This window comes from Salvelinus namaycush, chromosome 31 (genome assembly GCF_016432855.1).
Source record: "Salvelinus namaycush isolate Seneca chromosome 31, SaNama_1.0, whole genome shotgun sequence".
Classification (NCBI taxonomy): domain Eukaryota; kingdom Metazoa; phylum Chordata; class Actinopteri; order Salmoniformes; family Salmonidae; genus Salvelinus; species Salvelinus namaycush.
Window position 1 is genome coordinate 15481268 of NC_052337.1, and position 72089 is coordinate 15553356.

Genomic DNA, 72089 nt, shown 5'->3' on the forward strand with positions numbered 1-72089 from the left:
TTCGGCCCCCCTTCACAGTAGAGGCATCAGATAACGTTCTACAGACTGTTGACATCTAGTGGAAGCCGTAGGAAGTGCAAACACATCCATATCTCGCTGTGATTTCAATAGGATCTTGGTTGAAAATCGACCAGCTTCAGAATTTCCCACTTCCTGTTTGGATTTTTTCTCAGGTTTTTGCCTGCCATATGAGTTCTGTTATACTCACAGACATAATTCAAACAGTTTTAGAAACTTCAGAGTGTTTTCTATCCAATACTAATAATAATATGCATATATTAGCAACTATGACTGAGGAGCAGGCCGTTTACTCTGGGCACCTCTGTGCACCTTTCATCCAAGCTATTCAATACTGCGCCTGCAGCCATAAGAAGTTAACGTAAAGACTTTAAACTCAGGATTCTGTAAAAGCCTACCCCAATGAGGATATGTGTTTACTTTTAGCTTCCTGTGCCAACCGGAATGGCCTTAACCTCTACCGCCTCTCTCTCCCGGATCCGGGATCCCCCCCATCAAAAAAGCTGACTAGCATAGCCTAGCCTAACGCCACAGGGATATCATATAACATAATTTTCATGAAATCACAAGTCCAATACAGCAAATGAAAGATAAACATCTTGTGAATCCAGCCATCATTTCCGATTTTTTAAATGTTTTACAGCGAAAACACAATATGTATTTCTATTAGCTAACCACAATAGCAAAAGACTCAACCGCATATTTTCACCATTTTTCTACCGTATATGTAGCTATCACAAAACCGACCAAATAGAGATATAATTAGTCACTAACCAAGAAACAACTTCATCAGATGACAGTCTTATAACATGTTATACAATAAATCTATGTTTTGTTCGAAAATGTGCATATTTGAGGTATAAATCATAGTTTTACATTGCAGCTACCATCAAAAATATCACCAAAGCAGGCAGAATAATTACAGAGAGCAACGTGAAATACATAAATACTCATCATAAAACATTTATGAAAAATACATGGTGTACAGCAAATGAAAGATAAACATCTTGTGAATCCAGCCAATATTTCCGATTTTTTAAGTGTTATACAGCGAAAACACACTATAGCATTATATTAGCTTACCACAATAGCCAAACACACAACCGCATTCATTCACCGCAAATGTAGCGATCGCAAAAAAACAGCAAAAGATATAAAATTAATCACTAACCTTGACCAACTTCATCAGATGACAGCCCTATAACATCAGGTTATACAATACACTTATGTTTTGTTCGAAAATGTGCATATTTTGAGCTGCAAACCGTGGTTATACATTGTGAATATGTAGCATCGATTCACCAGAATCTCCGGAGATATTTTGGACAGTCACCTAATCTAATCAAAGAACTCATCATAAACTTTACTAAAAAATACATGTTGGACAGCAAATGAAAGATACACTAGTTCTTAAGTTAGGTCACCACAAAACCACAATAATCACAGCCATTTTTTCCAGCTAAAGATAGCTTCACAAAAACCAGAATAGAGATAAAATTAATCACTATCCTTCGATTATTTTCATCAGATGACACTCATAGAACTTCATGTTACACAATACATGCATGTTTTGTTTGATTAAATTCATATTTATATAAAAAAATCTGAGTTTACATTGAGGCGACTAGATTCACTAGTGGCAAAAACATCAAGTGACTTTGCATAGCCACATCGTTTCAACAGAAATACTCATAAATATAGATGATAGTATCAAGTTATACACATGGAATTATACATTTACATTACATTTTAGTAATTTAGCAGACGCTCTTACCCAGAGCGACTTACAGTAGAGTGCATACATTTTTATTACATTTTACATACTGAGACAAGGATATCCCTACCGGCCAAACCCTCCCTAACCCGGACAACGCTATGCCAATTGTGCGTCGCCCCACGGACCTCCCGGTTGCGGCCGGCTGCGACAGAGCCTGGGCGCGAACCCAGCCCAGCCTGGGCGCGAACCCAGAGACTCTGGTGGCGCAGCTAGCACTGCGATGCAGTGCCCTAGACCACTGCGCCACCCGGGAGACCGTTTATAGATATACCTCTCCTTAAAACAAATCTCAGTTTACATTGGCGCGTTACGTGCAGTAATGTTTTGATTCCAAAACATCCGGTGATTTTGCAGAAATACTCATAATAAACATTGATAAAAGATGCAAGTGTTATTCACAGAATTAAATATAAACGTATCCTCTATGCAACCGCTGTGTCAGATTTCAAAAAAAACTTTACGGAAAAAGAATAATCTGAGAACGGCGCTCAGAGCACAATCCAGCCAAAGAAATAGCCGCCATTTTGGCGTCAATAGAAGCTACAAAAACTATAAATATTCACTTACCTTCGAATAACTTCATCAGAAGGCACTCCCAGGATTCCCAGTTCGACAATAAATGACTGATTTGTTCCATAAAGCCCATCATTTAGCCACTTGTTGTTAGCATGTTCAGCCCAGTAATCCATTTTCATGACGCACGAGCAATCCCTCCAGACAAAAACTCAAAAAGTTCCGTTACAGGTCGTAGAAACAAGTCAAATGATGTATGCAATCCATATTTAGGATGTTTTTAACATTAATCATCAATAAGGATCCAACCGGAGAATTTCATTGTCTGAAGAAAGAGCATTGGAACGAGAGCACTCTCTCTCGTGAGCGCGCACAATGAGACTGAGAATATCTGCAGACCACTCAGTAAAATAGCTCCTATGAGCCCCTCCTTTATAGTAGAATCATATAACCAGAATCTAAAGACGGTGACATCTAGTGGAAGCCCTAGGAAGTGTTTGCTCATCCATAACTAAAAGGGGTATCATTTGGCACTGTTTTGAAAATCGACTTCTCACTTCCTGTTTGGATTTCTTCTCAGGTTTTTGTCTGCCATATGAGTTCTGTTATACTTACAGACATAATTCAAACAGTTTTAGAAACTTCAGAGTGTTTTCTATACAATAGTAATAATAATATGCATGTATTCCCTTCTGGGACAGAGTAGGAGGAAATTCAGTTTGGGCACGCAATTCGTCCAAAGTGAAAATGCTGCCCCCTGTCCCGAACAGGTTTTAACTTCATTGAGAAACTCGTTGTCCAAACCTACGATGGCACAGCTGTATTTGTATTTACAGCTAAGTCCCCTCCTGTTCCCTGATTTAAGAGGTGATGACTACTCCACTCCACTACCATTGTCAACTCTCTCCTGACATGAACTGAAGCCACATCTCATGTGCCCGCTCTTCCACTGGCACATTGCATGCGAATGAGTGCTGGGCTTTAACTGGACAATCTGTCCCCCTCCTCATGAGAGAGAAGCCCCAGACAGTGGGGTTGTTTGTGGATTATGATGAGTCTCATGATGTTGAGGCCAAGTCTCATATCTATTCTTTCACTGGTTGTACCTTCACTAAGAAACCCTATCCATACATCAGCCCTGGTCTTAATAATGGTGGTGAAAACTCCGCCCCTCTCATCTCTCCTGTCAGTCAGACAGACTGAGTTGTAGCTTTCAAAAATGCTTTATTGGATTATTCAGTCGCATGCACAATTATCAGATAAGACCCAATACATATTGTTGAATAAAAGTACATTTTCCTCTTTTTTGTATTTTTCTTATTTTTGTTTCCACCTTATCTAACTTGTAAATGTATTGAATTTAGAATGTTATTCTTCAGTTGTCACTCGGTTAGGGAAGAGTATATATTACTGCAGAAAATTCCTTGACTGTTTGCATGCCAATGTGATTATGTGCTAATCCAAAGAAACTCAAAAAATTGCCTGGAAAGTATATTCTGTAGATATTGAGTAAGCTAGCTAGTTAGCCTTGTTGGTAGGCCTACCAAAAACAGCAGCAAACGTTTGTTAGCTAGGCCTATAAAAATGTCAGCTAGCATTTGCTGGATAATTTAGGTAGTTGGCTAGCTAGCTAGCTAGCATTTGCCTGCTAGTTAGCTAGCTATCTAACACCCTATGGCTAACATTATGTTAAATCAGCCAGCACAATTTCTGTATTCATTTATTTAACTAGGCAAGTCAGTTAAGAACAAATACTTATTTACAATGACTGCCAAACCCTACCGACACTGGGCCAATTGTGCGCCGCTCTATGGGACTCCCAATCACAGCCAGTTGTGATACAGCCTGGAATCGAACCAGGTTCTGTAGTGATGCCTCAAGCACTGAGATGCATTGCCTTAGACCACTGTGCCACTCGGGAGTACAAAGAGTAGTTCCCTGACAGGTAATTGAACCCGGGCCGCGGCTGAATCCTAACCACTAGACTGTATCCAAAAAGCTAAACGAATTGGATGCAAAACCTACCTTCCTACTTCTGTATGGAAGTTTTTGTTTCCTCTACAACACTGCGTAGAGGAAACAATCTCTTATGTCTGGATTTTGCACACAACTTTATTCTCGATGTCGGTTGTTTGCGCACTGTCACCATGACAACAGTGTCAATACAAATTGTGGGTACATTCAAGGTCGTCGTTATTTCGAGCATGTTACGCAGATGGGCAGATCTTTACATGATGCCTTAATTCCTGGGATAAATAAGTGCAGCAGTGCATCCCATCCAAAAGTGAGAATGTTCTTAAACCAGTGCATTTATAAACCAATCTTCAATTTGGCAAGCACTGAATGACTATCTCACAATGTATTTATTAATGTGTTAACAATGTTTGATGGTTAGTAAAGTAAGTAGCTACTGTTGCTATCCAGATCAAATGCACCATTAAATGATAAAACCATGTTTTTGTTGTTTTAAATGATGTAAAACCCCATTTTTGCCATAGTGCTTATAATTTAATATTTTAATTTAATTCCATTTGTTTCAAACGAAAGCTTGATCTGGGCATGGGCATCAGACTCCAGAGCCCTTTATAGCAGAGTTGTTTCAATGAGGTGGTTGGTTTTAAATTGATTAACACTTATAACTGTGGTTTGTGCAGGCTGAAAAATAGTGCATTGGATGCTATTGGAAACATGAACATTTGTAACAAGCATGGTAGCAAGCATTCGTTGTTACACCTGTGTAATTACAGACTGCAATTATGACCAGTTACATTTTGTTAGTACAGTATAACTATAAATTATTACAATTAATTACAATACTTATTACAGTGTAATTACATATGCAATTACACTGTAATAAGGACCCCTTAAAATGAAGCGTTATTAAAAAAAAGATTTATAAAAAGCAATCTATGAATTTTGTTTTTGAACACTATAATTTGATTACAAGCATAACAGCTGTACTTTTAGTTGATGGTTTACTCAGCTTGTTGGCCGTTAGCCAACCAGCATTTCTCAACAAGTTCAAACCATGTGAACGCATCCAACTGGTATTTACAACTTCACAACTGGTAAATTCTCACCTCCCACCTGGTTACGAACGCAGCATGAGCCTCAAAGTTGCTGGGGGGAGTAGTTATATAACTCTGTAACCTCAGCAGGTATACTAGTCTAGTTTACAGAAGGTAATTAAATGAAATTGCCTTTTAACATGTAGGAAGTGAATCAAATTAATAGGTAAGAAGAATCCATCTGCACAGTAAACTAGCTTGTCAGAGCGAGTTCAGCCGTGCAAAGGGTTCATGCCGCGTTCACGTGCTACTCTGAACTAGGAAACCCCGGAATGTCAAACTTGCTAACTGGTTGAACGTGGCACGTGTATAACTACAACCACTTAACAAGTCAAACATTACTGAGTTTTTTTAATTGAGTCTACAAAAAGAAAGAGCAGAGAGAACAGCCAGTCACACATACGGGTGAGTAGAGAGATTTACCTGGACAGGTAAAGATGAACTGATTAACTACTGTGTTCATGCCTGTTTTCATTATAACTATATCAAGGTGATTTCCTATGTGATGGTGAAACTGGAAGCCTATCAAGATTGGCTAGTACTATAATGTTATCTCAGCAACTCTAGAGTGGAAATTATTGAGAGCAAGAATATAACTTGAATAACTGCCTTTTGTGTTTTGTTAGGTTCTAATTCTCAGAGTAAAAAACTCAACGGACACTATGAAATCTTAACCAAGTTTATTCTTCCCAGAGGGGGGTCAATACAGCTGCATCAGACAAAACATGTTTCCACCAACACAAGTATATATACTCCAATTTAGATGCACTTCCCCTTCTCTCCAACCCTTACATCTTTTATGGTTCGACAGGAAGACAAAGTGATGGGGTAATAAACCGCTCCTCCTCCCTTAAATTCTCTGCGCTACGGATCCCTTTTACGGGATCATTTTCCTAAACAACCGCTGAATTGCAGGGTGCAGAATATTACTAAAAATATTTATAATCATGCAATCACAAGTGAAATATACCAAAACACAGCTTAGCTTGTTGTTAATCCACCTATCGTGCCAGATTTTGAAAATATGCTTTACAGCGAAAGAAATCCAAGCTTTTGTGAGTGTATCAATCAATGCTAGAACAGCTAGCCCCAAATTAGCATGGTCACGAAAGTCAGAAAAGCAATACAATTAATCGCTTACCTTTGATAATCTTCGGATGTTTGCACTCACGAGACTCCCAGTTACACAATAAATGTTATTTTTGTTCGATAAATATTACTTTTATAACAAAAAAACGCCATTTGGGTTGCGCGTTATGTTCAGAAAACTACAGCCTCGTTCCGGTCCTGAAGGGCAGAAGAAAATTCCCAAACGTATCAGATTCAAAAATATTACTACAAATATTTATAATCATGCAATCACAAGTGAAATATACCAAAACACAGTTTAGCTTGTTGTTAATCCACCTATCGTGTCAGATTTTGAAAATATGCTTTGCAGCGATCCAAAGCAATCCAAGCTTTTGTGAGTGTATCAATCAATGCTAGAACAGTTAGCCTTATATTAGCTTGGTTAGCTTGGTCACGAAAGTCAGAAAAGCAATAAAATTAATCGCTTACCTTTGATAATCTTCGGATGTTTGCACTCACGAGACTCCCAGTTACACAACAAATGTTCTTTTTGTTCGATAAATATTACTTTTATAACAAAAAAACGCCATTTGGGTTGCGCGTTATGTTCAGAAAACCAAAGCCTCGTTCCGTTCAACGAAAATTCCAAAAAGTATCCGTAATGGTCGTAGAAACATGTCAAATGTTTTTTATAATCAATCCTCAGGTTGTTTTTAACAAACATAATCGATAATATTTAAACCGGACCGTAACCTATTCAATAAGAGAGAAAAAGAAAATGGAGAGCTACCTCTCGCACGCAGGAACTAATCAGAGGACACCTGACTAGTTTTGAAAAATCTCGCTAATTTTTCAAAATAAAAGCGTGAAACTATGTCTAAAGCCTGGTCACAGCCTGAGGAAGCCATTGGAAAAGGAATCTGGTTGATACCCCTTTAAATGGAAGAAAGACGGGCCAGGAAACACAGATTAAAAAATCTAATAAATCACTTCCGGGTTAGATTTTCTCAGGTTTTCGCCTGCAGAATCAGTTTTGTTATACTCACAGACAATATTTTGACAGTTTTGGAAACTTTGGAGTGTTTTCTATCCTAATCTGTAAATTATATGCATATTCTACGATCTGGACCTGAGAAATAGTCCGTTTACCTTGGGAATGTTATTTTTTTAAAAATATATAATAATCTGACCCCTAGCGTCAAGAGGTTATCCTCTAACGAGTCACCCTCCCGGATCCGGGATCGTCCTCATCAAAAAAGCTGACTAGCATAGCCTAGCCTAACGGGACAGGGATATCATATAATATAATTTTCATGAAATCACAAGTCCAATACAGCAAATGAAAGATAAACATCTTGTGAATCCAGCCATCATTTCCGATTTTTTAAATGTTTTACAGCGAAAACACAATATGTATTTCTATTAGCTAACCACAATAGCCAAAGACCGCATATTTTTACCATGTTTCTACCGCATAGGTAGCTATCACAAAACCGACCAAATAGAGATATAATTAGTCACTAACCAAGAAACAACTTCATCAGATGACAGTCTTATAACATGTTATACAATACATTTATGTTTTGTTCGAAAAATGTGCATATTTGAGGTATAAATCATAGTTTTACATTGCAGCTACCATCACAAATATCACCGAAGCAGCCAGAATAATTACAGAGAGCAACGTGAAATACATAAATACTCATCATAAAACATTTATGAAAAATACATGGTGTACAGCAAATGAAAGATAAACATCTTGTGAATCCAGCCAATATTTCCGATTTTTTAAGTGTTTTACAGCGAAAACACAATATATATTTCTATTAGCTCACTACAGTAGCCAAACACACAACGCAATTTACTCCCCGCCAAAATAGCTTGCACAAAACCGACAGAATAGAGATCAAATTAATCACTAACCTTGAACAACTTCATCAGATGACAGTCTTATAACATCAGGTTATACACTTATGTTTTGTTCGAAAATGTGCATATTTAGAACTGCAAACCGTGGTTATACATTGTGAATATGTAGCAACATTTCCCCAGAATGTCCGGAGCTATTTTGGACACTCACCTAATCTGACCAAAGAACTCATCATAAACTTTACATAAAAATACTTGTTGTATGGCAAATGAAAGATACACTGGTTCTTAATGCAACCGCCGTGTTAGATTTTTAAAAATAACTTTACCATAACAAACAGCTTGCGTTATTGCGAGACAGCGCTCGCCAAAACGGCGGAGAATAGGAATCAACATTTTCCACAGAAATACGAAATAACATCATAAATTGTTCTTACTTTTGCTGAGCTTCCATCAGAATCTTGTACAAGGAGTCCTTGGTCCAGAATAAATCGTTGTTTGGTTTTAGAATGTCCTTTTCTTCTGTTGAATTCGCGCCACAATGCTAGCCAAGCTTGATAACGTTCCCATCTTCTCTCGACGCAAAGAACGGAAAACTCCAAAAGTCCCAATAAACGTTGAATAAACTGATAAAACTCGGTTGAAAAAACCTACTTTACGATGTTATTATCACATGTATCAAATAAAATCAGAGCCGGAGATATTCGCCGTGTAAACCGAACGCTTATCAGAAGACAATATCGACGTACTTTGCGCGCCTTGGTAGACAAAGGAAATTCCTGACCTGCCACTCCAAAAGCTCTTGTTCGACCTCAGATCAAGCTAGACACCCCATTCCACCTCCCACTGCCTGTTGACATCTAGTGGAAGGCGTATGAAGTGCATGCATATCGATAAATATAAGGCAATTGAATAGGCAGGGCCTGAAACAGAGCCTCGTTTTCAGATTTTTCACTTCCTGTCTGGAAGTTTGCTGCAAAATTAGTTCTGTTTTACTCACAGATATAATTCAAACAGTTTTAGAAACTTGAGAGTGTTTTCTATCCAATAGTAATAATAATATGCATATTGTATGATCTAGAAAAGAGTACGAGGCCGTTTCATTTGGGCACGATTTTTTCCAAAGTGAAAACAGCGCCCCCCTATTGACAAGAAGTTATTAACTCCATACTGTTCAACATGACATACACTTGGAAATTACTTATAAATTTGACAAACAATAATAATAATAATAAAACATGAACAATAAATAAAACATAATTAACATTCACAGTTAGGCTTATGGCCTCTGTTCTATATGTACACTCTTATTACCATCTCTCATCACACAACAGAATGCCATTCCAGGTGAAGCTGTTGGCTTCCTCCACCAAAGTTTGATAACATGACAATTCTCACTCTCTCTTAGCCTGACCATGACTTCAGGATACTTTTCTGCTGGGGTTGGCAAAAATGAAAACGCTAAAAAGCCTCCTCATGCTTTCGCCCAGTCTTCCACATCAGACTACAGGATCCAAGAGGTGTTCCCAAGCCATGTCATTCTCACTTTGCTCCCCATCATCTTCCTCCATAGCCACCCGATATATATACGTGCGGTAGCCTTAATCAGTTTGACCTCATCTTGAGGTAACTCAACACTGTGTAGTTGAGCCCTCAGCACATGATATCCAATATCACCAAAGTAACCCCTGCTATTACTAACACTGCCCTGACACTGGAATTTTTGCATGCTTTAAATGCCAGGATGCCAGACTCATTTCGGCTTTTCATCTTGTAGAATTCACTGCACACTATTGAGGAAGAGAACCGTCTTTCCAGACCAACATTTGTCAACAGTTAATAATCAGATAAGGAGACAAACTATACCAAAATGAACAAATGGCAGGTTGCAATGCAATTGCGGATTAGACGTATGAGCCTATTATGTTTAGATTTGTTTCTTACAGAATACATTTTTAATAAACAGTAGTTTCTTAATAGTATGTAGTAGCCTATGATTAGGACACAGTATGTTTTTTTAGTAAGTAGTAGGCAAGACAGTGTTGTATCGTGAACCCATGAGTGGACAGAGCGTGACATTTCAGGCCAAGCTTCACAGATTCTGTAATTCACAGCGCCTCCTTTCAACCCATCACAGAACAAACAAACTGCTCTTCCCACAATCCTGTTATGACTCTGAATGCCAGGCTGGGTTGTCAGGAGACAGTCAGCAGACCCCTTTTACAACTTACATGTATTAAGGGAGGAAGGGAGGTCATCCGAGAGACACCACAGCTATGTTCCAACAAAAGAACGCTTTTTTCCTCATTCTTCTTAATGAACAAGGAGAAAATGGCAAGAGCAAAAAAGGTCACATTTGCCCTCCTCAGACTGTACCTCATCCTAGAGATAGTTCTCACATTCAAAAACACCTTTTTGTATTTTGTAAAACACTTATGAGTAAGTTTCATGTTTATCGCCTATGAAAATGGATATGCCAAATCTTTACAATCAACGGGGCGTTCCCTTGTTGCATAACTGGGCCGTTAGACCCTGCCTTCTGTGATTCTGATTTTAAATAAGAGGACTTACTAACCAGAAATCAGATCAGATCTTTGTGAGGTGTAGGCCATGCCTTGAAGGTTCAATGATCCATCTCCTTGGAAACCAAAACATCGCTGCGAGAAACCTACGCAACTTTGATTTGCACCATCCTACTCAAACAGAAGATTCGCCTGAGAGGAACCGTTGAGTCTTCATCGCTCCCAAAGGCAATCCGAACCAACATTATATTGCACCCTAGTATCTTAACAAACTTTATCTCGTTGAACTGAACGAACTGAGAACTGAACTGAGAGAGCCTATGTTTGAACTTCTATGAGGGCCTTCTTTGACTGAAAGCTCCAAACGCCAGGACCACAGACCTTTTCCCTGTGTACCACTCCATCATAACAGAAACTCGACTGAACAAGACGACACTCAAATTCACGTAAATACCTTGTTGCGTTGCATTTTCCTTTTTTGTGACGCTGTCTATGTAAAAGTGGTGGCAGTAACAGATTATTGTAAGACTGTTAGATATCATAATTAATACTGTTAAGGCATTGTCCACATTCGAATGCGAACTGATAGCCTAGCCACTGGCAACTCTTGGTGGATGAACCTATAATTCCACAGTGGTGACGACTATCAGTTGATAAGACCATGTCATCCTCAAAAGTCTGGTGAATGTATGTACTGTTGTATTTGCTCAGTTCAAGTAAAAGAAGTTAATTTATGTTGACCTGTGGAGATTCTCACTTCAATATCTGTGTTGTATTCTGTTAGCCTGGACCCTGCCTTACTCTGTTCTGCCATACTCTGTTAACTACCTCATTTTCCAACTTATTTAGTCTAATAAATAAAACCTTAAAAATGAATTTGTGGCCTTGAGTTAATTTGCAAGTGATTGGATCCTTGAAGTTTCTGAGCTCGACGACTTTCACAATGAGAATATAGTAACTGACTGTTGATTAAGACTATTGTTAATATAGGATTGGTATAACGGTTAATGATAACTACGGATGGAGTTCATTGAAGGGATCTCTATATTTAAAAAAAACTTGATGGTGCACAACCTTTGATTAATTTGGATAGGATAACCAAGTTAATTACAATAAATTACATAAATTAATTATTCCAGTAATTAATCAGTAAATTATCTTTAATAGCCATAGCCAAAGTCACAACAGCAGATTTCCGACACGGCCTCTTCTCTATCGCTCTCTGTGTCAGCTTGGACCTGGCATTTCCTTCCATGCACCTGATCTCCTGTGTGTGAGTGTGTGTGTCACGGAGGCTGTCACTCGTCACTCGTCCTCTGATAGCTGACGGACAGCAACGGGGAGTAGTGCTGTGACAGGATGACAGAGGGGACATCTCTCTCTCTCTCTGTCTCCTTCTACGTTGATCGGATTCAGTTAGTGGGCAGAATCATTGAACAATATATGCATTCATTTCATGATGCACATTATGAACTTTCATTCATCTGATGAAGTTTTACACATTACTGAGACTCAACTGAATTACAGTACATCTGTTTTCTTCCACGAGAAACAAGTTAATTGAGTTTGTTATTTAAAGCAACTTTCTTACCATCTCTGTCTCTTCCCCTTTTCCCTTGCTGTCTGTCAGCTGCTCAAATACTAGTCTGTCTATTCATTCATCTGGAGGCAAAGGGGGGCTCTGAGGGGAAATATTGACTCAGGTCCACTGATGCAGCAGAATATGAATGGTCCTCATTTCAGCTTGTCAAGTTAGCCTGTGCTCTGCCCCTCCCTGTGCCAAACACACACGCACACGCCTGCTGCATGGTGAGGCTGGAAAATTGAGCTGATGGCAGCCCTGTCTGTCTGGCGGCATGTTGGGATGTGTTGTAATGCACCACACTCTTCTACAGGGGTCATGTCACATTGTGTACCCCCGCGATCAGCTGTGACCCAGCTGTCAGGCTGCCCATGCTGGAGGTGATGTAGTAATGTGTATGTCTGAGTCTGTGTTGTCTGAGCGTGTGCTAAGATTCCCCTTGCGTAATTGAATCTGGTGTGTTCATACAGGGCTGGAACAAAAGCCTGCACAGTGTATAGTCATTCAGGCCACCTACACTAGTAAGTGAGTAGGGTGTAATTTATGGTTTGTTTGCTCAACACATCCAATCTAATTCCATTCACAGCCCAGAGCCTGTAAGAAAGGTTTAATGGTGGCGCGGAGAGAAATAATTAGAGATTACTAACGAGGTTAGAAAAGCTTTAGAGTCTGGGAGGCATGGCTGGCTGCCTAACGACTCCCTGGCTGTTTAAACAAATCAGTTTTTCCCACTGGAGCTGGTGCTCAGCACAATTATACCCACAGTTAACCTGTCTTTTTTACCAGGGCTGCCTCTGTCAACTGGCCTCTAACTGGAGAGGCTAAGACCAAGTAGATCTTTGGAAATGACTAATAACGCTACTATATCAATGGCCCAATGGGTTCGTTATTAAGCTGGCTAATGTAGTGATAGAGGGGAAACAGCCAATGTGGTGTGTGAACCAGCAACCCTGAGGTTATGGGTCAAGTGCTCTACCATAAAAGCCTGGGCCTCTTGGCAGAAGCAGTAAGTGAGTTTCCTTTCAAAAACACATGGTAGAAAGAGATGACCTGTTAATTTAATTATAAGGGATATCAAGTTATTGATTGACTAATTGGTTGATTTAGGGATAATTGTAAATATGCATATACAGCCACATCACTACATCAGGTGTAGAAGACAGGAGAATGAGGTGAGAGAAGGCAAGACAGAGATGGAGGAGGAGGGGACAAGCTGGTATTGATTTTGTGCCAGGTGTGATGGATAAAACCATAAGTGGTAGGAGCCAGTGGACTAGAGGAGAGAGTGATTCTGCTTTTCACAGGTCAAGAGAGGCAGAGGGAGGCCAGTGTCCAGACCTTTGCCACATGATAGACTGATCTGTCGGGATGAAAGACAAACATAGAGGGAGGAAAGAAAGGGAGAAGAGGGACTTGAGTCTGACTCCAGTCACAAATTTGATGACCTGAGACTCGACTTGATATAAAATATAATGACTTGACTTGGACCTGGAGCCTCAAGACTCGGGACTCGACATTGACTTGAGACTGATGACTTGAGACTGATGACTTGAAATGATCTAGCCAGGTTTTGTAATGTTTTCTAACTCATTTTGTGGCACAGAGTCTCCGTTGATTACTCTCCACGCAGCCAGAGACAGTAGCCGCAGGCAGCATCGCAGATTGGCTAGTGAAACGCACACTCAGCCTTCTGATTGGACCAACAAACTGTCAATCAACACATGTCCAGTGAGCCACTGCAGTGGATCTCAAAGTGGAGAAGATTCTGGGGTGTCATGAGTATGAAACTGAATGGGGGAAAAAACTAATCTGGTACCAAGAAGCAAACAAGTAGCCTAATATTTAGGTTATTACGGTGTAATTACCATTTTACCTTGTGATTCAAGTACACTGAACAAAAAATATAAACGCAACATATAAAGTGTTGGTCCCATGTTTCATGAGCTAAAATAAAAAATGTAAAAGTATACATATTTTAATTGGCTACATATACAGTGCATACCATTTCTATTTTATATTTAATGACCATTCATCAGCATTAGAGCGCAAAGCCGGGCGTGCATATCCAGATTAGTCTCAAAAAAGCACTTGTTTCATTTTCTCCAGTTTTGCCTGGCACAAACAGAGTAGGCCAACGGTTATATTATCCATATAGCAATCTACTATGTACGCATCTTTCCTAGAACAATAACAATAAGCTACCTGGCTATCTTTTTCAATTCATATTTTCAGATTTCAGATAGTCGTAGTTTGGGTGGCTACTGGCCATATGTCTGAAGATAGCTGTAACATTGCACAGCCTTCAATATTGTGGGAAAATATGTAATATATTCTGGTGAATTTATTGCAATATTTGTGAAGAAGAAATGGGCTACACAGTTGGCAACGAGCACTCCTACAGGCAAGTGGCCTTCCAAAGTGATGCAGACAGACCATGCTTTCTATCAGTCTCCTGAAACCTCCGCTGCATACAGGTAGGGTAGGCATATTATCCTCTTGCTCTGGAATCCAGAGGAGTGACAAGATATCGCTAGTTGATATTGGCCACTAACATGAATGACTTTCACCTCAAAATTCAGGTGTAAAACGCAGTTTATTTATGTGTCTTGCATTTTGAAAATGCATCACCGTTTATGTCTGTAATGCAGTGGAGGCTCCTCAGAGGAGGAAGGGGAGGACTGTCCTCCCCAGTGAATTTTATAAAAAATAAGGTATCCTTTTTAGATAAAACTATAGTAAATATATTCACATCACCAAATAATTTATTTAAACACACTGTTTTGCAATGGTCTACAGTATCCTCAACAGCACTCTGTAGGGTACCACAGAGGACAGCTAGTTTCTGTCCTCCTCTGGGTACATTGACTTCAATACAAAACTTAGGAGGCTCATGGTTCTCACCCCCTTCCATAGACTTATGACAACTTCCGGAGGACGTCCTCCAACCTATCAGAGCTCTTGCAGCAGGAACTGACACACAATCAAAGGATCAGAGAATGAATATAGTACTGAAAGCATAAACTACAGCTAGCTAGCACTGCAGTGCATAAAATGTGGTGAGTAGGTGACTAAGAGAGAAAGATAATAGTTGAACAGTTTTTAACAAATTAATTCCTTCCAAAATGAGGGAGATGCAAGAGAGAGAACAAGAGAGACAGCTAGCTATATTTCATTGTATATTATTTTTGCTTTCACTTATCTAGCAAATGCAGCTAGCTAGTTTAGCCTGCTCAAACACCCAGCTAAACAGAGAGTGATGCAAAGTTAGTTAGCAGGCTATGGCTAACCAACACTGGAACTCACCCAGGTCATGGTAAGTTTTAGATTTAATTCATTTATTGCCACGAGGCCCGCCAGTGTAACTGCTAAACTGCTCGCTGACTGTACACTGTACTGCATGATTGTAGCGGGTTTACTAACGCTTTAGTTTTAGTAGCTATGTTGACTATGACATTAGCTAATATGGTGACAACAATGTAGGCTGTGTGTAGAGCTTAGTGGTTATGATATTGTTGTGTCTTGACTATCAATAATGTGTTTGACTGTTATTTTATCAAATAATTACATACCACGTTAAATTATTATGTGATTGAATTAATCATATAACAATGAACACATTATTAATCTGGGGCACCACAGGAAATTATTTAATGAGTTACTATCTCCCGACTAAACTCTAATGATATAAATATCTCTTACATAAGTAACACTCAATTCATTCATTCTTATTTACCTTCAGTCTCATTCTGAATGTTGCAAAATCCTTGGATATCTGCACGAACCCTAGCATAAATGATGAATCAGCGATATACAAATTGGCTTAATTATTTATTTACTAACTAAATAATCACACAGAATTACATAAACACACAAACAGGATAGCTTACACATTGATTACTACACAATGCAATGAAAGTCCCTAGTGGACTAAACCGGGATGACGGCTTGTTACACTAAATGGTGGATTCAAAAGAGAGGGAAAGGGAGAGGGAAAGGAATTCCACTATCGTGATCCAGCCTTTTGATGTTGTAGTTTTGGCAGGAGGAATCTCCTTCTAATGAAAGGTTTCTTTCCCCTCAATCCTGCAGAAAAAAGGCAGAGTTTCTACAAGGTAGTTACAACCGTCATAAAACAGCCAACTTCACCCCTCTCCTTCTCTGCGGGAGAGAGAGGGCGCTGTAGAGCAGACTCACTGTAACCTGATCCTTCGTATCCTCACAGGAGAGTCATAACAATATGAAGGTTTGGCCTGGAAAGGTTTTTTCTTCTGGTCACATACAGCTGATGTGTTGTGCACTGAAGTCCACAAGCGAAGGGAAAAGGTGAGAGGAGGAGAGCGCGTAGATGTGAGAAGGAATTATACAATGAACAAATTATCATGCAGTTTGTGGGTGGCTGCTATGAAAGTGAACTGTGATGTTTGCGTGTGTTCCAGGGTGTATTCATTCCGCCAATGCTGTTGAAAAACATTTCTTAAACAGAAGCAAAAGGAATGAAATGGGGATAAACATACCTGAATTTGTCCAATAGAAACTCTTGTTTGCAACTGTTGGACTAATGATTTCATCCTAGATTAGCTAGATGCAGGCAAGAGTATGCAAGGTGGTATTGAATGTGTCACTGTCTGTCACCTTGATTACAAAAAAATGTATCTCAATCTATGTTGTAAACTTTCATTCATAGGCTAGGTTGTAGCAGCCTCATGGTGGGTATAGGGAGAATTTGAGCATCATGTAGTAGCCTAAACCTATCGATGTTACATTGAGCTGGGTGAATGAAATTTGAATGACAGTCATCCAATATGCTGTAATAGAAATAAGGCCATGCTCATAAAAAAATGTATAATCCTCCCTCATCTTAAACGTCACCGACCGCCACTGCTGTAATGACAGGCTACATTTGCGCAAGAATTGTGTGCGCGTGTATGTGCGTCCTTTGTGCTTGGGGTCGCCACCTTTGAACCACTCCTTTTAGGGGTTTGCAGGTCAAAAAGTTTGAGAACCACTGAGCTAGCAAATAGATTGCAGATTTACTGCAGCTATACAGGATTCGGCGCAGCGCAAAGAGGATTGCCATAAATAAATATGCAGCTCCCCAAAAAATGGTGATAAAGAATATGCAAGCTCACCAGCAATAGGGAATCAAGCAACAATTACTAGCATTGGCCTAATTGTCCTTTGGTCTGAAATTGCTTGAAATGTATCATTTACTTATGAAACTTGCATTTGGAATTTTATGTTAAAATTAATTTTCCATAGGCCTAATCAAAATATGTTGTAGACAAAATAATTAAAAGGGCTGAAAAAATAGACAACGATTTGTAGTTGAACAAGTCTTTATACGTATAGATTTTATTTTACTTGACTTGAGACTTGACATGAAATACCTGTAGCTTGTGACTCGACTTGACTTGCTCTTAGAATGCACAACTTGGACTTGACTCGAGACTCAACCCGTTCCACTTGGGACTCGACTTGAGACGGAGACAGAAACGAAGGGAGGAGAAGAGAAGAACAGAGATGGAGTGGGGGGGGGGGCTGGAAAGAAGAGAAGATATATGAAGGGATGTGATAGAGGGGTGAAAAGAGTTGAAGAGAGCATTGATGAACTGGAGAGAGAGAATGAGAAAGGGAGTGTAAAGAAAGAGAGAGAGAGAGACAGAGAGAGAGAGAGACAGAGAGAGATTAAGGCAGGGGTTGATATTGCCGTCAGTTCAACATTATTAATGGCAAAAGAGAGGAGAGGGAGTTATGACAGAATGAGTGGGAAGGGGGGATAAAGTCTCCACGGATAAATTATTTGACTGTATTAGTGTTTTAAATACTTGGATGCCTCACAACTTCCTCCAGCTAAATCAAGACAAGACCAATGTTCTTAATGTTGGAGCCATATCACAGAGAGAGTATCTAGCCGCGCATTTGCATTCACAGGCAATAAAGATAAAACACCAGATAAAAAACCTAGGTGTTATTTTAGATTCTGAACTAAATTTCGAATCACACATTAGGACCAAAAGAGTGTTTTACCACCTGAGGAACATTGCCAAAGTGTGGCCATTTTTCTCTCAGGCTGATACAGAGAGACTCATCCATGATTTTATTACAAGCAGGCTTGACTACTGTAATGCTCTCCTGTCTGATCTACCCAAGAAAGCCATTGGTCAACTGCAAAACATACAGAATGCTGCACGGGTACTGATCAAGACCAGACAGAGAGCACACATTACACCGGTTTTAAGGTCTCTGCACTGGCTACCTGTGAGTCTTATAATTAATTTTAAGATTCTTCTATTGGTTTTAAAATCAATCCACGATTGTGCACCCCAATACATGTCAGACATGCTTTTAAGTTATGTACCCAATAAGGTCCTCTGGCACTTCCATCTTAACTATCCCAGAACCTGAGGGGGGACGAAACTGTGGACATATTTTAAAAATAAATATTTTTAGCTTTGCTTTTCTTTAGGTCTGTTTAGTTGTTCAGTTTGTGTCGTTCTTTAGTTTTTTTTATCTTATGTTTGTTGTGTAGTATATATTTCAGATTTTATTTTCATTGTTTATTCTTTTTTCCTGTAAAGCACATTGTGTTGCATTCCATGAAATGTGCTGTATAAATACAGCTTGATTTGATTTGAAGGAGGGAGGAGGGGAGAAGTGATGTATGCCCCCTCTGGCATCTCTGAAATCCAATAATAACACTGAAGGATGGCCCAGCAGATGGAAGGAGGGAGAGAGGGATGGAAAGAGGAAGAGAGGAAGAGAGGGAGGGAAGGGTAGGACAAATAGAGACCAGACTGGGTGTAAAGGACTGTGGCCAGAAGGGGGCATCATTACAAAACATTGTCATAGTGAAGTGTATCTTTTCAATCTTTTCATTATCTTTATTCACAGTTTAAACAGGCTATTCCAGAAGGGGGGGATAATGTGTATGATATTAGGCAGTTATAAGATATATTTACTGTAATATTGCAGACATCTAAAAAATATAATTTCAGAGAACCTTTATTTTTGCTGTTTGGAGAACAATTTGGAAGAGTGAGTGTAGTCGCACATGCACACACGCCCCCGTGCTTGCATGCACACAATGGGGTTGATGAGTAGTTATGATTGTGATCCCAGCCAGAACCATGCATCAGGTAACATCTAGCAGCCCAGTCAGGAGACACACAAATATAATAGATATATACCTTAACCAAGTCACTTCCAGGCCCCATATACTACTCTCTCTCTCTCTCTCTCTCTCTCTCTCTCTCTCTCTCTCTCTCTCTCTCTCTCTCTCTCTCTCTCTCTCTCTCTCTCTCTCTCTCTCTCTCTCTCTCTCTCTCTCTCTCTCTCTCTCTCTCTCTCTCTCTCTCTCTCTCTCTCTCTCTCTCTCTCTCTCTCTCTCTCTCTCTCTCTCTCTCTCTCTCTCTCTCTCTCTCTCTCTCTCTCTCTCATTGCCAAACAAAGAATAGATTAAAAAAAAAAAAAGTTAAAGAAAAAAAAAATGAACAGTAAACATTACACTCACAAAAGTTTCAAAAGAATCTGTGGCGAGAGGTCACTAATCTTGCTACTGTGATGGCATCACTGTGGTACTTTACCCAATAGATTTCTCTCTCTCGCTCTCTCATAACATTATATGAAACCAGAATCAGACACAGACATCTCTCTCCTCTGTCTAGCTCTTCTATTTCACCAACAACAAAAAGAGAGTGATAGAGGTTGCCAGACATGAGGTGGCCAGACATGAGAGGTGGCAAGACATATATAGAAAGAAAAGAGGAAGAGAGGAGGGGCAGACCCTAGACAATCTCATTAAATTAAGTAAAGAAGGAATGACTCAAAAGGGAAAGGGAGAGTGAAAGTGGCAGAGAGCCCAGCCCAGCTTAGTTTGGTCTGATAAAGACAGATATAGGTGGCCAAACGAAGGAAGGATGAGTAGAGCGAGGGAAAAGAATGGATGAGGAGGAGGAGAGAGGAGGGGTTGGGCCCAGACAAGCTCATTAAGGAGAGGGCCGTAGTGTGACACAAGATGCAAGAGTCTGGCAGCATCCATCCACTCTCTCCACAGGAGCCTGTCTGGAGGGAGATGTATGGCCGCGTGTGTCAGTGTGTGTGTAGAGTCGTGTGAGTGTTCATGGAGAAAAATAAACAATTAAATATAAGGGTCAACTCAGATAGTCCGTTAAATATATTCTGGCAAAAATTACAGACAGTAGCTTATTAGCAAAATATAACTTTATTGAGAGTGTGTGGGGAGAGGCCAGGACCCGGTTTCCTAATAGCGATGGAACTTCGGCTTATGAGTGTATTAATGATGCAGCGTCCCTACAACGGCCGAAGATGTAACAAGAGTTTCCCAAAACACCACGCAGAGAGAACGTTTGCTAAATGCGTAGTTAGACCATGTGTCGATACCATCGCTTCTCTTTGTCACGTCCTGACCTTAGTTCCGTTTTGTGTCTCTATTTTAGTTTGGTCAGGGCGTGAGTTAGGGTGGGCAGTCTATGTTCTTTTTTCTAGGTTGTTGTTTTTCTATGTGTTTGGCCTGGTGTGGTTCCCAATCAGAGGCAGCTGTTTATCGTTGTCTCTGATTGGGAGCCATATTTAGGTAGCCTGTTTTCCATTGTGTGTTGTGGGTGATTGTTTCCTGTGTTAGTGTTTGTTTCACATTTCAGGACTGTTTCGGTTTTCGTTATCATTCACTTTGTTATTTTTGTATTTTGTCGTGTTCAGTTTTATTAAACTATCATGGACACTTACCATGCTGCGTATTGGTCCGATCCTTCATACTCCTCGTCTGAAGAGGAGGAAAATCGTTACACTCTTGGATCAGCTTTCTCCATTCAAATCTTACCTTAGCTTACCTTAGCTTCAGAAAGTATTCACACCCCTTGACTTCTTCCACATTTTGATGTGTTACAGCCTGAATCTAAAATGGATTAAATTGAGATTTTTTTGTCTCTGACATACACACAATACCCCATAATGTCAAAGTGGAATTTTGTTTTTCTAAATTTTAACAAATTAATTAAAACAACCCCTTTGTTATGGCAATCAGGGTCTACAGTCCATTACGGATTACGAAGGAAGACCGAACCGTGATCTGCCCAACGATGTCTCTCTACCAGACAAACTCAATGCATTTTATGCATGCTTTGACAATAGCAACTTTAAGCCGGATTTGAAGGCCGTCACCGACCAAGTGGACTTGGTGACTCACTCTCCGAGGCCGACGTGAGAAGGGTCTTTAAATAGGTCAACACCTTCAAGGCCACGGGCCCCGACGGTATTCCAGGGCGTGTTCTCAGAGCATGCGCAGAACAGCTGGCAAGCATGTTCACGGTAATGTTCAACCTCTCCTGGTCCCAGTCTGTAATCCACGTGTTAAGATGACCACAATCATTCCTGTTCCTAAGAACTCTAAGGCTTCATGCCACAATGATTACCGCCCTGTAGCACTCACTTCTATAATCATGAAGTGCTGTGAAAGGCTGGTTATGGCACACATCAACTCCATCATCCCAGCCACCCTAGACCCACTCCAATTTGCATACCGTCCCAACAGATCCATAGATGATGCAATCTCAATTGCTCTCCACACTGCCCTCACCAACCTAGATCACAGGAATACCGATGTGAGAATGCTGTTCATTGACTAAAGCTCAGCATTCAACACCATAGTGCCCTCCATGTTCATCACCAAGCTTAGGACTTGGGACTAAACACCTCCCTCTGCAACTGGATCCTGGACTTCCTAACAAGCCGACCCCAGGTGGTGAGGGTAGCCAACATCACCTCCACCTTGCTGACCCTTAACACAGGGGCCGCACAGGGGTGTGTGCATAGTACCCTCCTGTACTCCCTGTTCACCCAACACCATTATCAAGTTCGCTGACAACAAGACGGTGGTAGGCCTGATCACCGGCGATGATGAGTCAGCCTACAGGGAGGTGGTCAGTGACCTGGCAGTGAGGTGCTTCCTCAACGTCAGCACGAAGAAGGAGCTGATTGTAGACTACAGGAAACAAGGACGGGGGGGGGGTGCACACCCCCTTCCACATTGACGGGGCGGCAGTGGAGTAGGTAGACAGCTTCAGCTTCAATGTAGAAAATAGTAAAAATAAAGAAAAAATCTTGAATGAGTAGGTGTGTCCAAACTTTTGACTGGTACTGTATCTACCTCCATCACTCCAGTATCCCTGCATATGTAAATATGGTATTGGAACTGACTTTTTAAATATTTCCTGTATATATAGTATGCTTACTTACTTACTGTAAGTAAAAAGCCTAAGTAAGTCCTCATAAGTTGCATGTTTTTTGATTGACTACCTCATTTCTGTACCCCACTCATACAATTATCTGTGAGGTCCTTCAGTCGAGAAGTAAATTTCAAACACAGATTCAACCACAAAGACAAGGGAGGTTTTCCAATACCTTGCAAAGAAGGGCACCTATTGGTAGATGTGTAAACAAATATATATTGAATATCCCATGGTGAAGTTATTAATTACACTTTGGATGGTGTATCAATACACCCAGTCACTACAGATACAGGTGTCCTTCCTAACTCAGTTGCCAGAGAGGAAAGAAATCGCTCAGGGATTTCACCATGAGGCCAATGGTGACTTTAAAACAGTTACAGAGTTTAATGGCTTTGAAAGAAGAAAACTGAGGATGGATCAACAACATTGTAGTTACTCCACAATATTATCCAAATTGACAGAGTGAAAAGAAGGAAGCTTGTACAAAATAAAAATATTCCAAATCATGTATCCTGTTTATTAAAACAAGACATTAAAGTAATACTGCAAAAAAATGTGACAAAGAAATTAACTTTTTGTCCTGAATACAAAGTGTTATGTTTGGGGCAAATCCAATACAACACATTACTGAGTACCACTCTCCATATTTTCAAGCATGTTGTTGGCTGCATCATCTTATGGGTATGCTTGTCATCGTTAAGGACTGGGAAATTTTTCAGGATAAAAAATAAACGGAATGGAGCTAAGCACAGGCAAAATCCTAGAGAAAAACCTGGTTCTGTTTGCTTTCCACCCGACACTGGGCGATGAATTCACCTTTCAGCAGGACAATAACCTAAAACATAAGGCAAAATATACACTTGAGTTGCTTACCAAGAAGACAGTGAATGTTCCTGAGTGGCCGAGTTACAGTTTGACTTAAATCTACTTAAAAATCAATGGAAAGATCTGAAAATGGTTGTCTAGCATAAAGTAGACAAAAACACACAATAAATAAAAATAAGAAAAACATGATAAAGTAAGTAAGCATACTATATACAGGATAGAGGTAGATATGTATAGGGGTAAGGTGACTAGGCTTCAGGATATCTGATAAACAGAGTAGCAGCAGTGTATATGATAATAGTATGGGTGTGTAGATTCAGTATAAATGGCAGCAACAAGCTCTCACAGTCTCATGTCAGAATTAGACATTCATCCATGTTTCTCAAATATCAAATTGAAGGTTAAGTTTAGGCATTAACCCCCTGAAATATTAAGGTTAGGCATTAACTCCAAATGGTTAAGGTAAGGGTTAAGGTTTTGAACATACAACCTTTGGCACTAGAGGCCATCCCCACCATTCCTGTCCACAACCCCATAGAAAAACCCAAACCTACTTGAAGATAACAGCGCTCACTGTTGCCCCTAGTGGCCGGGTTCCACGTCATCTCCCAACGTCCTCAGACATGGATGGACGTTGAATTCTGACTTGTATCACGGTTGACCTGGCGGATAAATGTGTGTGCATGTTATGTGTGTGAGCAAAGTCTTTGTGAGCAACTTAAGTGTGTGTGTGCGTGCGTGTGTTGGAGCGTCAGTGTGCGTGAGTGTGTAGAGTCCTGTGATTCTGCATAGAGTGCAAAAATAAAAATTTAAATACAAGGGTCAACTCTGTCCGTTAAATATATTGAAGCAAAAATTACAGTCAAAAGCCTATCAGCAAAATATAACTAAATTTATTGAACATGAAGTTAGTTAACCTCGGTTTTCATTTGAAGTATCTTTTCATCCTTCATTTGTTTGTAACAATTATAAAGACTTTAGCAACTTTATGTACTTGTATTCAACTTCGTTCTGAAGTTAGGCGGTCACAGTCAGACAGATAAACATCTTGATTCCATGTTTAGCGGAGATCTTCTGTGAATAAAGTGAAACGGAAGGGCAAAAATGCATCACTTAGCCGTTCTAAATAACAAGCAACTTTAGTAATTGTGTTTTTTGGAAACAGCTCGGAATGGCTGCGGGAAGATGTTAAGATCATGCAAGAGTAATAAAGGCCCAGTGCACAAATTTTGAGGTATTTTTTTCCTGATTTATCATGGGGTGCTGCAGCACCCTCAACACCCCAACTTCCCGTGGCAATGCTGCACTGAGAATTAGCAATGTTCCTACTAAGGTTCTAACGATGAACTTAACCTTAAGATGCATTTGGGAAACTGGGCCCAGGGCTGCCAGTTCACTGATGGATGGGAGGAGAGAGGGAAGAGAGATGATTAGATAGCTGTCCTTATGCTTGACTTCCTCTACCCCAACACTTGTCCCTTCATCCAGACTGACAGAGATGGAGGGAGAGAGAGAGAGAGAGAGAGAGAGAGAGAGAGAGAGAGAGAGAAAGAAAGAAAGAAAGAAAGAAAGAAAGAAAGAAAGAAAGAAAGAAACAAAGGAGAAAGCTTCAATAAAAACGAGAAGCACAAAGAGAAGAAGAATGAGGATGAGCAGAAGAGAATAATAAAACAGGGATGGAGGGAGGGATGGAGGGATGGAGGGAGGGAGGGAGGGAGGGAGGGAGGGAGGGAGGGAGGGAGGGAGGGAGGGAGGGAGGGAGGGAGGGAGGGAAAGAGAAGAAGTTTGTTGAGATTCTGGCAGCGACACTGGGACTATCATTTCAATACATCAGGACAATGAATGAGGCTTTCAGCGAGCTGTAATAAGAATTTGATAAATCATGAGACCAAAATTAACCAGACGTCACAACAATGAGACTCCTCTGATGGATGGAGGGTGGGCCACGGCACAGATTACTCATAGAGGAAGAGAGGAGAGTGGAAGGAGAAGGGGAGGAGAGGAGGATGCATTGGGTCCAGCAAGGTCAAAACAGGGTCTGAGAGAGAGGAAAGGAGATGTGCCAGGCAAAGAGAGGGGAGAAGAAAGGGAGATAGGGATGGGAAAAGAGAGAGAAAAGAGGTAACAGACTGCAACTGAGAAGATATAGGAGGACAGAGATAAGAAAGGTGGGGCAGTGAGAAATAAAGAGAGGAAGAGAGAGGGGGGTGAGGGAGTGGACACTATTGGAGGCAGACATTATATCTGTCATATCTCTGGTAATGATCTTAGTAGTACTACAGTTATCACAGAACAGTTTATCTCTCCCTCCCCTCTCCCTCCCTAACTCCCTCACACTCTGCCTCCCTCTACCTCCCTCCCTCTTTCCTTCCCTCCCTCTCTCCAGCCCTCCTCTCTCTCAGTCTGGATTATATTTATTTATTTAACCTTTATTTAACTAGGCAAGCCAGTTAAGAACAAATTCTTATTTACAATGACGGCCTACCTGGCTGAGGGATGTTTATTTAATGAGCTCAGTCTGGAGGGGGTAATGGAATCTGCCCTAACACCATTAACCATGAGGCTTATCAGCTCTGCTCTGCATGAGGACACACATCAGCACACTGCACCCCTTTGTTCTCTACACCAGTGTTCTCTACACCACTCCAGTCCTCCAGTACCCCCAACAAAACACATTTTATTGTAGCCCTGGAGAAGCACACCTGATTCAACTTGTCAACTAATCATCAAGCTCTCGATCAGTTAAATCAGGAGATTTTGTTCGGGGCTACAGCAAAAATGTGGCCCCTAACACAGGTCTGGGATCAGATTACCCATGTAACTGCAGCCTAACCCTGAGTGTGAGGTTTTACAAAAAGTGGTAAAAAGCTAAAAGTGACTAGAGAACAGTACTAAAGGGGTAACTGTTTATATGTTGTTGTTGCTAAGTTGACATGGAGGACAGTCTTGTGATAAAGGGTTAGGAGGACTAGAGTAAGTTATGGTTAGTATTAGTTCAAGTACAAGTTATAGTTTACTTGCCATATTCCAGTTCAAGTTTATTGGCCATATCCAAGTTACATTTTGCCATATGTAATAACTATATTGGAAATAGAGGTCTCCCATTAAAACAGCCTTAAATTAGAGAGGTCTGATGATGGCTACACAGCCATGTAAATGAGCAGAGAGTTCTCATCAGTCATCCTGCCAGTCTCTCAGTCCCATTAGAATTATGACCATAATTGGCCCATGTATCCTCAGGCTACTGACTCCTCTCCTCTCTGATGGATCTACTTACAGCCCTACTCAGCCCAGCCACTCAACACTACGTACGTACGTACGTGCGTGCGTGCGTGTGTGCGTGCGTGTGTGCGCGTATGTGTGTGTGTGTGCGCACGTGTGCGTGTATGTGTGTGTGAGAGCTGGGTTGGACTGGTGTGTGTGATGTCATATGATCTGATATGTTGTGATCACCACAAGACTGTGTACTGCGGATCAGAAAGATCCCACTCCCTTTGTAATCAAGTGGATCCCAGACATCCCACACTTTAATACTATTAGTAAATTAGCCAAGCTGAACAGAACGAGACAAAGCATGGCTTCATGACCTTCTATAGTAATACTGTACCCTGGACACAACGTCTGAGTGGGAGAAACAAGCAACTAGAGAAGAGAAGAAATGTCTCTCATATGAAGCTCACTGGGATACTAATGGTCCTTATGAGAGTACAACATCACAACAATATAAATGGTTTTAATATTATAAATTTTAACATACATGTTTTGCCATTCTTCTTAGTACATGTACTCACCCTCTCCGTATCTCCTCCTCTCACCTCACCCCTTCACCTCAGTATATCTCTTCCAGTCTCTGTAGGGGCCTAGTTGTAACAGATAAAGGTTTGAGTTAACCTATTGAGACCCACAGTCACATTTTGGACTTCTAACTCCTTTTAAACAGTGTTTTTGATCGGTTGTACCGTTGGATTAGTCTATTTCTTCTGCATCTGCTGATACTAACCAATAGTCTGTGATTAATGAGGGCTGAGTTAGAGTGGTGTTTGTGAGACAAGGGCAGGTCCCGAAGGGGTCCGGGGACGGTTCTTCTCACAAAAATGTCTGAAGAGTCCAAATGGTTAGAGCTAAAAACTACTATGACCCGTCTATGAAAACCTGAGACTCTCACGAACACACACATGTACTTGTTCTATGACTCTCAGAAGCCACACAAGAGTTGTTAGAAGGTAAGGGGTTCCTCTACATAGAAGATCATAGGAAATCCCAGGACATGGTGTCTATAATACTGTAATAAGCTCACATACCTGATGTCGCAAACTCCAAACTCCACACAATTTCACTGACGAGTAAGATGTTAATTTCTCATGGAGCAAACAATTTCTGTACTCTTATAAATACATTATCAGGTTTTTGCTTAGAAGACCTTATTGGTTTGACATTAGTCAATAAAACTCATTAATGCAACTGTTTGTCAAATAGTTTTGTGTTCTACTTGTAACCCTGGTTGTCCTGAAAAATAAAATAAAATACTTCAATGTGATGCACAATATGAGGGCAGAACAAGCAGATTAATAAAATGAGTGAATTTCAACTTGTTTTGCTGTGGGAAGCCTGGTTACAATGGAGGAAAACAGGTCGGATAAATGGTGCTGTAATGGGACAGAGAGAGAGAGGAACACAGGGTCAGAGAGGATCATACAAACTAGGGACGAGTGGGGTCACCACTGAACCCAGCACCCCCTCAGTAACCACCAACATTCCAGAGAGAGAGAGAGACAGAGAGAGAAAAAGAGAGGGGGGAGAAGGGTGGAGAGAGACAGAGAAAGAAAGACAGCAGTGAGGGAGGGAGAGAGAGAGAGTAGGAGGTATTGGCAGGTGAGTGATGTGTGATTGGGTTGGTTGGTTTAATGATTGACAGCCAGGCCTTAGAGGTCAGTAGTTAAGTGATCCATTGAGTCTCAGAGGTACTGATTGACATCTGCTAATCACTTCATTGTCTCAGTGTTCTTTAATTAGACTGTGGGTGAATCTCAAGTCTCAATACTCCTCTCTCTGAAGTCTGCACTTGCTTGCTCACCATCTTGGATTGGATTAAGCTGAAGGACCTAGTGGGAGTGTCCAAAGGAAGTGTAAAAAATGTTGCACGTAGTACCTGAACATGTATTAAATAATATAAATATGTACAGTATCTCCATCTCGAACACCTGCAGGTTTTCCCTGTATGGTTTGAGTGTGAGCTCCCTTTGGATTCTATTTAGTTTTTTACCCTTAGCCGCGTACTATACAGCTTTGGCGCAGACTGACACTCATTTTCTCTGTAACTCAGAAGAACAAGGCTAAGAGATAGCTGTCGTCTCTGTGTCTGTAGGCTGGCGTTGACAGACACAGAGACACACACGCGCACACACACAGTCACAGAGCGCTGGCTCCTCACAATTCCATCATTAAGGGACACATACACACTAGTGTGCACACAAACACACACTGCACACCAGCTAAAATAATTTTGTGACCCTGAGATTTGAATCATATTCTACTTGACATGTGGCCTTCGCTCCAATTCTTCTACCAATGTAATTCTCTCCCTCCCTCCCTCCCTCTCTTTCCAGCCCGCTCTTTCATCCTCATCCAACTTTCAAGCTCGCTTTCCTGCTGTCAAACAGGATGTTTCTCTTCTCTCGCTTAGTGTCACACACTCTTGTGGAGGTTGTCTCCTGGGTGTCTGAGAGGGAGGACGAATAGGGCCGGGAGCCATCGATGTTCTGACACCCACCTCTGATACACTAATGTCCTCCTCCTACTCCGTACATCACTAATTTGGCATGTGGTTCACTAAGGAGCATTAACTGAATCAATTAGTTCATGTAAAAGTGGATCTTATTCTGAGACTGTGTGGTTATGATAATATCCTGAGAAGGAGTGTGTAATTGAAGTGAGCTGTCTGTTCATCGGGGGATGGAGCCATGGCCATACATTGGACAGTTACGTTTCTATAAAGCAAAACATAATTTCTCTTCCGTTGGCACTAGTCTAGTTTGTGGAACACTGGTGTGAAATTGTTAGCCAATGTCGCCACCTGGTGGACAAAGACTAAGCTCAACACTTTGGCTGAAAAACAAGCAACATCTAGGACACAAGTATGCACGCTCTTTTTATCCGTAAAATAAGTAATGTAAAGGATGGGAGGGAGCGATGCTAAGAAATAGAAAAAGTTGATTTTCAGAGAAGAAAGACTGTCTATTCTCAAGGTCAATGAATTTATTAATCAACACTACAAACAAACAAAAAGACAACAAACCATTAGGTTATTCTGTAACTACGGGCACAAACGTAAATATTCTACTCGACAGTGAATTAGATCGCTACACACCAGAAAGTTCTTATTCATTATACACCACTTATAAATGCACACACACGCGCAAAGGGTAATCAATCAGATGTCATTCATTTACAACCCTTCAGATACACACATAAGCCTCGCACACGTTTGTCATTTGATTATCTCAATGACTTGATATTACATTCAGATGCTACTTCTCTGTAGAGTAGCTAATGTTATCAAGCAACTGCGATTTGATACATAGAAGTCATGTAATAGCATGAATTAACACAAATCCATGTTAGCTGCAATGGAAGGGACATAGGGTAACTTTGGGAGAAGAGTGTACAAACAGTGATGTAAAAAATACAATTCTTGGCCATCAGCAGCACTCTTTCACATCTCTTCTTTCCTTCTCTCAAAATGTTTCCCCCTCATTTCTCTCTCTAAAAAATAGCCCCCCTCATCTCCCTCTTTCTAAAAACAATGCTCTAGACTTTCATAATTCACAGAACTATTAACTAACAGATCCTCCAGTTTTTTAATTTGACCTTAATTTAACTAGGCAAGTCAGTTAAGAACAAATTCTTATTTTCAATGACGGCCTAGGAACAGTGGGTTAACTGCCTTGTTCAGGGGCAGAATTTCAGATTTGTACCTTGGCAGCTCGGGGATTTGAACTTGCAACCTTGCGGTTACTAGCCCAACGCTCTAACCACTAGGCTACCCTGCCTCATGGGACAGATGCCTGTGGAACTTTTTATTTGGAAAGGGAGGTCTCTGATGATGACTTGCAACCCCCCCTCTCTGTCCCTCCTCCCGCTCCGGTGCGTCTCGGCGTTCCATCGAAGTATTCCGTCTGTCCTCCGTGCTGGTGACCATACTGGAAGCGGATGCGGAGCTCTCCGACGCGACAGCGAGGCAGGACGTCTGGGATCCACTCGATCACAAAGGGTGTGGGATCCTTCTGATCCGCTGTACACAGTCCTGTGGTGATCACAACAAATCAGATCATATGACATCACACATAGCAGTCCAGCCCAGCTCTCACACACACACACGCACACTGACCGACTTGGAGAAAGGTGCGTAGCTCCAGGGGTCGTATGGCCTGGGATCTGTCCGTCCGGCTGTAGCCCTCAGTGGGGTCAGTATGAAGAGGCTCGGGACAGCGGAACGGAGAGAAGGAACCATCACTGTTCTTCACAAAACTCTGGGTCAACTCCAGGGGCAGCTAGACAGACAGAGGAAGACAGAGAGTGGGAGAAGGATGCATGATGAGATAGAGAGAAAGTCACAGAGTGACTAAGACCAAAACATAACAACACCCTGTGGTAAATACATGACACGAGCAGTCTGAAGACCGTGTGAGTGGATGAGATGAAGGTGGGAGATGGGGAGGAGTGAAGAAGAGAGAGCTGACCTCTGGGGTGTCGAAGATGCGTTTCACCTGCATCAGGTTGGTGATGTGCCAGGTGTACTTGGGGAAGGAGCCATGGTGCAGATCATCATTCCTCACAAACGCTGACCAAAGAAAACAAAAAGATAAGATAACAAAACATGTTTCCCTTGTAACTTAACCTTAAAGTACCCACCAGTTTTAGGCTGTGTTTGGTGTTGGGTTAAGGTTTACCTGTAGTTGCGTTAGGGTTAATCTCTTTCCAAATCTCATCTTGATGACTCAAATATTGGAAGTCTGGAGAACTTCAGTATTGGATTTTGCATTTGAATGGGAGTGCTGGCTGTTAACGCTCACATTTGATTGTCTCAGAGTAGAAATTCAAATTAGTTGTTTTTTCCTAGTTTTGATTGTGCCTCTTTTCCTACCGGTTAGACAACATTTTAGTAGCCTATGCTGCCTTCTTTTTTGTATCGTATGCTAGTTAGCTTGTTGCAAGTCAGAAAATGTTTTAGAAACATAACCTCTGTTTGGAGCTCCACCCAATCAACATGTTTGATTGATTTGATAGGTGGCAATGTGTCACTGGCATTCATCTAGACTCCACCGTATTTTTGGCATCTTTCGGCAGACAAGTTCCCCAGGAGTTCGGAACAATGTAAACAAAGCCTGTGTGTCCGAGGCTGTTAGGGTTAGAGTAGGCTCATTTGTAGCGTTATACAGTGAGCTCCAAAAGTATCGGGACAGTGACAATTTTTTGTTGTTGTTTTGGTTCTGTACTCCAACATTTTAAATGATACAATGACTATGAGGTTAAGTGTCAGCTTTAATTTGAAGGTATTTTCATCCATATGGTGGGAAACAGTTTAGAAATTACGGCACTTTTGGTACATACTGCCCCATTTCAGGGGACCAACAGTATTGGTACCCTCAAATTAAAGCTGACAGTCTAGACTTTAACCTCATAGTCATTGTGTCATTTAAAATCCAAAGTGCTGGACTACAGAACCAAAACAACAACAAACAAGGGTCACTGTCCCAGTACTTTTGGAGCTCACTGTAGTTGAATTAGGGATGGCGTTGGGTTGTGGTTAGGGTTAAGGGTTACCTGAGGTAGCATTGGGCAGCCGTCTCTTCTTGGAGCCCAGGGACAGACGATACTGCAGGGCGTTGAAGAACACATGGGGGATGTGGAACACCAGAGGCTCCGGCTTACCTAGAGACAACAACATCTTTATCATCATCATCAATTAGACAAACACAGAGGGACGGAGGGCTGTGTGTGTGTGTGTGTGTGTGTGTGTGTGTGTGTGTGTGTGTGTGTGTGTGTGTGTGTGTGTGTGTGTGTGTGTGTGTGTGTGTGTGTGTGTGTGTGTGTGTGTGTTACCATCAAACTGGTAGTGCATGGTCAGGTGGATCCTCTCTGTAACGCTGGCTAGCCACTGCTGGAAGCCCAGGGTCACCAGGCTCTCATCCACAGGCTGGCTGTTCCCTGACACACACACACATCATAATTAATTAAAAGAGATAGAATAATATAATATTACCTTTTAATGCTCAAGAATCTGTGGTTTATTGGATACCGTTAAGGGGCAGAAAGGCAGTGAGAAACAGAAAGGGAGGACAGATGGACAGGACAGAGGCAGTGGGTAAGACACAGAGCGACAGAGAGAAAGGAGGCAGGCAGGCTGCACCTGTGTTCTTGAGCCCAATAGAAACAGGAGCACAATAACCAGGAGGTTTCCTCTGACAAGGCCTCCTCTACCCATCCTACCCCCACCCACCCTACAGGACATACAGCTGAATGGAGGGAGGAGAGAGAAGGGAGGAGGGACTTACAGGGGGAAATGAAAAAGAAAGGAGTGACAGAGGAAAAAGAGGATAGATGATCACAGAGGACAGATCGAGAGAAAAAAATTGTGCTCAGGCAGATTTCAAAGAACATAAAGAAGGTCCTATTTTCATGATGAGGCACTCGCACGTCTATTGGATGAACAGTGTGATTGACAGGGCAGCTCACCAATGAGGTGCTCTTCCAGACGGAGTCTCTTGGTTTTGTGAGCGGTGATTGGTTCAGGCAGCTGAGGTGGGCTGGAGCCACAGAGGACTGTGCAGTCAGCATTCTGTTGTATACCTGCAGTACAGATGACAACAGAGTCTCCTACAGGTACTGCAGTGCACACATACATACACCTTGAAATATTACACAAAGATCACACACATCAATCCCTCTCCTAGGGACCTACCATTGGAGCTGTAGTTGAGGAAACCTGTGAACTCTGAGGCCAGTTTCTCATCGCTGGTGAAGGCGCAAACACAGGCATAGAAGTGGAGGCAGAGGTATGGAGCTGCAGGGCCAGCATCAGCACCAGGCCGAGAGGTGGAGTCAGGTAAGACACCAGAGGAGACAACACCTGAGGACCCTCTCACCTCCCCATCCCCATTCTGGGAGGTTTCCACGGCCACTCTTCCCTCTGCCGTACCTCCTCTGACACCCCCCTGACAGGAACACTGAAACACAGCCCCCTCTCTGACCTTCCCCTTCCCCTTCCCCTTCCCCCCAGCAGCAGACCCCCCCGTGCCTACAGTTAGGTGCAGCAGCCCCAGAGGATGACTTGGTCCACTGTGACATTTCACCACCAGAGTATCTTTGTTCACCCGCTGAACCAGGGGTCCCGGGGACTCAGTAGCCAACCTCCAGAGCTCTTCCCTGGCCTCGGCTGAGGCCTGAAGCCCCTCCAGGATAGAGCTCTTCAGGGGGAGAGGGGTGGCCTGCGCCTGGCACTCCATGGCCTGCTTCACGTGGACACAGGGAGTGACGGAGTTAGACAAGCCAGGCTTGGAGGGGGGGTTGGTCAGAACAGCTGCCTGCTGTGACTGGCTCTGGCCTGACCTTTGACCGTTGGCATGGCGGCAGGTGGGCAGGAAGCAGCGGCCCATGTTGACCCGGGTCAGCAGAGTCGCCCCTTCACTCGTGGCAATGGCCGTATCAGTGGGGACAAGCTCTATGAACCCCCGCTGTGTTGCAGCCGCTCCCACCCCTCTCACTCGCTGACAGACAGAGAACACCTGCGCACCTCCACCTGAGGATTCACCACCTCTTCCTTCATCTTCCCCTCCTCCGTCAATCACCACCCGCACCACCTCCATCGCCCCTCTCTTGGCCCCTCTGCCTCCCCCCACAGCCCCCCCATCTCTGAAGACAATTCCACAAGCCTTGTTCTTGCAGCTGAGCCCACGGGTGCCGTTGAAAACGCCACACTGGGGACACTTCCTGATCCCTCGTAGAGTGGGCTTGCCCAGATTGGACAGAAAGGAGGGGGTGGTGCTGGTAGCAGTCTTCTTGCTACTCTCTCTCTGCTTTGAGCAAAGGTTGGGGGGTGTAGGGGCAACCACCGATGCAGGAGGTGAGGTCACTGCCACGCCAGACTCCATTTGGGCAGCCGGACTCCACTGGCAGTTGGCCTGAAGTCTGGAAGACAGAGTAGGTCTGAAAAGAGAACAGATACAGCCTGATCTAATTTCAGCAAGTAGATATTACTGTAATCAATGTGATCAAAAAATAACTTAGGCCATAATGCAATATTTTGTTCCAGTCAAGCCTTTGTAGGCCTTTATCGCGTTTCCTTATGTAATCAGAAATAAGTGTTGTTTTTTTACAAAATATGACAAATAATTTATCATTAAAAAACGGTTACTTTTCAACACATGTAACTTTGATAAGAAAGGAATAGAAAAGCCAATTTATGTAGGATGACATTGTTCCTGAAGTGAACAATAACGGTTCGTAAAATGGGTCCATAATTATACCAGACGCATCGCAATCTACTGCTCCACGCCTGTGTTTGGACCATGATTGGTTACAGCTGAATGCATACCTGTGTTTTTTTCACTACCTATAATCCTGGTGCTGTATGGTCGATCCAGTTTTCATACACAAACCTCCTCTTCCCCTCGACCGTCGCCATTCCTCCTTACATCCGTGTCTCCGCATTGCGCCTGTAACGAGCTTCCTGATTGGATAGGGTGTTGGACAATGACTTATACATAAAGTAGATGTTTAATCCACCGTACGTCCATCTTGGTACTCCCCCACGGTTGTAAAATAGTAACGACGTATTTTTGTAAGTACTAACTCCACAGATAGCAAAGACCTATTACTAGCTCATTGTTCTAAATCCGCAAAGGTTCATTGGACAAAGCCTATGCGGAAATGAATGGTGTTTTTGGATAAATGCTTAAAATAAATGTGGTAAACACAGGCTTAAACCATATTCTCATGGGACTAGTATTACTATATAACGTCGGTTATGTAATAATAACCCTAGCATGTCCGTTTTTCCAGTGGACGATTTGGAGAGGATTAGTTTTACCAAACTGCCCTGTAATTTTTGGGTGTTTTCTCATTCTCAATTGACCATTATGACGGACACTCAGAGGCTCTTCTAGGCGTGAAAATATTTCAAATGTCTAGGGATAACCTAATATTGGCCTAATGGCCTTCAGTTCGGAGAAAGTACAAATAATAATTCATATCAATAATAACCATAAACGGTAACCTATGCAGACCTGACGTATTTAGCAATGTATCAATTTATTGGCACAATATCGTCCACTTCATATTTTAAAAGAGAAGTATGGCACTAGAAAAGTGTATATGTGACAAAACAGATTATCCATCTGTAGGCTAGTGCATAGCGCTTTGTTTTAAGCATAAATGTGTTCCCCATGTTCATACCCAAACTGGGTGCAGCACCAGTTAAACTGTAATATCCCTAAAAACACAGGGATGACGATTCGCCAAGGATAAGTATTATCAGAAGACCTTGGAGTCTGCCGAAAAACAGTAGGTTTTTACGGCTGGGGTAATAACCTTCCTGACAAATAAAAATGACTGACATGGCAGTTCGGACAAAACTAAATTAGGGATGTGGTGATTAGTGCTCGTGGACATAATTACATTACCTGAGCTCCCCAGTAAAATGTATTCTGTCCGAATATGGCTTTATAAGATCTTATACATTTTGTTCTAGGATAATCATCAGATGTCACTTTTTTGTTAATTTTGAAGCATTTATGTCATTTAAAAAAGCACATAAAGCCTTCATAATTCAAAAAGGTCAGGTTAACTGACATCTCATAGAACAAAACGTATATCATCTCTTAAACTTGTTAACCTCAGACCTTATTTTCGCATTTATCCCAAAAAACCTATTCTTTCCCCATTCATTTTCACCATAGGAATGGCTGAATGAACTCATTTCCGGGTTTTAGGACTACAAGCTGGCGAGCTCTATAGAAATGCATTTAATGACTACATTGTTTTTTCTATTATTACAGACACCTTCATGCAAATACTTTAAAATTGTGAGCTATACATAAAAATATAAAAGTCCTTAAAGTATATGTTTTAGGTCAATGTTACCGTTATTTGTTGTCATTCTGCCCCTGAACAAGGCAGTTAACCCACTGTTCCTAGGCCGTCATTGTAAATAAGAATTTGTTCTTAACTGACTTGCCTAGTTAAATAAAGGTAAAATTAAAAAAGGCATTCCTATGGAGGACTGCTCCTACTGGGGAGTGCAAATATGGCTGACCAGTGGCTTCAAAGCCACTCAAATGGTCACTACAGAATAAGCAATAAAATGTTTGTTGCCACGTTCACATGCTAGTCAGATCTAGATAACTTGGACATTTACGACTTGCTATCTGGTTGGCGTGTTCAACCAGTTAGGAAATCTGATATTTCCGACTAGCAAGTGAAGGCAGCACATATACATTACTGGTGTTGGTCACAGGGCCGAGATGAAAGCCCTTTTCAGAGAAGAGAATCAAGCGACATGTAGTTTCTATCTTGTTCATACCTGTAGATCAGAAATTCAAACACAGCTTTGGTCAAGTGTATGTAGGCCTGCCCTGCTCTTGTAATTCCAGTTTCTGTTAATTACAAAACGTGTTATCTGATGACAAAAATCAATGGATCTGAATACTACAAGTAGAAAAGCTCATTGTAAACAAAAAAGCATTTCTTTGCAAGACTGGACCACCTCTCACAATACTCTCAACTCAAGCCTGTAAAAACAGAGATAGAAATATGATCCGTTTCCGCAAGCAATGTTTATAAGCATCAGCATTTTAATGGGACAAAGCAAGAACACGTTATAGCATCAGCAACATAACCCCACCCCCAAAACATAAGGTCTATCCTTAGGCACTGCCTACTCTATGATAAATTGGTTGGTTAAAATTAAATTAACTCAAAATAAGGCAACACAATGGGTCTCATCCAACTGTATTATTTAAACAACTCCATGGGGGGAGGGGGGGGGGGCACAGTGCAAAATTATGATCCATTCAAGTTTTTTTTTTTTTTTTTACGTTTGATAACTATTTACTACTTTGTCATAAAAAAAACACCAAAAAGTTCAATATTTAGGTTTTATACACAGAATAACTTTAATTCTACATTACTTTTCAGTATAGATCATTTTTGCACTGCCGTTCGCTCTCCTCAGGCCCCTGGAAGAATCAAATGTTGCACTGTCCCTACATTGTAATGGACTAGCATTTAGCAGTGATGCTAATATGCCCCAGTCTAGTTTAAATCCCCAGCCCTGGCCGTCAAAAAGCAAGCAAGCTTCCATAATTAACATGAGGTTTTTCCCTCTTTATACAGCGTCAGAACAGTTGAACAGACTTTGTTGGGTTATTTACATACAAAACAGTATACGTACGTACGCCCTCCTAAAACAAGTTTCAAAAGGAAAAAAGTGGAATGCAAAACAATTCAAAATACCTAGAATTTGTGTAACATCAAATTTTGTGAAAAGGTAACTAAGTAATAGTATTGTGCAATATTTGTCTGCCTTTAAAAGAAAGAAGAACAGTGGCAGTAATCCCTGCAATTGTTTCTTAGTTGAGATATTGAAATTTTTAAAAAAAAAATACAACAGTTGACATCCATTTCATTCGTTTTTTATAAACATAAAAAACAAAAAGGTTCTTACATTTCACATGATTCCATGGAGTCATTGCTTTAAACATTTCTTTAAAATGAGTCCCAAAACAAACAAAAAACAAAAAGGCAAAGCTCGTTTCTTAACGATATCAGCAGTGGAAATCGTTCTAAACAAACCAACGAGAAAAAGCAAATCCAAAATAAGTCTTTATCATTTAATAGTACTTTAATTAAAAATGGCATAGTCCTTTTTGATTCATGAGTCAGTTGTAGGGTGTGTGTACGCATGTATACAGTACCAGTCAAAAGTTCAGACACCTACTCATTCCAGTTGTTTTTTTTGTTTAACTATTTTCTGCATTGTAGAATAGTGAAGACATCAAAATTATGAAACACCTATGGAATCATGTAGTAAGCAAAAAAAGTGTTAAAGTAATCAACATATATTTTATATTCTTCAAATTAGCCACCCTTTGCTTTGATGACAGCTTTGCACCCTCTTGGCATTCTCTCAACCAGCTTCATGAGGTAGTCACCTGGAATGCATTTCAATTAAGAGGTGTGCCTTGTTAAAAGTTAATTTGTGGAATTTTCCTTCTGATTACTTTGTGGAACTTTCCTTCTGAATGCCTTTCAGCCAATCAGTTGTGTTGTGACTAGGTAGGGGTGGTATACAGAAGATAACCCTATTTGGTAAAAGACAAAGTCCATATTATGTCAAGAAAAACTCAAATAAGCAAAGAGAAATGACAGTCCATCATTACTTTAAGACATGAAGGTCAGTCAAAGCGGGACATTTCAAGAACTTTGAAAGTTTCTTCAAGTGCAGTCGCAAAAACCATCAAGCGCTATGATGAAACTGACTCATGAGGACCGTCACAGGAATGGTTGACCCAGAATTACCTCTGCTGCAGAGGATAAGTTCATTAGAGTTACCAGCCTCAGAAATTGCATCCCAAATAAATGCTACACAGAGTTCAAGTAATAGACATCAACTGTTCAGAGGAAACTGTGTGAATCAGGCCTTCATGGTCCAATTGCGGAAAGAAACCACTACTAAAGGACAGCAATAAGAAGAGACTTGCTTGGGCCAAGAAACACGACCAATGGACATGAGACCGGTGGAAATCTTTCCTTTGGTCTGATGAGTCCAAATTAGATTTTGGTTCCAACAGCCGTGTCTTTGTGAAACGCAGAGTAGTTTAACGGATGATCTCTGCATGTGTGGTTCCCCGTGAAGTATGGAGGACGAGGTGTGATGGTGCTTTGCCGGTGACACTGTCTGATTTATTTATAGAATTCAAGGCACACTTAACCAGCATGGCTACCACAGCATTCTGCAGCGATACGCCATCCCTTCTGGTTTGCGCTTAGTGGGACTATAAGTTGTTTTCAACAGGACAATGACCCAAAACACCTCCAGGCTGTGTAAGGGCTATTTGACCAGGAAGGAGAGTGATGAGAGCTGTATTAGATGACCTGGATTCTACAATCACCCGACCTCAACCCAATTGAGATGGTTTGGGATGAGTTGGATCACAGAGTGACGGAAAAGCAGTGCTCAGCATGGGGGAACTCCTTCAAGAAAGTTGGAAAAGCATTCCTCATGAAGCTGGTTGAGAGAATGCCAAGAATGTGCAAAGCTGTCAAGGTAAATGGTGTCTAATTTGAAGAATCTCAAATATAACATTTATTTTGATTTGTTTAACAATTTTTTTGGTTACTACATGATTCCATGTGTTATTTCATAGTTTTGATGTCTTTACTATTATTCTACAATCTAGAAAATAGTACAAATAAATAATAACCCTGGAATAAGTAGGTGTGTCCAAACTTTTTACTGGTACTGTATACACACACACACGTGTGTATCTTATATACCAGGACTGGGCAACTCTATCGCCAATGACACACAAGCGTTTCCTCCTCCTCCTCTTCTCCACCTTAAAACTTACATGTAAAAACAGGTTGGGTGGGGGGGGGGGACGGACAGGGGAACCCCCCCCTCCCCGTCATAGAGTTCTTAATCATGTTGTAAAAGACAGGGCACATGTTGGCCCCCCCACCCCCTGTATAGGATCCCTGTTGTGGAGGGTAGGAGGCCGACTCTGGGCCGCCAGGCCAACGCTGATCAGTGGGTGTGGTAGCCAGCGGTGCCCATGCCGGACTGGTTGGCCAGCACAGTCCCATTGACTCCCTGTCCAGGCTCCACCACACCGCCATTACTGACGGCTCCCACGCCCGTCCACCCTGCACCCGCCTGTAAATGGCTACACAGAGACAACATGGAGGTTAGAGGATAGATGAAGGATGGGGAGAGAAAGGTGTAAACACAAAATCGGTGATGGTTAAAGGGCAGGAGGGTAAAGGTAATGAGAGGGATGAAGAGAGAGCGCAACGACATGAACAAGAAGTTAAGATTGATCTTCAAGGGCCACTGATGTTAAACAAGTCTCCTCCCAACATCTGGGCTGAAATGTTATACACGTCTCCTGACATCTGGGGTGCATTTCCTTCAAACAACTTGTTCCCTTCCCTCTAGGAGTCCATGAGTACTCACTTGAATCCCTGCTGGTTCCAGGCCTGTCCGTAGACTCCGTAGGTGGGCACCTGCCACCCGTTTGGGACGTATTGGCCAATCTGCTGGGCGTTACCGTACCACTGGGCATACTGGCCGTAGGGCTGCGCTGCAAAACCTATTTTGTTCTGCTGTGGAGACAACACTTAGGTTTCAAATTATGTAATTGATGAACTTTTGGATCAAAATGGGTCTACTATGTTTTCTGTTTCCTTAGATACCCATAAGCACAGCAAAGTGGGCCAACTGCTACATCAAGCCCCTAAAACTGAGCATGTAGATATGTTATTACACATGTATATTATATCCATGTTATTACACATGTATATTATATCCATGTTATTACACATGTATATTATATCCATGTTATTACACATGTATATTATATCCATGTTATTACACATGTATATTATATCCATGTTATTACACATGTATAATATCTAAGAGTATAAAGGATGTTGTATGAGAAAGGAAGTGCTGTTACCTGCGGTCTTACCTGAGGCATCTGTACCTGCTGCATGGGGCTGACCATGTCTGTGGTTTCTTTCCCCCAGTAACACTTCACCACGTGACCATCTATGGACGTCCCGTTCACTGACACTATGGCGTGGGCCGCTCCCTCGTGGGAGTTGAACCTATACCAGGGAGAGACGCAGGTGAGAGGAAAATCTCCCAAACAACTTCCAAGGTCACCATCAGGGCTCTTCCCATCGAACTAGAGATGCAGACACCTGGTCAGCAGTCAAACGTGCCACGTTTTCACCTGGAGATGACCAGCTTTTGCTGTGATTCTGGGTTACTCTGTTGGAATAAGGGCTTCTGTAACAGTGTATTCTGTAGACAATCTGCATGGACTTACCTCACAAATGAGTAGCCTTTGTCTGGGAAAACTCTGATCTCCATGATCTGACCGAAGGGGGTGAAGGTCTGCCTCATCAGTTGCTCTGGAAACAACGAGGTACATCAGTAAGGATGAGGTCACCAATGACATCACATATTCCATCTAAATAACCTGCAAGCTATGTTGTGACTTCCATAGTACAGATTGTCTTGAGGTTCTGACCTGTGAGGCCTGTTGTGACACCTCCACAGTAGACGGTACAGTTGCTGGGACTGGACTGGTTCACAACCTCTTCAAACGACAGGTGTTTGGTGTTTGCTGCTCCACAGGGGAGAAGGTTGATTTAAAACATGAATGGAAAAAATAGATGCCAATTTTTTTCATTTCTTTTTTTCCAAATCGGATGCCAGCAGGTGTAGCGCGAGTCATTCTTTAGAGTGGTGTGTCTAACTCACTCTCGTAGGTGGCTTTGGGCGCAGGGGGCTTCCTGGTGGCCCAGTTAGTCCTGATCTGCCGTCCTCCCAACCACTGCCCTCCCATCTGTTGGATGGCATTCTCTGCATCCTACACACAAAGGCATACCATTTATTATGCATAGTGATAGTAATAATGGTGTAACATAGAATCTAAATCACGTCTTCACCCATGTAAACTCCATAGCTCAAAGTAGCTACTGAATTACAGGGTGGTATTTGCTTGGCTAAACATTGCTGGGTGACGTCTGAGGGGGGACACAAAAAAGGAATGGAGTCTCACACTGCACCACTGCTAATGATTTCTTGCAAACAACCAACCCAGATGCAGCACAGTAAGCCGAGGATGGGAGGGAACGGGCACTCACCCATTTGTTGAAGAAGGACACAAAGCCATAGCCTTTAGATTTGCCAGTAGCCATGTCTTTCACCACCCGAGCATCACTGTGGACAGAGACTAATGTTAGCAAGACAATAGGAAGTTATGGCCTCTGCCAACTGATCCATCTGTGTTTCTAGGAAGCTTTTCCTTGCCACCGACTAACTGGGTTGCTGTCCAGGGAGGTTTTGGCCCCACATTGCTGTAAAGCACTGGATGATAAGTATGATACTAAGAAGTGCTGTGATTAGTATTTCATTAGCTGCTTGTTGAGAGACATACTCCAAAAATACCTGTAGAGAACATATTTTACAGATGAATGCTGCGAATACAGCTTGTTCTCGTGTTCAATCAATACATTCACGATTGAAGGAACATATCTTTGTAGTGTTTTTGAATAAGCATAAGCGAGATAACTGGGGTAGGGAGAAACAGATAACACTCACGATATCCTCCCAAAGGGGGCGAAAGCAGCTTTGATGTCATCCGTGGTGATTTCAGGACTGAGGTCTCCAACGAAAACATGGAAGTGATCTGAACACAAACAGAATCATGTGTATAAAACATTTTTGAAGATGACAAAAAGTCAAATCATTTTAGGTAGCAATGCTAACGATTCTAGGAATAATACTGGATAACACAAGTGTGCTCTAAATGCCCCATACAAAGTCTAGCCACATTTGAATAATTATTAAGTTTCCATGCTTTATATAGGCACTACTCATTTAACACAGTTAGGTACAGTGCATGTCAAAGTATTAATAGAGATAGTACTCACTGCTTGTGTCTTTCTTCTGGCTGCTAGGGGTTGTGGCCCAGTTCACCTTGACCTCCTAAAGAAGAGAAAGAGAGATGGAAAGAGAAAAAGATAGAGGGGGATGGAAAGAGGGGTGAAAAGCAAGCCTTACTTGTACAGCACGCGTCCGTCAGCCTATTAGAGGGCTTGTTGTAGTCACACCAGTGATAGAGGGAAAGCCTGGTCACACTCAGACTACGTCACAATTCAGTCTCACCGTCCAATCAATCAAATTTGGAACAAAACGTCTAGGAAGTTTATAAAAAAAAAATAAAAAATAAAAATAGGTCCAAATAACAAGGGACTTACAAACAAGTGAATTTTACGAACTTGTATTACTCCTCAAATGGTCCTTCAATACCTGTTGAGGATAAAATATTTTCAACTGAATGTGTCTTTAAAGATATAAATAGTATTATTTGGATTCTTTATGCAAAGGATTTTTGCAAAAGAACACATTGTACAGAAAAATAAGGGTAGAAGTATAGGAGTGTAATTTGAAACCGGTCAATGGGGGACACTACTTCGAAAGATTACACAACCCAACCAGGTTTAAAGTCATTGGACATGCTGCCAATATTAATTGCCTATGCCAAGTTCTCTTCTGAGCATGAAACTGTACATGGGTGATGTCCAGAAGCTGTTTCTACCAGTAGGATTAAATAGTATGTAGAGTAGTAAGCCTATTAGCTACAACCAATCTGGGATGGCCAGGGTCAGGTGGCCAGGGTCCCAAATCAGTAGCTAGCAAAAAATAAATACATAACATCTTATCAACAGGAGTATCATAGTGTTTGAATTCAAGTGCAATCCGTCGTCCACGCTCCTTCATTCAGCATCTCCCCCAGGTCAAATGAACCAGACGTTTCATTTACATTGCGAGATCTGCTGGCTTCAAACCCAAATGAATGGGAAAGATTGTAATATGACTGAATTAGATGGTGCCAATGTCAAACTTCCCCATTAATTAGAGATTGAGGCCTGCAGATTGATCCTAATTTATATAGAATGGCATCTACACAACATTTGTGTGGAATATGTAGTCTTATCTGGGCTATCTTTAGACATGTGAGGAATGGAGACAGATTTCGGGGTGAAGAACAAAGTAGCCTACCGTTGTAAGGAATGCTGCAAGACCATTCAAATGTAGCCTACTTATATTTAAAAAATAATAATAATACATTCTGGTGTTGCGGTATTATTGCTCAATGAGGAAACATTCCATGCATGTCATACTCCCTGATGTTTAATGTCAACTGTTGAGATTGAACTGATAACGTGATTCCATGTGATACCCAGTCCCAAATCAACCCCACCCCTAACCATTCCTCATAGGGCCGCCATATTGCTTGCACCCATCTGACCTTTCCAGACCTACATCAAGTAGGCCAACCCTCTCCTCCTTCCCCTCCCCAAGCCGACCCAACCAGACTCACCCTGTAGATACGATAGCTTACCTTACCCATTATTTTACGACCATTCATGGCTGCGAGTGACGAGGCAGCGTGCCTGTGTTCGTAGAACTCCACAAAGCAGTATGGGTCATTACCTGCCGTCTGGAGGGGAACAGGGGACAGGAACAGGAACTTTACCTTTGACACCAGACCTGCCCACCGTTTCATCCTACCCTTGTAAAATGTAGGCCTAGTTGAGTCTCCCTCCTTAAATAAGAATTTGTTCCTAACTGACTTGCCTAGTTAAATAAAAACAATTAAAATGTAAAGCATTTTATACTCCAGTTAGCCTATACAAATAAAATCCATTATCATTCATCATCATTTACAAATTGGCCAAACAATCTTCCCTCTATTTAGCTTGACAGACTCAATGTAAATCAAACCCAGAAAAAAGACTCGCAACAGTACAATGTGTTCTTAAACTGGCAGCTGACTATTACTGGTCAAAGCTATTCTGTCCTATTTGGCTAGTCAGTCCTGGGTCACTTTCAGTGGGTGCCAGATAAAGCAATAGTGTGTAGGACAGATATCCCTCTGTCATGTAGAACAGGGAATTGTGAGGTCATATTTGTTTTTGTTTAGGCTTTATACATTAAATTCCCATCTGCAATGTGTTGCAGACCACTGAATAGGCCCCTAGTCATGGTCGGCGCTCAGTAGGGACAAAACTAGAGAAAATGTTTTTGAAGCAGTGGTACCCCTCTCAACGAGTCCAAATACAGATGGGACGTTAAACCGAAAATGATCTAAACCGACCATACCAATCACTTATCGCAGGCATTTTGCTGATATTGTTCTTTAAGATAAGTAGCCTATACTAGAGAAATGTGAAGTTTGAAATTAATTATCTAATATGGGTGATTGTTAATGGGACAATTGGTGCCTAGAACCATCAAACTAGTAGTAGTTTCAATGATAATTTACAAAAACTGCAGTGCACAAAATTATAAACTTATCCTATTCATTGTCATCATCATAATTCAGGCAATTTATCGCAATATGGATTTTTGTCCATAACGCCCAGCTCCAAGTCTAATCATAATGCCCTTTTTGTTTTTCCATTTCAAAACATTCTCTCCCATTTGTTCTGACTGAACATGGTGCAGTGGTAAGTAATTCTGAGTTGAATCTGATTGGAGAAGGTTCATTCCTAGCCAATAGGAAGGACTCACGTCTACTATCATTTTACAGCTCTTGCAGGGGCCGATCTGTCCAAACAGCTGCATGATGAGGGCTTCAGTCACATCCCGGGACAGGTTCCCCACATACCTGCAGCACAGTGACAACACATCAGCATGGACACCCTGGGTTCAACTCAGCAAATACAAGACAACGAATGCTCCACTTAGCTGATAGACAAGGAAGTGTGGTTGTGAAGATCTGGATTTAAAATGGATAGTTCACCACCATCGACAAAGTACAGCGGTATAAAACCGTCTGGAATTGTTTCTTATTTTGGGGTGAACTATCCCTTTAACTCAGTGTATTCTACCTCACAGCTAACAATTAAGAAGATATTGGGACTTCAAATCTTAAAATGGATACCAGCCCATGCAAGGCACCATATAGCAACAGTGGCCACATGAAGACAACTGAGGTGAAACTGAAACCATAACATAAGGCAGTGCCATACACAACCAGTCAAGTAACGTTAGCCGGCTTTGTTTGGAAAGTAGACACCTGGCTTTTACAGCTACTGAACATAATATTTGCAACATTTTCAAGACAGATTATGTTAGTGTCACAGTTTGTGTCTACTGCGAGAAAAACTAACACAAATGTATAGAGTAAGTAACATTCAGTTAGAATATCCTAAATTAGGCGCCGAGGCCCCAGAATCTGGGCTTCCGAGAGGACTAGGCCGCGCTTTTACATTGCATTCAACAATTTCTATATGTGCATTATCATGCATGGCCAGTGTCGTAGTTGCAACCAACACATTCATGTTAGTTAGCTGACATACCCAATCTGAATCTCATTTGTTGAGGTATGGTAGGTAGTTAGCCAACAGCAACAGATAACACATTGATGTCCGACTATTATTGGTCATTGATGTATGCCGAGCAGTGTAGGTATAGCTAGCTAGCCAACGTTAGCAGTTAGGTTGTGCTTTCTTGAATACTGTATGGACACCGGTGTAGAAATGTAACGTTATCGGGCTGACGACAACAGCATTACTCAGCATGATACTGAAGCTAATTTAGAGGCCCGGCATGCTGTCGACAAGAGTTAGTAAGCAAGATAGCTAGTTATCCTGCTAATCATGCGAACGTTAGTCTTCCTCAAATATGATATTACCAAAACATACAAAATGCAAATTTAACTCCCATAGGCGAATAAGAACATCACAATATCTCTAAATGTTGAGATCTAAAAAGGTGGCTTTAGAGACAATTTTGCAAGTCGCAACATGTTCTCTTCTACAGCATAGGTGGCTACAGTGCCTTTGTCTTAGAAATGGACACGTCTGACATGTTAGTTAACTAGCCTATTAGCCAGTGCATTTCCATCATAAACCCAGTTGGTTGGCTCACAGCTAGCTAATAAACAGGGGGGTAGAGAAATGGCTGACATGATTATTATGAACCCCATCATATAAAAATGCAATTGACACATAAGACCAATGCACTGCTACTTGAAATAAATGGTCATTCGGCTAGCTAATAGCGTGCCGCTATTCATACATACAGGGTCTTGGGTGTTTCGTCGTCCATCATATTTTCCGACCGAGGTTGAGATCGAACCCTGAGAGAAAAATCCACGTGTGTCGTATTCTATGATGACCTTGGATTCTTGCTCCTTTACCCTATTTTGCTGATGTCCACTGAGCAATATCCAAAAATGTTTTAATGCGCAGTAAATCGCTCCGCCGCCCCTGCTAACTTCAATTATGAACAATAGAAAAGCGACATAAAATGGCGGAGAAAGAGAGCGGATATACGGCATCGCTAAGGTATAGCATCGCATGCGCACTGTGGCTTTGGTGAATGTACTGGCAGGATGGCGCGATGACCAAAATAAGACTTGTAATGCAACGATTGATTAACAGTAACATATGATTTGCGCTATGGATGGCATGTTGGATATTTGTTTTTATGTGTATGTAAAATGTAGGAGAATATTGTGATAGAATGTAACAAAATAAGTGCGCCGCCCGGGAATCGAACCCGGGTCGCAAGAATGGGAATCTTGCATGATACCACTACACCAGCGGCGCATTACAATGGCTCGGATAATTTGGGTATTTAACCCTTACTGTAATACTGTATAACATCCCTTTAATTGCAATTTTACATTTATTAAGATGCGTTCCTCTTGTCAATGATTTTGAATGAGGCTGGGTTAGGACAAATACGGTTCAGGTGTCCTCACTGAAGTTATATGCACCATCAGTGGTGTAAAGTACTTCAGTAACGTGACTTGCCTAGTTAAATAAAGGTTAAATAAATACGTTACTTGTAGTTTTTTGGGGGTATCTGTACTTTACTATTCATATTTGACAACTTTTACCCCTCTACATTCCTAAATAAAATAATGTACTTTTTACTCCATACATTTTCCCTGACACCCAAAAGTACTTGTTACACGTAGAATGCTTAGCAGGACAGGAACATTCACATATGCATGAAGAGAATATCCCTGGTCATCTCTTCAACCACTGCTCTGATGGACTCACTAAACACAAAAGTAAATGTCTGAGTGTTGGAGTGTGCCCTGACTATCGGTGAATAAAATAAAAACATAAGGAATGTAAAACATATTTAAACTTTTGACGCTGAAGTATATTTTTGCAATTACATTTAAAACTAAATAATTTCAGAATTTTACTCTAGTATTCACATTAGTCGTTTTCTATTAAGGTATCTTTACTTTACTCAAGTATAACAACTGGGTACTTTTTCCCACCACTATGCACCATGCCATCAAGTCCTGCATAATCAAATTAGACAGCAGACACTTTACTTATTTATTTCAACACATGTATAAAAACAAATAAGACAATTTCAAATAACCACACATTGGTTTGGAAATATAGGGGGTAGCCACACTGACCCAGGGGTCTGAATTTCAGTGCTCTGTACACATCTGGGTAAGGTGGAAGAAACGTTGATTAATCCAAATTGCACTCAGGTCAAAAGTAGTGTACTATATGAGGATAGGCCAGAGTGTTCTTTTATTTCATAAACAACCTAGTAGTCCCTCATCTAGGGCAGATGTGCTGGTTAGTAATAAGATTCTCCATTCTCTTGATCTTGCGTTTGTTCGTGGGCATCTGTTTGTCGTAAATGCCGTGTCGTATCAGGTGTTCCTTGCTGTGGTGGACCAGGGCCCCATGCTGCAGCTGGAAAGAGCACAAAGCCTGCAGAGGTTTCAACAGAACCTGGAAGGGACAGGAAGAGGAAATGTACAGTCACGTACAGGCAGATTGCTACAAAGGGCCATCCGCCATCATGGTGTGGGTCTGTAGCGGCCTTATGCTCAGGAGCAGTGTTTGGGTCTTTACTCACAAAAAGTAATATTATTCATTACGCGTTACTTCTTTCAACAATAACTAATTACTTCACTTATTACTCCTTGGGAAAAGTAATTTGTTACACTACTTATTTTTTTACTTTTTGCGTTACACACGTCCTCACTAAATGTAAACAACGTTACGTTAAGTAGGCCTATACACCAAAACAAGTACCTTAATAATGACAGATTCTACCATGAATAAGGGCAGCATTTCATCTACTACATACCCAGCTAAAAGCTTGTTCAGCTCTCCCTAATTTTACACCCTGTCCTGCTGAATGATTAAAATCAAGCCTTGGTTGTTTGAATGAGGTAGGCCTACAGACATCTTCAGCAGCAGTCAGGTATCAGGGGGTCTTTCGATACGAGTTTTGTGTTGCCTTTGCAGAGTACTTCCACGTTAAGAAAGTAAATGTTTTAGACGCTTCTGTCATTTTTCATCTCTCTCATTAAAGCAGTTAGTAGTAGTGCGTGCATAAACAGGAACTTAGTGAGACTGAGGATGAAAACAAATTTGAATCTGGGATGGGTTTAAAAATATATATATATTGCACCATTAGAGAGAGAATAATAATCACAAATATTTACTTGGATCAATAAATAATAGGAAGGGAATGATGACAAAAGTAACAATCTATTTATTTGATCAGAAACTATATTATTATTACTCAAATTGGAGCAGTAACTCCATTACATTACTGGTTACTATAACATTTTTATTATTACTGTAACACGTTGCTTTATAATACATTACCCCCAACACTACTCAAGAGGGTAAGGTAAGGAGGGTAGAAGTCGTGAGACGTTATAGAAAGTACAGATAGAAATGGATGTTGTCTATTATGCAAACTGGAAACCATATATCTACATTTATTGTAGCTGGGGATTTTAACAAAGCACATTTGAGAACAAGGCTACCTAAATTCTATCAGCATATTGACTGTAGCACTCGCACTGGTAAAACACTGGATCACTGCTACTCTAACTTCAGCGATGCATAAAAGGCCCTCCCCCGCCCTCCCTTTGGCAAATCCAACCACGACTCCATTTTGCGCCTCCCTTCCTATAGGAAGAAACTCAAACAGGATGTACCCATGCTAAGGACTATTCAATGCTGGTCTGACCAATCAGAATCCATGCTTCAAGATTGTTTTGATCACGCGGACTGGAACATGTTCCCGGGTAGCCTCAGAGAATAATATTGACATATACGCCGATTCAATGAGTGAGTTTATAAGGAAGTGTATAGGAGATGTTGTACCTACAGTGACTTAAAACCTACCCTAAGCAGAAACCGTGGAAAGATGGTGGCATTCCTGCAAAACTGAAAGCGCGAACCTCCGCATTTAACCATGGAAAGGTGACTGGGAATATGGCCGAATACAAACAGTGTAGTTATTCCCTCCACAAGGCAATTAAACAAGCGAAACGTCAGTATAGAGACAAAGTGGAGTCGCAATTCAAGCCTCAGACACGAGACGCACAGTTGAAGTCGGAAGTTTACATACACTTAGGTTGGAATCATTAAAACTAATTTTTTAACCACACCACAAATTTTTTCAACAATTGCTTACAGACAGATTATTTCACTTTATCACAAATCCAGTGGGTCAGAAGTTTACATACACTAAGTTGACTGTGCCTTTAAATAGCTTGGAAAATTCCAGAAAATGATGTCATGGCATTAGAAGCTTCTAATAGGCTAATTGACATAATTTGAGTCAATTGGAGGTGTACCTGTGGATGGATTACCTTCAAACTCAGTGCCTCTTTGCTTGACATCATGGGAAAATCAAAAGAAATCAGCCAAGACCTCAGAAAAACAATTGTAGACCTCCACAAGTCTGGTTCATCCTTGGGAGCAATTTCCAAACGCCTGAAGGTACCACGTTCATCTGTACAAACAATAGTACGCAAGTATAAACACCATGGGACCGCGTAGCCGTCATACCGCTCAGGAAGGAGACGCGTTCTGTCTCCTAGAGATGAACGTACTTTGGTGCGAAAAATGAAAATCAATCCCAGAACAGCAAAAAACTGGATGCTGGAGGAAACAGATACAAAAGTATCTATATCAGCAGTAAAACAAGTGCTTTTTCAACATAACCGGAAAAGCCGCTCAGCAAGGAAGAAGCCACTGCTCCAAAACCGCCATAAAAAAGCCAGACTAAGGTTTGCAACTGCACATGGGGACAAAGATCGTACTTTTTGGAGAAATGTCCTCTGGTCTGATGAAACAAAAATAGAACTGTTTGGCCATAATGACCATCGTTATGTTTGGAGGAAAAAGGGGGAAGCTTGCAAGCCAAGAACAACATCCCAACCGTGAAGCACGGGGGTGGCAGCATCATGTTGTGGGGGTGCCTTGCTGCAGGAGGGACAGGTGCACTTCACAAAATAGATGGCATCATGAGAAAGGAAAATTATGTGGATATATTGAAGCAACATCTCAAGACATCAGTCAGGAAGTTAAAGCTTGGTCGCAAATGGGTCTTCCAAATGGACAATGACCCCAAGCATACTTCCAAAGTTGTGGCAAAATGGCTTAAGGACAACAAAGTCAAGGTATTGGAGTGCCCATCACAAAGCCCTGACCTCAATCCCATAGACAATTTGTGGGCAGAACTGAAAAAGCGCGTACGAGCAAGGAGGCCTACCAACCTGACTCAGTTACACCAGCTCTGTCAGGAGGAATGGGCCAAAATTCACCAAACTTATTGTGGGAAGCTTGTGGAAGGCTACCTGAAACGTTTGACCCAAGTTAAACAATTTAAAGGCAATGCTACCAAATACTAATTGAGTGTATGTAAAATTCTGACCCACTGGGAATGTGATGAAATAAATAAAATCTGAAATAAATCATTCTATCTACTATTATTCTGACATTTCACATTCTTCAAATAAAGTGGTGATCCTAACTGACCTAAGACAGGGAATTTTTACTAGGATTAAATGTCAGGGATTGTGAAAAACTTAATGTGTGTATTAGGTAGTTGTTGTGGAATTGTTAGATTACATGTTAGATATTGCTGTCGGAACTAGAAGCAAAAGCATTTCGCTACACTCACAATAACATCTGCTAACCATGCATATGTGACCAATAAAATTAGATTTGTAGAACAAGTATGATTGTCTGTATATATATAAATATATATATATGATTGTCATGTCACGTACAGTATAGGTCTATATGCTACCCACCTCCTGTATTGCTTCGTTCCTCTCTAGGATGGACAGGGTGACAGCAGCACACTCCAGGGTGGACAGGCAGATGTTAGATGGCTGAGAACGGATCACATACTGACTAGTCTGCTCACTCCTGCTCAGCTGTACCTGAAATACACAACGCAGCAGACTCCATTTCAGCAATAAAAATAACCAGACCATATACTTGAAAGCCCTTGATTTGGCTTGTAGTTTGCACTTTTGGGACTATTGCATTGGCTCTATTGTACTTAATCAATACACCCCTGGTGTAAAGAAACCTGGTTCCATTATACTCAATCTACAGTGACTTACGAAAGTATTCACACCCTTTATTATAGCTGCGAGTATCTTGGGGTGTGTCTATAAGCTTGGCACATCTAGTCACTGGGATTTTTGCCCATTCTTCAAGAAAAACTGCTCCAGCTCCTTCAAGCTGGATGGGTTCCCCTGGTGTACAGCAATCCAAGACATTTAAAGGGTTCCCCTTAAACCACTTGCGTGTTGCTTTAGCAGTATGCTTAGGGTCATTGTCCTGCTGGAAGGTGAACCTCCGTCCCAGTCTCAAATCTCTGGGAGACTGAAACAGGTTTCCCTCAAGAATTTCCCTGTATTTAGCGCCATCATTCCTTTCATTCTGACCAGTTTCCCAGTCCCTGCCGATGAAAAACATCCCCACAGCATGATGCTGCCAACACCATGCTTCACTGTGGGGATTTTGTTCTCGGGGTGATGAGAGGTGTTGGGTTTGCGCCAGACATAGCATTTTCCTTGATGGCCAAAGATCTCAATTTTAGACTCATCTGACCAGAATACCTTCTTCCATATGTTTGGGGAGTCTCCCACATGTCTTTTAGCATACACCAAACGTGTTTGCTTATTTTTTTCTTTAAGCAACTGCTTTTTTCTGGCCACTTCCGTAAAGCCCAGCTCTGTGGAGTGTACGGCTTAAAGTGGTCCTATGGACAGATACTCCAATCTCCGCTGTGGAGCTTTGCAGCTCCTTCAGTGTTATCTTTGGTCTCTTTGTTGCCTCTGATTAATGCCCTCTTTGCCTGGTCCGTGAGTTTTGGTGTGCAGCCCTCTCTTGGCAGTTTTGTTGTGGTGCCATATTCTTTCAATTTTTTAATAATGGATTTAATGGTGCTCCGTGGGATGTTCAACATTTTTTATATATTTTTTTTTATAACCCAACCCTGATCTGTACTTCTCCACAACTTTATCCCTGGCCTGTTTGGACAGCTCCTTGGTCTTCATGGTGCCGCTTGCTTGGTGGTGCCTCTTGCTTAGTGGTGTTGCAGACTCTGGGGCCTTTCAGAACAGGTGTATATATACACTGAGATCATGTGACAGATCATGTGACACTTAGATTGCACACAGGTATACATTTAACTAATTATGTGACTGCTGTAGGTAATTGATTGCACCAGATCTTATTTGGGGGCTTCATAGCAAAGGGGAAGAATACATATGCACGCACCACTAATCTGTTTTTACATTTTTTTTAACAAGTAATTTTTTTCATTTCACTTCACCAATTTGGACTATTTTGTGTATGTCCATTACATGAAATCCAAATAAAAATGCATTTAAATTACAGGTTGTAATGCAACAAAATAGAAAAAGAGCTCCAAGGTGAATGAATACTTTTGCAAGGCACTGTATTGTGCCCTGTTGGAGTATAGCTGTTCCACCTGTTTGGGCTGGTGGAGCAGGGTGTTTCTGAGGAACATATCTTTTGCCTGGCTCCAGGTGCCATCGATGATGATGACATTGGGTCCCACTGCCCTCACAAATTGCTCTCCCATCCTGTCCTGGTACCGGTCTTGTTTCTGGACTAGCTCCTCCAGGTTCTGAGCATCTGGTCCCGGGTACAGTATCAGGGTTCTGCTGTCTCGACACACTGCAGCCAGCTCTGGGTTCCTGTAAGGCAGAGAGAGAGGCAACATGTTTAGAGAGAATGATGTACATGTAATGTTCAGTATCGGACCAACATAAAGATAAATGTTTACCTCTCTTCATTGAATCTCCTTCCCACCAAGACCTTGCATTTTCCTGGGGGCAAACACGCAGCAAGGAGAGGAACGGTACGAAGCGCTCGACTCTCCTGAAAACACAGAGAAAATCATTTCCATTGTTATTTTTACTGACACAGTACCCAACCACACACACTGGATCGGAGGAGCATAGGGTCAGCTGCAGAGCAGTAACCCTGAAGCAGTTTGGGGCCTTACTCAAGGGCTAAACTCAGGGTTGTGAGTGAGTCGTTCCATAGGATTTTAATCACTTTATTAATGGACCCCTTGTGATTTGAACGAAAACTTCCATACATGTTTGCCCATGGTAGAAGTGGTCAAAGTGACTTTTTGGACCTGAATGCCAAAACATTGAGGGGCTCAACGTTGACCCATTTTGTCTACTCCACCTACCATGAGACAGCCATGTCTTCATCACCGTTTAGAAAAATGGTTGAGTTTGATATATACTGAACAAAAATATAAACGCAACATATAAAGTGTTGGTCCTATGTTTCATGAGATAAAGGATCTCAAATGTTCCATACTCACAAAAAGCTTATTTCTCTCAAATTGTGTGCACAAATTTGTTTACATCCCTGTTAGTGAGCATTTCTCCTTTGCTAAAACAATCCATCGACCTGACAGGTGTGACATATCAAGAAGCTGATTAAACAGTATGATCATTACACAGGTGCACCTTGTGCTGGGGACATCAAATGGCCACTCTTAAATTGTGCAGTTTTGTCACAACCCAATGCCACAAATGTCTCAAGTTGAAGGAGCATGCAATTGGCATGCTGACTGCAAGAATGTCCACCAGAGATGTTGCCAGATAATTAAATACTTATTTATCTACCATAAGCCACCTCTAACATCATTTTAGAGAATTTGGCAGTACGTCGAACCGGTCCCACAACCGCCGACCACGTGTAAGTCAGTGAAGAGCCGACTCTGGGATGCTGGCCTTCTAGGCAGGGTTCCTCTGTCCAGTGTCTGTGTTCTTTTGCCCATCTTAATCTTTTCAGTTCATTGGCCAGTCTGAGATATGGCTTTTTCTTTGCTACTCTGCCTAGAAGGCCAGCATCCCAGAGTCTCCTCTTCATGGTTAACGTTGAGACTGGTGTTTTGCGGATACTATTTAATGAAGCTGCCAGCTGAGGACTTGAGGCGTCTGTTTCTCAAACTAGACACTCTAATGTACTTGTCCCCTTGCTCAGTTGTGCACCGGGGCCTCCCACTCCTCTTTCTATTCTGGTTAGAGCCAGTTTGCGCTGTTCTGTGAAAGGAGTAGTACACAGCGTTGAAAGCGATCTTCAGTTTCTTGGCAATTTCTCACATGGAATAGCCTTCATTTCTCAGAACAAGAATAGACTGATGAGTTTCAGAAGAAAGTTCTTTGTTTCTGGCCATTTTGATCCTGTAATCGAACCTAGTCTAAAGAAGGCTAGTTTTATTGCTTCTTTAATCAGAACAACAGTTTTCAGCTGTGCTAACATAATTGCAAAATATTTTCTAAATATCAATTAGCCTTTTAAAATGATAAACTTGATTAGCTAACACAATATGCCATTGGAACACAGGAATGATGGTTGCTGATAATGGGCCTCTGTACGCCTATGTAGATATTCCGTTTTTTTTATTTTTTAAATCAGCCGTTTCCAGCTACAATAGTCATTTACAACATTAACAATATCTACACTGTATTTCTGATCAGTTTTATGTTATTTTAATGGACAATTTTTGGGGCTTTTCTTTCAAAAACAAGGACATTTCTAAGTGACCCCAAACTTTTGAACGGTTGTGTATGTTGTAGCTCAGACCCTATTTTACATCATCTGAGGTGTTTATGTTGTGTTTGTGTTGTGCCTGCCATCAGTTGAGACACAGCATACTCTTGAATACAGGGTGGTTTCGTTCAAATCAAAAGGGGCGCAGTCAGAAAGTGATTGAAATCATATGGAACGACCCCCCCCCCCCCCCCCCCCCACCCCACCTCTGCAGGATGCTGTACGATGTACAGACACGTGGCGACCTCCAGGGGGTGGACTGGCAGGAACGGGCAGAGACACACCTTCTGGGGACGGCTGTTTGGAGAGAAGAGGAGAGAGTGAAGATGTGTCCCAAACAGTCTTAAATAACTACCTTTCTCATCGCATACCTTTATATGTGACTGCCAGGGAGAGGTGAAAGGTATAATTATGGTGGATGACTGCTGAGAATTTGCTTTCACCTGTCCACAAATCAGTGTGCAGATAAAGGACTCAGTACTGGGGTGGTATTCATTATGCTGATTCTGTTCTAAAATGTTTAGTCCAAACGGAAAACATTTTGCAACAAAAACTAGAGTTTTGTATTGGACAAGTTCAGGCAGGTCCCTCCCCGTTTGCTTCCTGTTGAGTCTGATAAATGGTATCCGTTGCAATACATAAATCAGGGTTGGGGAGTAACGGATTACATGTAATCTGTTACATGTAAGGGATTACAAAAAAATGGTAACTGTAATCCGTTATCAGAAACAATACTGTAATCAGATTACCAATACTTTTGAAAAACTAGATGATTACTTTGAGGATTAGTTTTAAATTTCAGAAGGGATGTTTGCGCAAAAAAAATCTGTTTTCTAAATGACATTAAAATCAGCATTGAAAAAAGGCGATGTTCCACCTCAGAGAGTCTGACCACAAGTCAGACCACTATGATGACACACCAAATGTGTTTGATGGATCGCGGGAAAAGGGCATTAACAGGCTTTTGTAGGCTACAGTCCAAGCTATGTCTTATAATGGTGCGACTGCTGTCGGCATCCAAAGATAATCCAACTTGAATAAACGCTTGGAGGTAAGGATGACAGTAGTGGTGTAGTCTTTGGCGATACGGATATCACTTATTATTGACATCTACATTGTGCATTGATGTGAATCACACTGCTGCTCTTTCATTTAGCTATTTGCGCCTTACGGATTGTGGTTGTTGTAGGTGGCTGTTCACAAACCTAAATGTGTATTTGAACCCAATAATGGTTGAATTCAATAAGTTTAAACTGTCTATCAATCATTGTTTTTGAAACCAGTGGACAGCAAATTAAAAATGCGCTCTTGCAACAGCTGCATAATGCGGATCCAAGCCTACGGAATAAAAGTGGGGCTTTTATTGATCAATCTAATTTATGCTGATAAAATAAATCCATAGGCCTAATGGACACATGCTCAAACTTGCACACTTTTGATAGACTTAAAGGGACAAGCTGTAGTTGCTACATCCATTTTGGGATTCATAAATATTAAATATACAGTACCAGTCCAAAGTTTGGACACACCTACTCGTTGAAAAAAATTAAGAAAAACCCTTCAATGAGCCCAATCATTCCTCCATGCCAACAAAATCATAAACAACAGAGTAGGGCTGGCTAATATGTCCTTAGTTTTGGAGTCATACCCAGGTAAAATAATTTGGCTAATCTATACTTCCATATTTCCAAGTCGTATTCTTGAAGATCAAGCGGTATAACATTTATTGGAATGACTGGAATTCTGATAGACTTTGGTTTTTAATGTAAAGATATAATTTAATCGTATTATTATATGTAGGAGAAAGCAATGGGTTAGAAGAAGCCTACATAACCAACCCATAAAGTAACATTTTACATCCATATATGGCCAGCTATGTAAACTTAGACATAGATTTATCCTGCAATAGATGTCATTCAAATGATAACATACATTTGTGTCTTCTTCTAATGCCTCTTAAGGGGAAAGTAATCTAAAAGTAAATTAATCTAAATCAGATTGTTACTGCGTTTGGGGTAATCTAAAAATTACGTTACTGATTACAACTTTGGACAGGTAACTTGTAACTGTGACGGATTACATTTAGAAAGTAGCCTACACTGTACTATTTGAGAATTAGTCTACCCCTAGCCTCGCGAGGGAATCCTTCCACATATCGTCTCGATAGAAGCACCAGAATAGTTCATGGAGAGAATGAATATCCTCCTGTAGCTAGCTTGTCTCTTAGGCGGGTTGCCTCCAAGGCTCCCACAGGGTACCACGGGTCTAATCATTAATCCAAACTGTTGCGTTTGGCATGAATTCGTGTAATCAATACACCCCAGTTGTAGCTACAAAATTGTAACTGGATATGTGATGGTCCATTACAGTAACTAGCTAATCCTAAATATTTGACTGATAAAGCTTTCATTCACATACTATCAATCAATGGTGGTGGCAAAGATACTGGTAACTTCTATATTTTGTGGCGGTGCTCCCAGTGAACTTACCAACATCGTAAACATGTGGGTCGTCTCTCGCAGACATATACAGGCAGAGATCGCAGATCCCCAAAGCCGTCTTCGTCATCTTGCGAAGAAGAACTGCCACAATTGGCAGATTCAACTGGAGCAAGAGGGTGGTTTAGGGAAAGATCTGAGAGACCTTGGCATGTTGTGTCCATTACAATTGTATGGAACATGAAAAAATGAAGGGAAACTCGTATCAGCTTCTCGTCAGTAACACCAGAAGAACTTCCGGGTTACGGAATTTCGGACATTTTCTAAATAAAAGTCCACCACGTAATAGTAGGAAGGTGTCATTAACCTGTATTTATTCATATGTATGAAAAATAATTCTCTAAACATTAACAATGATTCATATTTGTTCATAAACTCATATTCGTTCACATTTGCATTAAATGTGGGTTTTAAAACAGGGTTAATTAAATGCCCCCAATGCAAATCACTGTATATCAGTGGAGGCTGGTGGGAGGATATAGGAAGACGGGCTCATTGTAATGACTGTATTGGAACCAATGGAATGAAGTCAATGTGTTGTTTCCATCTGTTTGATTTGTTTGGTACCATTCCATTGATTCCGTTCCAGCCATTACAATGACCCGGTCCTCCTATAGCTCTTCCCACCAGCCTCCTCTGCTTTATATGCATTACATATTGGCTTATACAGGAAAAAAACTATTATTTTGCCCGATGTAAAAGTGGGGTGGGGAGTACTCAGTAGGGTCTGTAGCATCTATATATAGTGTAATTACATAGGGCTCTGAATAATACGGCGTGTTGCTGGACTTTTACTGTGGTCAAACAGCTTAAAATGGCGTGCTTGGACACTAGTGCTGAGTGATTAGTGCTTTTTGGGGAGTGCCAAGATGGATGCACAGTGGCTTCAACACAGCGCTCCCGCTCAGTCGTCTAGTGTATATATTAATCATTGGATTTATCTGTAGAAAAAAACTAACGAAATGGAATTCAAAAATTTGAACCAACCAAACAATTTTGGTTAATCGCTCAGCACTACTGGACACTATATGGTACAAACATAGTCTGTACAGGAAAAACTATTATTTGTGCCAATGTAAAAGTGAGGAGGGGAGTACTCAGTAGTGTCTGAAGAATCTATATGGTGGCATTTCATGTGGCTGTGAACAATACAGAGTGTTGCTGGACTTTTACCATGGTTAAACAGCTTAAAATGGGGTGCTTGGACACTGTTTGGTACAAATACAGCATTGTACATGAAAAACAAATCTTTGTGCTGATGTAAAAGTGGGGTGGGGAGCACTCAGTAGGGTCTGTAGAAATCTATATATGCTGTTATTTCATGGGGGACTGAGGTCTATATGCCAGCAACACTTTCTACTTCACCCCCTCCATTGGTCCCAATGCAATACATTATATGCCTATAAATTACATACTGGCTTATAGAGAGAAAATTATTCTAGGTGCAGAAGTAAAAGTGGGGTTGAGATTACTCACTAGGATCTGTAGAATCTATATATTTTTTATTTAACCTTTATTTAACCAGGTAGGCTAGTTGAGAACAAGTTCTAATTTACAACTGCGACCTGGCCAAGATAAAGCAAAGCAGTGCGACACAAACAGCAACAAAGTTACACATGGAATAAACAAACATACAGTCAATAACACAATAGGGAAAAAAGTCTACATACAGTGTGTGCAAATGAGGCAAGATAAGGGAGGTAAGGTGATAAATAGGCCATAGTGGCGTAATAATTACAATTTAGCAATTAAACACTGGAGTGATAGATGTGCAGAAGATGAATGTGCAAGTAGAGATACTGGGGTGCAAAGGAGCAACAACAAAAAAATAACAATATGGGGATGAGGTAGTTGGATGGGCTATTTACAGATGGGCTATGTACAGGTGTGGTGATCTGTGAGCTGCTCTGATAGCTGGTGCTTAAAGTTAGTGAGGGAGATATGAGTCTTCAGCTTCAGTGATTTTTGCAATTCTTTCCAGTCATTGGTAGCAGAGAACTGGAAGGAAAGGCGGCCAAACGAGGAATTGGCTTTGGGGGTGACCAGTGAAATATACCTGCTGGAGCGCGTGCTACGAGTGGGTGCTGCTATGGTGACCAGTGAGCTGAGATAAGGTGGGGCTTTACCTAGCAAAGACTTATAGATGAACTGGAGCCAGTGGGTTTGGCAACGAATATGAAGCGAGGGCCAGCCAACGAGAGCATACAGGTCGCAGTGGTGGTGTCACGATCGTCTTGCGAAGAGAGTGAGGACCAAAATGCAGCGTGTGGAAAGTACATCTTCTTTATTAAAGAAAGAAGACGAAAACGACACGAACACTATACAACTAAACAAAAACAACAAAACAGACGACCGTGAAGCTATAAAGACAGATAGTGTCACACCCTGGCCTTAGTTATTTTTGTTTTCATTATTATTTTAGTTAGGTCAGGGTGTGACATGGTGAATGTATGTGTTTTTGTAGTGTCTAGGGTGGTTGTAAGGTTAGGGGGTTTATTAGAGTAGTTGGGTTTATGTTTAGTATAGATGTCTAGCTGTGTCTATGGTTGCCTGAAGGGTTCTCAATCAGAGACAGATGTCATTAATTGTCTCTGATTGGGAGCCATATTTAAGGCAGCCATAGGCACTAGGTTTTTGTGGGTAATTGTCTGTGTCTATGTGTAGTGGTTGTGTCAGCACTATCTGGATTTATAGCTTCACGGTCGTCTGTTTGTTGTTTTGTTTCGTTTTCCTTCTGTTAATAAAGAGAAGATGTATTTTTCACGCGCTGCGCCTTGGTCCTCTCTCTCACCCAAAGACGATCGTGACAGAATTACCCACCAATCCAGGATCAAGCAGCGTGATAAGCGGCAACAGGAGCAGCGCAAGGAGGAATGGCAATGGGAGCGTAATCTGGACTACACAACGTGGGAGGAGATCGACAGGTGGGCGATCGACCCAGGGCGAGTGCCGGAGCCCGCATGGGATTCTCTGGCGCAGTGCGAGGAGGGATACCGGTGAATGGAGGCAGCACGACGACACGGTAGGAAGCCTGTGAGTCAGCCCAAAAAATTTCTTGGGGGGGGGCTTAGAGGTAGTGGGCCGAGGGCAGGTAGGAGACCTGCGCCCACTTCACAGGCTAACCGTGGAGAGCGGGAGTACGGGCGAACACCGTGTTACGCAGTAGAGCGCACAGTGTCTCCTGTACGTGTTCATAGCCCGGTGCGGGTTATTCCACCTCCCCGCACTGGTAGGGCTAGATTGGGCATTGAGCCAGGTGCCATGATGCCGGCTCAACGCGTCTGGTCTCCAGTGCGTCTCCTCGGGCCGGCATACATGGCACCAGCCTTACGCATGGTGTCCCCGGTTCGCCTACATAGCCCGGTGCGGGTTATTCCACCTCCCCGCACTGGTCGGGCGACGGGGAGCATTCAACCAGGTAAGGTTGGGCAGGCTCGGTGTTCAAGGGAACCAGTACGCCTGCACGGTCCGGTATTTCCGGCGCCACCTCCCCGCCCCAGTCCAGTTCCACCAGTGCCTACACCACGTAACAGGCTTCCAGTGTGTCTCCAGAGCCCTGTTCCTCCTCCACGCACTCGTCCTATGGTGCGTGTCTCCAGCCCGGTACCACCAATTCCGGCACCACGCACCAAGCCTCCTGTGCGTCTCCAGAGTCCTGTGCATCCTGTTGCTGCTCCCCGCACTAGCCCTGAGATGCGTGTCCCCAGCCCGGTACCACCAGTTCCGGCACCACGCACTAGGCCTAATGTGCGTCCCCAGGGTCCAGTATGCCCTGTTCCTTCTCCCCGCACTAGCCTGAAGGTGCGTGTCCTTAGCCCGGTGCCTCCAGTTCCGGCACCACGCACCAGGCCTACAGTGCGCCTCATCCGGCCAGAGCCATCCGTCTGCCCAGTGCCATCTGAGCCATCCGTCTCCCCAGCGCCATCTGAGCCATCCGTCTCCCCAGCGCCATCTGAGCCATTCGTCTCCCCAGCGCCATCTGAGCCATCCGTCTCCCCAGCGCCGTCTGAGCCATCCGTCTGCCCCGAGCCATTAGAGCCGCCCGTCTGTCCCGAGCCGTCAGAGCCGTTAGTCAGTCAGGAGCCGCTAGAGCCATTCGTCAGTCAGGATCTGCCAGAGCCGCCAACCAGACAGGATCTGCCAGAGCCGCCAACCAGACAGGATCTGCCAGAGCCGCCAACCAGACAGGATCTGCCAGAGCCGCCAACCAGACAGGATCTGCCAGAGCCGCCAACCAGACAGGATCTGCCAGAGCCGCCAACCAGACAGGATCTGCCAGAGCCGTCAGCCAGCCATGAGCAGCCAGATCCATCAGCCAGCCATGAGCAGCCAGATCCGTCAGCCAGCCATGAGCAGCCAGATCCGTCAGCCAGCCATGAGCAGCCAGATCCGTCAGCCAGCCATGAGCAGCCAGATCCGTCAGCCAGCCATGAGCAGCCAGATCCGTCAGCCAGCCATGAGCAGCCAGATCCGTCAGCCAGCCATGAGCCGTACAGCCAGGATCCGCCAGAGCCGTCCAGCCAGGATCCGCCAGAGCTGTCATCCAGCCAGGATCCGTTCCTCAGTCCGGAGCTGCCGTCCCTCAGTCCGGAGCTGCCCCTTATCCTGGTGCTGTCCCTTATCCTGGTGCTGCCCCTTATCCTGGTGCTGCCCCTTAGTCCGGTGCTGCCCCTTATCCTGGTGCTGCCCCTTATCCTGGTGCTGCCCCTTATCCTGGTGCTGCCCCTTAGTCCGGTGCTGCCCCTTAGTCCGGTGCTGCCCCTTAGTCCGGTGCTGCCCCTTAGTCCGGTGCTGCCCCTTAGTCCGGTGCTGCCCCTTAATCCAGTGGGGTTAAGTTGGCGGGTGGTCAGTTGGAGGAGGCTACGAAAGCGGGTAGTGACTATGGTGGGGTGGGGACCACGACCAGTACCAGAGCTGCCACCGTGGACAGACGCCCACCCAGACCCTCCCCTAGACTTTATGCTGGTGCGCCCGGAGTTCGCACCTTAAGGGGGGGGTTATGTCACACCCTGGCCTTAGTTATTTTTGTTTTCATTATTATTTTAGTTAGGTCAGGGTGTGACATGGTGAATGTATGTGTTTTTGTAGTGTCTAGGGTGGTTGTAAGGTTAGGGGGTTTATTAGAGTAGTTGGGTTTATGTTTAGTATAGATGTCTAGCTGTGTCTATGGTTGCCTGAAGGGTTCTCAATCAGAGACAGATGTCATTAATTGTCTCTGATTGGGAGCCATATTTAAGGCAGCCATAGGCACTAGGTTTTTGTGGGTAATTGTCTGTGTCTATGTGTAGTGGTTGTGTCAGCACTATCTGGATTTATAGCTTCACGGTCGTCTGTTTGTTGTTTTGTTTCGTTTTCCTTCTGTTAATAAAGAGAAGATGTATTTTTCACGCGCTGCGCCTTGGTCCTCTCTCTCACCCAAAGACGATCGTGACAGATAGTGCTGACACAAACACTACACATAGACAATTACCCACAAATGCATGATGCCCATGGCTGCCTTAAATATGGCTCCCAATCAGAGACAAATGAAGGACATCTGTCTCTGATTGAGAACCACTCAGGCAACCATAGACATACCTAGACACATTCACTCAACCATAGACATACCTAGAAACATTAACTCAACCATAGATATACCTAGAAACATTCACTCAACACAAACTCATACACTACACCCAACACCCCCTTTACCATATAACCACCCAAAACGACAAAACACAAACATTCCCCATGTCACACCCTGACCTAACTAAAATAATAAAGAAAACAAAGAATACTAAGGCCAGGGCGTGACATAACCCCCCCCTTAAGGTGCGAACTCCGGGCGCACCAGCATAAAGTCTAAGGGAGGGTCTGGGTGGGCGTCTGTCCACGGTGGCGGCTCTGGCACTGGTCGTGGTCCCCACCCCACCATAGTCACTACCCGCTTTCGTAGCCTCCTCCAAATGGTCACCCTCCACATTAACCCCACTGGATTAAGGGGCAGCACCGGACTAAGGAGCAGCACCGGACTAAGGGGCAGCACCGGACTAAGGGGCAGCACCGGACTAAGGGGCAGCACCGGACTAAGGGGCAGCACCGGACTAAGGGGCAGCACCAGGATAAGGGGCAGCACCAGGATAAGGGGCAGCACCAGGATAAGGGGCAGCTCCGGACTGAGGGACGGCAGCTCCGGACTGAGGGACGGATCCTGGCTGGATAACGGCTCTGGCGGATCCTGGCTGGACGGCTCTGGCGGATCCTGGCTGGACGGCTCTGGCGGATCCTGGCTGGACGGCTCATGGCTGGCTGACGGATCTGGCTGCTCATGGCTGGCTGACGGATCTGGCTGCTCATGGCTGGCTGACGGATCTGGCTGCTCATGGCTGGCTGACGGATCTGGCTGCTCATGGCTGGCTGACGGATCTGGCTGCTCATGGCTGGCTGACGGATCTGGCTGCTCATGGCTGGCTGACGGATCTGGACGCTCATGGCTGGCTGACGGCTCTGGCCGATCCTGTCTGGTTGGCGGCTCTGGCAGATCCTGTCTGGTTGGCGGCTCTGGCAGATCCTGTCTGGTTGGCGGCTCTGGCAGATCCTGTCTGGTTGGCGGCTCTGGCAGATCCTGTCTGGTTGGCGGCTCTGGCAGATCCTGTCTGGTTGGCGGCTCTGGCAGATCCTGACTGACGAATGGCTCTAGCGGCTCCTGACTGACTAACGGCTCGGGACAGACGGGCGGCTCTAATGGCTCGGGACAGACGGGCGGCTCAGACGGCACTGGGCAGACGGATGGCTCAGACGGCACTGGGCAGACGGATGGCTCAGATGGCGCTGGGGAGACGGATGGCTCAGATGGCGCTGGGGAGACGGATGGCTCAGATGGCGCTGGGGAGACGGATGGCTCAGATGGCGCTGGGGAGACGGATGGCTCAGATGGCACTGGGCAGACGGATGGCTCTGGCCGGATGAGGCGCACTGTAGGCCTGGTGCGTGGTGCCGGAACTGGAGGCACCGGGCTAAGGACACGCACCTTCAGGCTAGTGCGGGGAGAAGGAACAGGGCATACTGGACCCTGGGGACGCACATTAGGCCTAGTGCGTGGTGCCGGAACTGGTGGTACCGGGCTGGGGACACGCATCTCAGGGCTAGTGCGGGGAGCAGCAACAGGATGCACAGGACTCTGGAGACGCACAGGAGGCTTGGTGCGTGGTGCCGGAATTGGTGGTACCGGGCTGGAGACACGCACCATAGGGCGAGTGCGTGGAGGAGGAACAGGGCTCTGGAGACACACTGGAAGCCTGTTGCGTGGTGTAGGCACTGGTGGAACTGGACTGGGGCGGGGAGGTGGCGCCGGAAATACCGGACCGTGCAGGCGTACTGGTTCCCTTGAACACCGAGCCTGCCCAACCTTACCTGGTTGAATGCTCCCCGTCGCCCGACCAGTGCGGGGAGGTGGAATAACCCGCACCGGGCTATGTAGGCGAACCGGGGACACCATGCGTAAGGCTGGTGCCATGTATGCCGGCCCGAGGAGACGCACTGGAGACCAGACGCGTTGAGCCGGCATCATGGCACCTGGCTCAATGCCCAATCTAGCCCTACCAGTGCGGGGAGGTGGAATAACCCGCACCGGGCTATGAACACGTACAGGAGACACCGTGCGCTCTACTGCGTAACACGGTGTTCGCCCGTACTCCCGCTCTCCACGGTTAGCCTGTGAAGTGGGCGCAGGTCTCCTACCTGCCCTCGGCCCACTACCTCTAAGCCCCCCCCCCAAGAAATTTTTTGGGCTGACTCACAGGCTTCCTACCGCGTCGTCTTGCTGCCTCCATTCGCCGGTATCCCTCCTCGCACTGCGCCAGAGAATCCCAGGCGGGCTCCGGCACTCGCCCTGGGTCGATCGCCCACCTGTCGATCTCCTCCCACGTAGTGTAGTCCAGATTACGCTCCCATTGCCATTCCTCCTTGCGCTGCTCCTGTTGCCGCTTATCACGCTGCTTGATCCCGCATTGGTGGGTAATTCTGTCACGATCGTCTTGCGAAGAGAGTGAGGACCAAAATGCAGCGTGTGGAAAGTACATCTTCTTTATTAAAGAAAGAAGACGAAAACGACACGAACACTATACAACTAAACAAAAACAACAAAACAGACGACCGTGAAGCTATAAAGACAGATAGTGCTGACACAAACACTACACATAGACAATTACCCACAAATGCATGATGCCCATGGCTGCCTTAAATATGGCTCCCAATCAGAGACAAATGAAGGACATCTGTCTCTGATTGAGAACCACTCAGGCAACCATAGACATACCTAGACACATTCACTCAACCATAGACATACCTAGAAACATTCACTCAACCATAGACATACCTAGAAACATTCACTCAACACAAACTCATACACTACACCCAACACCCCCTTTACCATATAACCACCCAAAACGACAAAACACAAACATTCCCCATGTCACACCCTGACCTAACTAAAATAATAAAGAAAACAAAGAATACTAAGGCCAGGGCGTGACAGGTGGGTAGTATATGGGGCTTTGGTGACAAAACGGATGGCACTGTGATAGACTGCATCCAATTTGCTGAGTAGAGTGTTGGAGGCTATTTTGGAAATTACATCGCCGAAGTCAAGGATCGGTAGGATAGTCAGTTTTACGAGGGTATGTTTGGCAGCATGAGTGAAGGATGCTTTGTTGCGAAATAGGAAGCCGATTCTAAATTTCATTTTGGATTGGAGATGCTTAATGTGAGTCTGGAAGGAGAGTTTACAGTATAACCAGACACCTAGGTATTTGTAGATGTCCACATATTCTAAGTTAGAACTGTCCAGAGTAGTGATGCTGGATGGGTGGGCAGGTGCGGGCAGCGATCAGTTGAAGAGCATGCATTTAGTTTTACTTGCATTTAAGAGCAGTTGGAGGCCACAGAAGGAGAGTTGTATGATATTGAAGCGCGTCTGGAGGTTAGTTAACACGGTGTCCAAAGACTTCCGGACCTCTGGCCAGAAGTATACAGAATGGTATCGTCTGCATAGAGGTGGATCAGAGAATCACCAGCAGCAAGAGCGACATCATTGATATATACAGAGAAAAGAGTCGGCCCGAGAATTGAACCCTGTGGCACCCCCATAGAGACTGCCAGAGGTCCGGACAACAGGCCCTCCGATTTGACACACTGAACTCTGTCTGAGAAGCATTGGTGAATCAGGCGAGGCACAGTCATTTGAGAAACCAAGGCTGTTGAGTCTGCTGATAAGAATGTGGTGATTGACAGAGTCGAAAGCCTTGGCCAGTTCTATGAATACAGCTGCACAGTATTGTCTCTTATCGATGGAGGTTATGATATCGTTTAGGACCTTGAGCGTGGCTGAGGTGCACCCATGACCAGCTCGGAAACCAGATTGCATAGCTGAGAAGGTACGGTGGGATTCGAAATGGTCGGTGATCTGTTTGTTAACTTGCCTTTCGAAGACCTTAGGAAGGCAGGGTAGGATAGATATAGGTCTGTAGCAGTTTGGGTCTAGAGTGTCTCCCCCTTTGAAGAGGGGGATGACCGCGGCAGCTTTCCAATCTTTGGGGATCTCAGACGATATATGGTGCAGTGGAGGCGGCTGAGGGGAGAACGGCATCAAATAATAATAATGGCCGCAACGAAGCAAATGGAATGGCATCAAACACCCGGAGACCATGTGTTTTATGTATAAATCAAATCAAATCAAATTGTATTTGTCACATACACATGGTTAGCAGATGTTAATGTGAGTGTAGCGAAATGCTTGTGCTTCTAGTTCCGACAATGCAGTAATAACCAACAAGTAATCTAACCTAACAATTCCACAACTACTACCTTATACACACAAGTGTAAAGGGATAAAGAATGTATTTGATACCATTCCACTGACTAGGCTCCAGTCATTACCACGAGCCCATTCTTCCCAATTAAGGTGCCACCAACCTCCTGTGATATGGTGTTATTTCATGGGGGACTGAGATCTACAGTATATACCCAGCAACACTTTCTACTCCACCCACTCCATGCACTGCAATGCAATACACTGTAGGCCTATAGGGGATTAGTTACTTCTAAGACACAATGTAAACAATGATGGACTGGCATACCTCTTAACGACCTAGATTATTAACCAAGTGATGATGAGCCAGTTTCGCCTTTTACAAATTTAAATCAGCTCGAGTCCAGTCTTGACCTATGCCAAAAGAATGCCTCTTGGCCAAACAAATAATGTCAAATGACATAAAATATAAAATGGACACTATAATGTTAAAACACTACATTTTGTGTTCATAAACCAGGGTCCACTCCACTCACTAGAGCCCCGTAAATACAAAACAGACAATCCCCTCTTCAAGCCTCTTCCTTCGAGTAAACAGATGAGGTCCACAAAGGCCACAACAGCAAGGCTCTGCAACCTGGTCTCAGAACATGCCATATTATTCTTTACGTAGATTCGAGATATATGTTATCAGATATGGTATGTATTCATCTGGGGATGTCCATCACCCAGTTCGTATGGTATGTGATGCGCTCTATCATAATCTGTCGGAAGTTGCAATGGCAAATTTGCATGCAAATTGTGTTGTTGTCAACGTTCAGATTTTGCTTTTAAGGGGGTTCATCTGGTTTTTAAAAAACAACGTCTTTGCTTTCATAATCTGTTATATCTATTATTGCCAAATTCAGAGTATAAATATAGTTTTTAATTTTATAAATGTAGGATGAAATATAGCAACAATGCATTTTCACATTTGTTCGGTGGATGCTAGCTAGCTTGTAACACATCAGGTCAGGCTTTCGTGTAACTATTTTACAGTAGCTGCACTATTATAACCCTCCCCTATTTCGAAATCCCGAATTAATTACAAACTAGCTAGTAAGTGTTGATAATTGGATATGGAGAAGGGTGAGCCGGTCAAGGATCGATTCAGACAAGGTGATAAATTGTATGACAAGCGACAGTTTAATTATGAGTAAAGATATCTGGTACAAGCGTATACGGTCTCGTTCCTTCGGCTCATAGAGAACCTCCAGAAAAAGCCCAGATAACAGAATGCATAGACATTTTATACAACACAGAAAGTAGGTTGAGTCTGGAAGTTCTGGTCCTTTGGTTGGTTCTGGACAGGTTGTTGTCTTCTCAGATTGGTCCTGATGAGCTGGGCGTCATCCTTCTGAGTCTTATAGCAAAAGTTCTTTGTTACCAAATGTTCAGCTAAAACAGGAGATTTTGTGTGTGCGTAGTCAGCCCCCTGTCCTTGGGTATGCGTGTGTGTGTCTTATTATCTCGTGAAATGCGGACCCAAGCACCCTTTTCTTATCAGTGTTTATGAAAGGTTTACGTCAGCCCTCTGTCCTTGGGTGTGTGAGAAACCCTGCTTAGAAAGAAGTTAGTTATAACAATGTAATAGCAATATGCTTGTGTTATTTTAAATGGTATTTATTACAAATCCCCCTCTTCACGTCTCATAAGAGACGTGACTAAAGCTAGGACAAAAGCTATAAATGGCAAAATTAGAGTAAACTTTATCAGAAGATAAAGTTTTGATTCCCTCTCTTCACGTCTCACAAGAGACGTGACATAAACTAGGTAAGAGTAAGAAAAGCAAAAGTAAACAACCAGGGAAACTTTCTCAGAGAGAAAGTTTTAATTCCCTCTCTTCACGTCTCAAAAGAGACGTGACAAAAATAGCTAAGACAAGCAGAGACAGGGAACTTTTTCAGAAGGAAAAAGTTTTGATTCCCTCTCTTCACGTCTCAAAAGAGACGTGACATAAAAAGCTAGATCATGTTAAACCCTCAGGTCCATCCCTCTATACAACCTGTACCAGGTGGGCTCGTCGCCACCCGGGAACTTCAAACCTTCACAACAGGGAGGACAAACATCACTTTTTATTCATTCGACAACATCAACTACAGCGAACCAAGGGTCCCCCTCTGTCAGGCCCACTCTCCTGCGAAAGCTTGATTTCGTATCAGCCTCTCCAACTGGAGCATCAAGCAGCGGCATCATACCATAGGCCCTTTCCACATCTGTAACAGACTTCTTCAAACAAGGTATGATACAGGCAGCACAGAAATGAAAAACAACAACTAGTGTCAGAAATCCAGTAATCATCACTGCAGTGCACTTACCAAACCAACCACCCAGCCAAGGGACCAGTCCACTCTCCTCCACACCTGCAAGACCCCTCACCTCCACCGATAACCTTGCCAACCCACTCAGAGCTTTTGAAATGCTCCCATCCGGACTAGTATTGTTAGGGACAAACGTCTAACACTGTTCCAAACATTTTACATACACCTCCCTGGTCGGCCAGAATCATGTCCAGTGCTAGTCTATTTTGTCTACTGGTTTGAGAGGTAGCATCCAATTGTTCAGCCATCCCTGTAAGTGCTGTGTGGGTGTATTTAACAAATCATTATTAATTATAGTAGATATAATTGACCCAGGCATTTTGTTTAGCATCAACAATAGCTGGGCCAATGATGGGCATCAGATGCCACAGGCCATCTTTCCTGTTTAATGTCTGGAATTCGTGGGGGACCCCTATTGGGACCCCCAACAGGTTGGTGTGAATGTTATCTGTACCCTCGGACCAAGGAGCGTCACGATTCTGCCGTCTCCTGGATTGGTCCCAAGCCTCTGTCATGTGCAGCTCCCAAAAGTTGGTTAGCTGTAACCTCAATAATAGGCAATGGTGTTTATCAGACTGGCCAAAACACATGTTCCCTGATAATCTCCTTTCAAAATGGGGTCAACCGCCTGGCAGGTCCACACATCCACCATACATCAGCAACACCTCTAGTTAATAGTGACATTAGTGATGCAGGCAGCAGTAGGGAACCTCCCATAGTCTATACCTCTACCTGTACCAGTGTTACAGCTGTAATATCCCCCATATGCCTTAACCCCCATGGTGTCTTCTGGGGACGGACTTCTGGGAACACAAGACTCAGAGTTTTACACAGGGTTGAATTTGGCTTAAACTTTCCAATATGCACATCCAACCTTCCCCCTTACTTAGGGCAAATGGGTGAGCAGCCAGAATAGGTCTGGCATGTCCACATACGACACAGTCCTTTTTATTAAGTGTTTTGTAGGTCAACCACATATTCTCCCTTCCCTCATAACCAGTTTCAGTCCCCAATTGGTCACTATCTGAGATGTCTTTTACATTTATTACCTATACCAGATTGTAGAGTTCAGGTGATGGCGTGGGACTTGGTCTTGAAGTGGTGGAGGAGGCCGGCTGAACCTGGTCTGTTGGAACTGGTGGTGGTTCTGGCAGTACTGTGATGGTAACATCCCCATCGTATCCTAAACAGACAGCTCAGGACTACAAGCAGTCCTGTAAAGCCCCATCCT

At 42.8% G+C, this 72089-nt stretch overlaps 3 protein-coding genes and 1 non-coding gene across 6 annotated transcripts; all 4 read right to left on the bottom strand.

The window, feature by feature from the left end:
* Positions 1-29732: 29732 nt before the first annotated feature.
* c31h2orf42 (chromosome 31 C2orf42 homolog) lies at positions 29733-35196 on the bottom strand. Its single transcript, XM_038971056.1, has 8 exons — positions 35086-35196; positions 33454-34697; positions 33228-33341; positions 32595-32699; positions 32316-32423; positions 31232-31332; positions 30880-31042; positions 29733-30795 (listed from the first exon to the last, which is right to left on the bottom strand). Exons 2-8 carry the CDS (start codon positions 34640-34642, stop codon positions 30569-30571), a joined length of 2007 nt encoding a protein of 668 aa, XP_038826984.1. The 5' UTR covers positions 34643-34697; positions 35086-35196; the 3' UTR covers positions 29733-30568.
* Positions 35197-39953: 4757 nt separating this feature from the next.
* LOC120026083 (nucleolysin TIA-1-like) lies at positions 39954-47625 on the bottom strand. 3 transcript variants are annotated; one of them, XM_038970881.1, is made up of 12 exons: positions 47378-47625; positions 45862-45958; positions 44690-44788; positions 43215-43269; positions 42883-42970; positions 42426-42501; positions 42040-42148; positions 41807-41902; positions 41603-41687; positions 41240-41378; positions 40726-40871; positions 39954-40435 (listed from the first exon to the last, which is right to left on the bottom strand). In XM_038970881.1, exons 1-12 carry the CDS (start codon positions 47404-47406, stop codon positions 40297-40299), a joined length of 1158 nt encoding a protein of 385 aa, XP_038826809.1. In that variant the 5' UTR covers positions 47407-47625; the 3' UTR covers positions 39954-40296. The 3 variants fall into 3 exon arrangements, with proteins under 3 accessions (XP_038826809.1, XP_038826808.1, XP_038826807.1); XM_038970880.1 differs by having other exon boundaries at positions 40726-40874; XM_038970879.1 differs by having other exon boundaries at positions 40726-40874; positions 41228-41378.
* Positions 47626-47835: 210 nt separating this feature from the next.
* Positions 47836-47906, bottom strand: trnag-ccc. Its single transcript has one exon. It is a non-coding gene; the product is annotated as a tRNA-Gly (tRNA).
* A 736-nt stretch (positions 47907-48642) lies between these two features.
* Positions 48643-58925, bottom strand: dtwd2 (DTW domain containing 2). Its single transcript, XM_038971067.1, has 6 exons — positions 58703-58925; positions 56420-56510; positions 54421-54515; positions 54103-54331; positions 52406-52537; positions 48643-49070 (listed from the first exon to the last, which is right to left on the bottom strand). The coding sequence occupies exons 1-6, from the start codon at positions 58891-58893 to the stop codon at positions 48891-48893; spliced, it is 918 nt and encodes a 305-aa protein (XP_038826995.1). The 5' UTR covers positions 58894-58925; the 3' UTR covers positions 48643-48890.
* Between the last annotated feature and the right edge of the window lie 13164 nt (positions 58926-72089).

Excerpts from the sequence above, each read along its gene's own strand:
- dtwd2 (XM_038971067.1), bottom strand. The coding sequence starts at position 58,893 with ATGTTCCATACAATTGTAATGGACACAACATGCCAAGGTCTCTCAGAT. Across the intron at positions 56,511-58,702 it reads CCCACATGTTTACGATGTTG|CCGTCCCCAGAAGGTGTGTC; the intron begins GTAAGTTCACTG and ends CTCTCCAAACAG. Across the intron at positions 54,332-54,420 it reads AGGAGATTCAATGAAGAGAG|GAACCCAGAGCTGGCTGCAG; the intron begins GTAAACATTTAT and ends TCTGCCTTACAG.
- c31h2orf42 (XM_038971056.1), bottom strand. The coding sequence starts at position 34,642 with ATGGAGTCTGGCGTGGCAGTGACCTCACCTCCTGCATCGGTGGTTGCC. Across the intron at positions 32,424-32,594 it reads CATGCACTACCAGTTTGATG|GTAAGCCGGAGCCTCTGGTG; the intron begins GTAACACACACA and ends TGTTGTCTCTAG. Across the intron at positions 31,043-31,231 it reads GCATCTTCGACACCCCAGAG|CTGCCCCTGGAGTTGACCCA; the intron begins GTCAGCTCTCTC and ends CTGTCTGTCTAG.
- LOC120026083 (XM_038970879.1), bottom strand. The coding sequence starts at position 47,406 with ATGATGGACGACGAAACACCCAAGACCCT. Across the intron at positions 41,903-42,039 it reads GCCCAAAGCCACCTACGAGA|CAAACACCAAACACCTGTCG; the intron begins GTGAGTTAGACA and ends CCTGTGGAGCAG. Across the intron at positions 41,688-41,806 it reads TGTCACAACAGGCCTCACAG|AGCAACTGATGAGGCAGACC; the intron begins GTCAGAACCTCA and ends CGTTGTTTCCAG.